General features: G+C 44.1%; 2 protein-coding genes across 3 annotated transcripts; one reads left to right on the forward strand and one right to left on the reverse strand.

Moving 5' to 3' along the window:
* Positions 1–4,997: 4,997 nt before the first annotated feature.
* Positions 4,998–20,291, reverse strand: EAF1 (ELL associated factor 1). The gene is made up of 6 exons (XM_080926142.1): positions 20,062–20,291; positions 17,831–17,925; positions 14,062–14,198; positions 11,871–12,070; positions 9,756–9,989; positions 4,998–8,002 (listed from the first exon to the last, which is right to left on the reverse strand). The coding sequence occupies exons 1-6, from the start codon at positions 20,162–20,164 to the stop codon at positions 7,956–7,958; spliced, it is 816 nt and encodes a 271-aa protein (XP_080782268.1). The 5' UTR covers positions 20,165–20,291; the 3' UTR covers positions 4,998–7,955.
* Positions 20,292–20,417: 126 nt separating this feature from the next.
* Positions 20,418–37,607, forward strand: METTL6 (methyltransferase 6, tRNA N3-cytidine). 2 transcript variants are annotated; one of them, XM_080926427.1, is made up of 6 exons: positions 20,418–20,541; positions 21,532–21,903; positions 23,055–23,189; positions 27,234–27,404; positions 32,931–33,072; positions 36,746–37,607. In XM_080926427.1, the coding sequence occupies exons 2-6, from the start codon at positions 21,622–21,624 to the stop codon at positions 36,919–36,921; spliced, it is 906 nt and encodes a 301-aa protein (XP_080782553.1). In that variant the 5' UTR covers positions 20,418–20,541; positions 21,532–21,621; the 3' UTR covers positions 36,922–37,607. The 2 variants fall into 2 exon arrangements, with proteins under 2 accessions (XP_080782553.1, XP_080782554.1); XM_080926428.1 differs by lacking the exon at positions 32,931–33,072 and having other exon boundaries at positions 36,746–36,925.
* The last annotated feature ends 21,245 nt before the right edge of the window (positions 37,608–58,852 follow it).

Here is a 58,852-nt window from a genome sequence, read left to right on the forward strand (position 1 = left end):
TGGTTTTCATTTTATGTGTATGAGCATTTTACTGCATGTATGTATATCACATGTGTGCCCAGACAGGTAGTATAGATGGTTATGAGTTGCCAGGTGGGTGCTAGAAACCAGTCCTAGATAGTAGGAATGGAACCCAGGTCCTCTGCAAAAGCAACACATGCTCTTAAGCACTGAGGCACCGCTCCACCTCTCTTCTCCAGCTCTTGCTTCCTGCCTTCCAGCCTGGACCAGGCTGCCGGAGACAAGGTCCATACAGCAAGGATGTCACAGCTCCAGTTGAGCTGGCCAAGGCCATGCCAGATGAACTTAACTTCACATTGCATGGCCTGTGAAAACCAGCCCATGTCTAAAGTAATAATCCACTAAAGAAGGAGTTCCAGATTTGAAAGGATGAATTTTATACAAGTTAAAGTCAGCATGATTCAGGCATGAAAGTGTAAACTCTTTAAGTAAGGATAAGTGATAGAGTGCTTTATCTAAGATGGCCTGGGTGTTAAGTGTATATCTTATCTTAAAATTTGTAGTAATTGTTACAGTTGTACTCAATTTATGTATGAAAGAGCCTTTTCAATTGGACAAGAAGGGGAATGTGGGTTGCCCTTAAGCTGCTTGTATTCTGATGTTAATTTTGAGAGAGATTATCCCCCCCCCCACAAGCAATCGATCACATATTCAGGTATTCTCACATAAACCTTCTTCAAATTCTAACTGGTCAACAAAGGCTAGAGTCTGTGATTGGACAGTGGAGGGGAAAGGTGGGATGAGAGGTTTGGGAGAGTGAGGGAGAATGAGAAGAGAGAAGACAGAAGGAGGAGGAGCAGAACCGCATGGCCAGAAGAAACCACAAATAGCAAAGGGTCTTATAGCTCGAGATAAGTTAGTATAGTGCTAGAGCTATCCAATCTAGGCACATCATTTATAATTATAACTGGATTATGTATTTTTCATATGGGTGGATTAGGGTTGAAAATTACTGCAACAGGTCCCGAGAAGGAGTGGGTTGTTGTTGATCATTGTTGTCAAGTAGTCAAGTACAGAGAGGAAACAAGAAATTAGATATCCTGGCAGTGAAGAGCAAACTTGCCCCAAGGTACTTAGTGCTGGTTATCAACAGGAAGTAGATACTGATAAGAAACCACCCTTTTCTGACTCCGGACTTTATCCAAGGATCTCTTTCCTTTTTTTTCCCCCCTTCTATCTAGAGTTAGGGGGTCAAAAGAATTAAAGGTTAATTACTAAATTGTTTTTTATATCTGCTAGGAGAAAAATTAATTTTCTTCAATAGAGTTGATAAACACTGGGTATATCAACTACTCCACAACAGGTTTCATGTTAGTTAAGGAGTAGTTGACCAACATATAATGAAGTACACACTTTGTGTGTATGGGGGGGGGGTCAGTCTGGTGGGTTTTGTTTTTTTCCCATTTGGGAGTTACTTTGATTTCTTGGTGTGAGGGGGTTGTTGTATTGGGTTTTTGCAAAAAAACTTCAAGTAGGGTGGGTAGGGAGGTGGAGAGGATCTGGAAAGACTTGGGGGAGGGTAAATATGATCAAAATATATTTAAATTTAACAATTGTTTTAAACAAAAAAATAAAAATCAAGGGCTGGAGAGATGGCTCAGCAGTTAAGAGCACTGGCTGCTCTTCCAAAGGTTCTGAGTTCAATTCCCAGCAACTACATGGTGGCTCACAACCATCTGTAATGAGATCTGATGCCCTCTTCTGGTATTTCTGAAAACAGCTACAGTGTACTCATATCTCATGTCCATAAAATAAATCTTTATAAATAAATAAATAGATAGATAGATATAGATAAATAAATAAAATAAAAAAGAAAGGAAGGCCCTGCATAGTCCAGCTCTAAGGCTCATGCCACTCCTGGTAGTGATGCATGCTCAAATATAAGTCTATCCTGGACAATGAAAGCCAATTGTAGAACACCATCTGCAACCACTGGGCTGGGGTCAACTAATAGAAAAAAAAAGTTCCTTAACCAGCAAAGCTGGTAGCAACCTGGGTCTTAACTTGGGAGAGAGCAAGTATTTCCACCTAAGGCCTGATGTAGTTCCTGTGGGTGCATAGTAACCAAACAGGTCTTGAGGCTGTAAGCTTTGGTCTCTGCTCCATGGAAGCCCTGTGCTTTGATGTTCTACTCCCTAGAGTGAAGTTAATTCTGCCCAGACACGGCTGCTGATTCTCTAGTGGTTTTCAATCTTCCGAATTGTACTGGCTGGTTCTGTGTCAACTCAACACAAGCTGGAGTCATCACAGAGAAAGGAGCCTCAGTTGAGGAAATGACTCCATGAGATCCAGCTGTAAGGCATTTTTTCAACTAGTGATCAAAGGGTGGGAGGGCCCAGCCCATTGTGGGTGGTGCCATCCCTGGGCTGGTAGACCTGGGTTCTATAAGAAAGCAGGCTGAGCAAGCCATGGGAAGCAAGCCAGTGACATCCCTCCTGACTTCCTCTGGTGAACAGCATGTGGAAGTGAAGCTGAATAAATCCTTTCCTCCCCAACTTGCTTCTTGGTTTGTGCAGGAATAGAAACCCTGACTAAGACACTAATGCTGCAACCCTCTAACATAGTTCCTCATATAAATTATTTTTGTTGCTACTTCATTATAATTTTGCTATTGTTATGAATTGTATTATTAAAAAAAAATCTTGTGTTTTCTAATAGTCTTAGACAATCCCTATGAATTGTTTGATTCCCAAAGGGGTTTCACACCACAGGTGGAAGAACGCTGCTATAGGTTCTTTGATGCCTGACCTAACCTAGTTTTAGACATTCTGCAAATATTAATTTGGCAGTTAAGTGTCAAGGGGCTTTGCAGTGTGGTGGGCTTTCCAGGAGTGCAGGAGCTTTGGGAACAGGTTTCAAGTCTGCAGCACGGACATAGTGCATTTCACTCCCTTAAATGGGATGTGCCTTCCTCATGCCTCCTTGGAGTTGAGGAGTGCTGCTGTGGGCGATCCTTCCCACATGGATGGGTCTTGTTCTGTTGCAGTAACTGTCAGCACTATGGTCTCTTCCGATGTCCTCAGCTGTGAAGACATTTCGGTGTGTGACTAGTTGTTCAAGTTTATGTATAAAGGGGAAGAGACTGACTACCAGATTTTAGCTATTGCCTTCATCCAACCTCAAACTTCATCTCTTTTCAGAATCAAGCTCAGTTTCCCTGGAAGAGCAGCCCGCACTCTTAATGACTGAGCCAACTTTCTGGTCCTCTGGCCTTCATACCTCTTAACTTTTATTTTTTTAACAATCCAGTCACTGCCCCCCTCCCCCCTGGTCTGCCCTCCAATGGTTCCTCATCCCATTCTTTCTTCCCTCTGTCTCCAAGAGAGGATCTCCCATCTACCCCCACCAGGCTTCCCTACTTGAAGGGTCTCAAGTCTCTCCAGAGTTAGGCAAATCTTCTCCCACTGAGGCTCGACCAGGCAGTCCTCTGCTGTATGTTGGGGGGCCTTGGACCAGCTCGTGTATAGTGAGAGAGCTCAGGGGTCCGGTTGAAACTGCTAACTAAAGTTATGAAGTTGCCCTCCTCCTCAGCTTCTTCTAGCCTTTTCCTTTTTTTGGGGGGGGGGTGGGCTGATATATATTTGGGATGGGGGAGGGTTTTCACCATCTCATCTCACTCATACACCACCAGGGTGAACAGGAAAAAGTGAAGGAAAGGCAGGGCCCAGAGCAAAGTTTCATAATCTTGAATGCAAAGAGAAAAAAGGAAGAGGAGGGGAGGGAAGAAAATACAAATCCTATAATACATACAACAGGGTGGGATGGGACAGGGATGGGACAGACTTAAAGCTGAGGTGTGGGATGGGCTGCTGGGGATGTGGAGCAGCGGAATCACCCCACATTCTTTTCCCTCTTTGATGCTGTTTCTGTAGTTTCCAGGCTGAGAAGCCCTCTCAGAAGATGAGGCAGGAGAAGAGGGTCAGGGCTTCAGTTGGTCCCCCAGCTGTGGCTGTTGTAGGCAGACTTGTTGGTCTGGGGCTTCTACAGAATGGAGCTGGTAACAGAGAATCATCTCCAAATATGGTAGCTGGCCACCCTGCTGCAGGTGATGGTGAAGGATCTGAGAGTGTGGCTGCTGATGTGGGGTCAGGATGTGCATAAAGGAGCAGGTGGGTAGCAGCAGCTGTGGCTGGATTGATGGGCCCTCCACTTCCTAGGGCTAAAGGCAAGTTGAAGGAGCAGCAGGAGTACCGGAATGAATCCCTTGTTTCTAAGGGACTGCTGGGTTTTGGAGGATACAGAACCCAAGATATCTGGCACGCCCGTATTACTGGAGGTGACTGAAACACCAGTGTTGTATCTATGAGACCCAAATCCACTTGGCTGTTGGAAAGGGGTGGCCGAGGCATTCACGCTAACATTCACACCATGCTGCTTGGAAGAGGTAGGAGTCACAGGGAACACAGCAGGCCGGTACTGGAAGGTGCTGGGGAGGCCCAGGACAGGCTTTTCCTAACTCAACCACAACTGTCTCCAACTGGTAGGGTGTTAAGTATCTGCGTCTGTGTCAGATGCTTGTTGGGCCTCTCAGAGGACAGCCACAATAGCAACTGTCTGTAAGCACATCACAGCTCAGTAATAGTGTCAGGCCTTGGAGCCTCCCCTTGAGATGGATCCCAAGTTGGGCTGGGCACTGGACCACCTTTTCCTCAGTCTCTTTTCCATTTTTGTCCCTGCAGTTCTTTTAGACAGCAACAATTCTGGGCCTTGACCCTCATACCTTTTTAAAACCAAAATTAATTTTTTTTTGTTTTGAATGTTAGATCTACTTAAAGCTGAGGGGAACTTCATGACACAAAAATGAAAAAGAACCAAGTTAACGCATTAGACTTACGCATAAAGGATTCTTAACTCTATTTCACATAAATTATTAGCTTAAAAAAAAAACAAGACATTAAATATATTGCTGACCTTCATTTTTATTTAAATATATTTATCCTGAGAGAAGAAACTACACAGAAAATATTTTATATAAGTGTAAACATGCATGTCTACATCAGAATTAAGCAAAGTAAATTTTTAGGCACAAGATTTTAAATATCATTAAAGGACACAGGAATCTAAGATGGAAATAACAGGAAACAAAAACACACAGTTCCTAACACAGTTGGTCTTCCAAGCTACTGGTTAAGGCCTGAGTTTCAAAAGGTTTATGTTCTTTGCCAAGTGGAAAGATCCAGTTTGGCTGTTCTTAATACATTTATTTACAAAAAAAAAATTTCTCTTTTAAAATAATTAATAAATATGACACACACACACACACACACACACACACACACACACACACACACACACACACACATACACACACACACACGGCTACACCAGCCTCACAAAAGGGAAGGACTATGGAATTTTCAAGTTTCCCTATTCTACAGCACATCATCCACAGAGAAAACTACTCTGCTACAGAAATGAACTAACAAGTGGCATTATTACAAATCTCTAGTTTATCTGTATTGCATTTCCCCAATGCTTTTCAAAGATTGCCATGGCATCTCTGTAGAATTAGTCTTCCCACCTCACCCAAGTAGCTAACATTGCATAGAACAAATAAAAGGTAATTTACAAATTCAGTAGAAACTTGCATGGGCATTGCGTACATACTTCCAGCTTTGTCTCAATGCCTGGAATGTTTTCCTTTGTTCACACTCGTCTCTTCCCCAGTCAAACAGGGAGCACCTGCATGTCTAGTTCCGTGATGACAGCCCATTTCTGAGTTAGAATGGTAGTTTGTACGTACACCAGGGAATACCCATAGGTTGGAAGAAATGAAGAGCTTGTGGAAACAGTGCCTGAGAGGCTCTGGAGAAGAGAGGTTTAGAGGGGCGAAGAGGAGGGGACAGAAAAGGCACAGTGACAGGAAGGGAGTCCTTTGGTTGGCACAAGGATATCCCTGAGAAGCCATCTGAAAGGCTACATTTTGGATTTCCAAAAACAGCTTTCTTACTCTGGTGGGGGAAGCAGAAAGAACCACTGAAAAGATTTTTGCAGAGAGCAAAAACTGGAGCAAATACAGAATGGCACTCGGTGCTGGGTAGGCCAGGTGACTGGGTCTGAGGCACAGAAAGCTCCATTTATCAAGCCCAGTGCCTCATGCAAGTACTTCCTATGGCAACAGTCACTGACCTGCATGCCAACACCACAGTCCTGTCTACACAAACCAAGACTTCTGGAGAAAAGTGGGGCCAGAGGAGACTTAAATAGGCATTTTTAGTTCAAGTTCCTGGAACCTGCCCCAGTTTGAACAAGTTAAATTCCCACATCTAGTGACAATTCAAGTCACCCAATTATAACCTTCACCTTCCCTGAGCTATCATTACCAAAGAATTATAAAGCAATTATCAGTTTGCTATAAATAGATTCCCACCTGCCACTGGATCCACTGAGCATCTCCCAGGGGGCTGAGACTGCGCACACTGCAGCTGAACCTGTGCCGGGAAGTGCAGATGTGCTGCTGGGCAGTGGCCTCTACCCCACCTCAGCTCAATCTCTGTGTGGATCAAACAGCTGACTTGTATGGCGTGTTGACTACATAGGTGACCTATATGACCTAAGGCCCTACCATGGACCATTCATTTCCTTTTTAGGCCAGACCACCTTCCTCCAGTAGCACAGGAGGAAAGAACAGCATTATTAATGTCTTAAAGCAAAGATAGGGGTTTCCTAGGATATATTCATTTAGACTACAGAGATGTTCATCAACACATAAGTCACCACATACTTCCTCAATGTGGAACTAGTGACCAGTTTCTAGCAAGAACATTCATTTGGAAATGGCACACAGCAAAGGGCAATCACGTGATTCTCTTGGAAAAAATATCCCAGCAGAGTGGGAGTCAGGTACAAACAGTGGCACAAAAGCACATAGTGCTTCCGAAGACTGTTTCACACTGCTCAACTCCTGTCTGGATTCTCATCTGGGAGGCTTGCTGCAGGCTCAGGGCTTCCTCACGACATCCCTCTCTGATTCCTACCCTCTGCTAACATCCTTGGAATGAAGAACGCCCTAGGGATGGATCCGTATGAAAGCAAAAGCCTCAGATGAGCTGAGGACGTGTCAGCATGGTGGCTGCTGTTTTATCTGCTCACCATGCCTGACTGTGCTGGAAACTGCCTGAGTCTTAACCCCAGGTGAATGCCAGCAATGCTTCTGCCTTTCAGAATACAATAGAAAGCTCCATGAAGAAGAATATGAAGCCAGCAAGTGTAATTCAAAAGAGGAAGTATTGAGCAAGCTTGCTCAGGGACAGGTGACTGGCTGTTCCCTGCTGTATGCTTCCCTTTTCCTAGCTGTGCTGGACTGAGCTACTGATCCCAGCATATGCACACGCGCGCACGTGCACACACACGCGCACACACACACACACACACACACACACACACACACACACACAAACACCAACTGACCCACAGACTCTGCCAAGGTCAACTTCTATGGTCTTGTCAAACTAAGTCACAAAAAACTTCCTTACCACTTTGTATCAATACTGTAAAGTGGTCCTAATGTATTTCTATGACACCGTTTGAGGATCTCCTCGCTTTCCATGCCCTTAAGACTTGTACTTTACTGATAGAGACCACCCAGCCAAAATGAGGGCTGCTGAATCACTGGCCTATGAGGATACAGACTTTGAGTGTCCTAGACCAGGGTACATTGGTCTGTTTTTCATTAACAATGTTAACCGAATAAAACAGAATTCTGTTAGTTCTCCTATAGATATACTTAAACTCTGAATCAAGAGATTGTTCAAAAATTACATGAGAAAATCACCCACCACCACCAAGTTAAAGACTGAGTATCTGAGTGCTTCCAGGCCTTAACTCCTATTGGCTCTGATCCGCAGCATCCTCCCGTGGCATGCGGTCCCGGCAGAAGTAGCTGGGTCTTGCAGCATGTTTTCGTACCAGAAAGCAGATTTCAAAAGCTGGTGCTAGTCATCACTGTCACTGCCAGACTCACTCAACTGCAGGTCATTTCCTATGAAAGAAAACAAAATCCAACTGAAAGCACAGACATTGGCAACTTTCTTGGCTCTGCTGCCTCTGCCTTTCCACTTTCCTGCGCTCTACCTGCTCACGGAAAAGGCTGGTGCAGTCTCCCTTTTGAAAGAAACACTATTTTTATCATGTGCAAAGTACACTTTGATAGTGTTAGTACTGAAGAGGAGCAGCAAACAATTTTAAATATGTTAATAAATAGTGAGAAAAAAATATATAACATACAGCATGTCAGACTAATTCACAGTAAGTTGATTTATAATTAGATTATTTTATTTTATATATAAAATAAAATATACTTTATTTGATCAGAGTCTGGCTTGCATGCATGTCTGTATACCATGTGGGTGTCTAGCACCCTTGGAGGTCAGAAGAGGAAGTTGGATCCCCTGGAATTTGAGTGATTGTGAGCTGCCATGCTGGGAATTGAACCCAGGTCATCTGCAAGGACAAGTGCTGGTAACCCCTAAGCCATCTCTACAGCCTCATTAAGTTGTTTTAGAAAAAGCTAAGTAGAGCCAGGTGTGGTGGCTCATGCCTATAATCTCAGTACGAAAGAGCCTGAAGCAAGAGGATCACAAACTTAAGGCCAGTCTGGTCCTATTCCACCAGCCCAAATACCAAAAGAGCCAAGAAAGAGGCTTCCCATTATGGAAGCTGAGTGCTATTTACACCTTTAGTACACTAATCCAACATCCTCTCTACCCATCTCTGTCCAAGGTATTTATTTATATTACTTTAAGTCTCAAGTTTGAACTAGTCAGCTCTTAGGAAGCTCCAGTTTCTTATTTGGTATACAGTACCTAAGACTCAGGAGGACTCAATACTTTAACCTCACATAACAGAAATGTGTACTAAAGAACCTCAGCTGATACCAGTTGGATGAAAGTAAAGGTCTGCATTTCTAATTTCTAGCCCAGCTTTGTCCCTCAAACCCTTTCAGAAGACCCATCCCAAAGACTTATTTTCTGACTGTGAGGACAGACTTTCTACCTGAACCTCAACTTGCACAGCAAACAGGGCACACCAGGGAAAATGCTGAGGTGCTTGAGGTTGGCAGGTGGAGGGGTTGGCAGTGGCCTGAGTAGGTGAAGACCAGGTCTGCCCCTACACACCCACCAGGGCACTGCACAGCCCTGCAAGAAGGAACTAACCAGCCTGGGTTGTCCACAGTGCTGAGACTATCTGGGCAACACTGCAGGGTTAACCAGGTCTGCAATCCCACGTCTGCTGCCAGGCCTTCCAACTTCCTCCAAGGAAGCTCACCAGGAGGGAGCCTGACTATTCAGGAGGCAAGATCCCAGGGAGAGAGCAAAATTGCCCCACTTGAAACAGAGCCAACTTTAATGTGGCTTTCCTGTTTTATATCAGTTGGAGGAGAAGCTCGCCAACCATGACAACATTCCTTCTTTTCTCTTGCCAGAGGCTAGGAGGTGCCCCAAAAGGTAGTATGTTAACTTTTAAAGGCCAAGAAGGCAATGGAGGCATGTCTTAAACCTGGTATATGGAAAACCAATGAGCCTACGCAATCAAGTTTAAGCATTTTGCAGAAGTCATAGCCACAAGTAAGGGGAGAGAGAAAGAAAAGACTGGGCATTTTGGGTCTCCCCAGTTTGTCTTCATCAAGACCTTTCCTGTGCCCTAACTGCCTGTAGTTGATAGGTTTTGGCACAAGGCAAAAAGAGCTGCATATGGCTCTCCCTGTCTCAGCCACCAAAGGAGGGCACACTTACTGAGCGTGTTCATGAGCTGAGAGCTTCCTTGGGGCCGGCTGGTTCCATTGGCCACTGCAGGCCTGCTGTTGTAGGGCTGCTGGTGTGAAGGCTGGGGAGGAGAGGCTGGGCCGTTGTCCTCGCCTGCGCTGCTGGAGCTGTCGTCGTCACTTCCGGAGGAACTCTCAGAGTCGGAGGAACTGCTCCCACTGCTGCTGCTCATCTGCTCAATGACGTCGACCTCCGCCCTCAGCTCTGCAACCACAACGTTCTGAGATGAGCTGAGAAGCCAACACAGCAGGGGTTCTGTCCTCCCAGCTTCCCAAGGGAGCACACTGAACCCCCAAACTGACAGGAACACCTATTCTGTCTTAAGAATTGATGGCAATACTGAATTCACCAAAATAAGCAAAAGGCCAGTTTTAGAATGACTCTTCTGTGTAAGAAACACAGCAGGGTTATTCATTATTCCCTTATATAAATACTTTTATATGGGTGTGATGTGTGCCACAGCCTAGCAGTTGAGCACTGGAGTTAAGAAGATTTTGAGTTCAAAATCAGACTGGGCTACTGAGCAAGACCTTGTCACATACAAAAACCCAAATGTGGTTTATTGTATAAAACCCCAAGTAAGAGAAAAAGAATAGAAAAGCATTTGTCTAGCAATTAGAAGTCTAATTAGAGGGTTTATTTTAGATCTTCCTGTCTTAGTTTCTCTCTGTGTCACTGAGATTAAAAACTCTGACAAAGGATTTATTCTGGCTTATAGTTCCAGGTCCATCCTATAAGGGAAACCAGAGAGACAGAAGCTTGAGGCTGAGCAGAAAGCAGCTGAAGCTTGTGTGCGTGCCAGTGACTCCAGCCCAGGGAATGGGGCTGCACGCTGCTGTGCATCTTCCTCAGTCTAACTAGACAATCCCTCAAAGCATGCCCAGAGGCTGAATAAGTCCTCACATGCCAAGAGGCATGTCCCTAGGGGCTTCAGAGTCTACAAGCTGACAGCACTAAACATCACAACTGCTCAACAATAAGATCGATGTCAATGGACTTTCTAAGGCAAGGCTGGACCAGCCAGAGTCACCCTGAGGCCTTTCTGACTCTCAAAGAAGTCTGTAAGAAGCCCTGGCAAGGGAGGGCAAATGGTGAAATGCCACACCCTCTTTTGACTCTCACACATTTGATCACGGCTATGCTTGTTCTGCATGCTTTGTGGGTGTCTACCAGAGGTGGAAAAAAAACATGTTTTCCCTAACCAATCCAATGTCCCTGCATACAAGTGGGACTATAAATATGGTTATAGGTTTTTCCTGTCCAAACATCACCACGGCCTTACACAGCTAAGGCCCACTCTTGGCCTAATTCCCATTACACTACAGTGGAAACTTCCACAATAGCATTCTAGAATCAGAGAGGGAAAATAAGTGCCACAGCTGTTCAAAACTCAGGGTGACTGTGTCTATGAGAAGGCAGATTTCTACAGGGAAGAAAGGCAAACTCCCCGGAACAAGCCTTCAACGCCTTCTATTTTCTGCTATTAGGGATTGCATCTGTTCATAAAACTTACTATAAATGTGAAATGTGATGCTTGGCCCCATAATGTCTGAGAGTCTGGAGAAACAGAACACTCTACCATGTGGGATGAAAGCCAAGGTAAGCTTGTCTCAAGTCTGCAAAGGAAAGGCCCAAGGCAGGCCTCTCAGTCCTTCTAGGCCAAATTTCATCCCACTGGCCTCAGGGCCTTTCAGGACTACGTGCTTTGACTCAGCCACAACTTTTCTAACATCTAACCTGGCTTTTCCCGGAGCTCCCTTAGTAAAGCGCTTATATTTGCATCTACTAATCAGCAGATGAGACCAGAAGCAAAACATATTCTTTCTAGACTCTGAAGCCCTGTAATGCTTTGGTTGATAGTGATGGTTATTTAAACCCTAAGTTAAAAACCCTAAGTTTCTAAGAAGACAATCACACTCGAGCCACCATTCCTAGACTCATTATCAAATGACATGCATGATAAATCTCAGCCTTCACAAGCTCCAGAGCAGGAACTCTGTTGAAATATCTGTATGGGAACGAGTTCTATGAGCTTCTCTAGAGCTCCTTGCCCACCCCACACGCTGGCCGGGCTCTGGCTCTCACCTCTTTTGATGTCATCCAACTGGGGCTCAGGTGAGGGGTTATCCTTCAAGGGAGAAGTCTTGGGTCCAGTTGGAGGCTTTGTCGGGGCTCGGAACGGCATGGGTGGAGGTGGAGGGGGTGGCTGTGTCGGCTGTGATGGCTGTGGGGGACGAGTGGGCTGTTGTTCCATTCGTGCTTGGATTTTACTGCTTCCCTCAGCTCTGAAATAGACATTAAATCAGAAGGCAAAAAAAATTTTCAAGATGACCAAGTACACAGGCAGCATTTGCAGAACCAGTGTTCTTTCCAGGTGACTGAAAATCTAATCTTTCAATTTCACCATGAGAACACACTCAGCGTCCATGTCTACCGAGTCCCAGGACTGTACTGCACATCAGTGAAGCACAGTTAGCTAAATGACCCTCTACTTGCAGGCATTCATTTCTTTTTCTTTTCTGAATCAGGATCTAGCTATGTACACCCTAGAATTCAAGATCCTTTAGCCACAGCCTCCAAGAGCTGAGATTACAGATGTGTCACATCTAATATAAGCTCAGCAAGGAGATAAAACAGACACAATGTGATTAAGCATGTTTACAAGCAAGTATCACACTATGACTTAAATTCAATATAAAGTTGTAATAATAAATAAAGTTTCTGAATAAACTGGATTATGAACTAGCCTAATGTTTCTTAGCTAAGCATCTACACAAATCCCCTAGAGGTTGCTGCAGGTTCTGACCTAGTAAGTCTGGAGATTCTGTAAGCATAACAAGTACCCAGGAGGTATGCTGATAGTCCCCAAATCACAGAGTAGACAAGAACAGAGCACCAACAACTATCCCAGGAGTAGCACATTTAAAACAGACCTTGATACAAACCAATAAACAAAGGGCAGGAGAGAAACAGGTACTAGGGGCACTTTATCTGAGGTGAGGGCTTAGCTCTAGCAGTCAAATTAGATAAATCACAACTTCCGTAATCCCCAGTCTCCAAGAAAATAGCACCTTTCTAAAGATTAGATATGCTACACCTAAAACATACTGGCCCAAGACAATCTCAATCAATGGTGGCTGTTTCCTTTTCTGGAGAAGAGTGGAAGAAAAGTGGGAAAGAGACATTAAGTTGTTATACTCTCCTAAAACCCAGTTAGTGTTGGCATTCTGTGAGAAGGGGGTGGGGGTAGGACTGAGAGGAGGGGAGGGGAAGGCTGTGATTAGGATGTAAATATATAAATAATGAAAAAACGAAAACTCTTATTTGGTGGACTTGTGATTTGGCTCAATGGTAAGGACACTGGCTTACCAAGTGCAAAGCTCTGTATATGATGCTTAGCACCCTCCCCACGAGAGCTTTGCTCAACATCTTACCATGATACCGCATTGTAGTATGCTTGTATGATGAACTGACTTCCAAATAAACTCTAGCACCAAATGAACCCAAAGGTTCACCATTTTAAAAATTAGAAGACATTATTTTTTTTTAGGTTATTGTTTTTAGTTTTTTTTAAGTATGGTTTTATTTATGCTATGCCTTCTTCCATGTGGGCCCTGAAGACTGAATTCAGGTTGTCAGACTTGATGGCAAACTCCTTTATTCACTTAGCAATCTTGCAAGACCACTGTTACTTATTTTTGTTTTGAGACAGGGTCTCATGGAATTCAGGCTAGCTTCGAACTCACTATGCAGCTTTGAACTCTTGATCCTGCTGCTGCCTCTAACTCTCAAATGCTGGGGTTACAGGTATGAGCCACCATACTCAGTAGGCAAGGTTTTATTTTGATAGTAAAGTCACTGCAAATATATCCTAATTTATAAGCAATAATTTAATACTTATGCAATTATTATTTTGTAATTTTAAATTAAATCCCCTACTTAGTATTTTAAGAGCAATTATGAGTCTGACAAAATTGGCTTGTATGACAAAATTAAGTACCTTGTTCTCCCCAATGACTTCATGTTTTACCTCTGAAAAACATTATTTTTTTTTACTGTATTCGAGAAAAACATTTCACTATTGATGTGTCTGAGACAGGAGTGGCTAATATAACTGAGTGAACACCATGAGCAAGCAGATGTTCACACCCTTATAAAACTGGACTAAATTTACAAACACGGCTATTCTTTAGGAGAGCACCTGCTGGCACACATTCGACCCTAGTTTTGATCCCTACAGTCCAAGAGGAAGGGAGGACACAGAAGTCCACCATACCTTGTCTTCTTGACCTGAATGCTGCTGCTGAGCTTCTCCAGCACATACTCTCCAGTGTCATGGTTAATAATGAGCACACAGTCCTTCTGATAAGGCCGTTTGTTCCCTTTGAACACCGTCATTGGCGGTGTGGACCCCTGTTTGCCACAAAAGGATAAATACAGCAATTATCAACAGTCTACCAATCTTTCATCACAGGCACTCAGATACAGCAAATGACTGATCTGTATTACTCCTCCAGCTTCTCAGGCAAAATAAAGGAACAGTTACAGTAAGCACCTGATTTTAGGTAATCAAGAAATATAGCATAAAAACTTTAAATTATTAGGCTAATCTTTAATAATGTGGGGAAATATTTCAAAGAATAGCAATGTACAAACTGAGGACAATTAACTTTGCCCTATACTACACAGAGCTATCACTAACTGATTAGAGTAGGGAGTGACCTTTCTTTATATATAATTGAAGAGCCCAGGGCTTCCCCCTCATGCAAATGGCCAACACAGCTTTCTCCAAGGGTAGCCAGCCCACCGACCTAGTGAGTGGGAACTAACTCATGTTAGTCACCACCAAGCCTTTCAACAGTTCCCATGCTGTTCTCAGGCCAAAGGATAACATCTTTAAGGCAGCCCCCTGGTTCCTCCACCCATTTCTGGGCTCTGTGGTCTTAGGAAGTAAGAAGCTCTTGTTCCTGCCTCATGACTTTAATTGGCCTTCTGCCTGCTATATTTTAACACTGTCTAAATTATTTGACCTTCTGCTAAGTTCAAATAACTCACTTCTGGCTTCCCACAAGTGTTTATTTTGGTTTGGTTTTGAAACAGGGTCTCATGTAGCCCAGGCTAGCTTTATACTGTCAATCATCTTGCTTCCACCTCTCAAAGGCTAGGATTACAGAAAAACATTATATCCAGCAACTACTATATATTCCTACATTTCAATTCCAGACCCTAAGCTACAAAGGCAAGAAATGTACTTAGTTGGTTTAAAGTTAATTCTTAGAGCCTAGTAGTGGGCTAGTACATTGGACACTGATTTAATATTTGTTAAATATAAGATTTAATTTGTTATTGAGAATTTATAAAAGCACAAAACAAGAACAACAAACTAAATTGCTTGGCTCTTCAGCCCTTTATCTGTACAGTAGAAACTTAGGTCTGAAGGGAGCTTAGGGACCATGTACCTAACCCCTTTGCTTTTCACCTGGGAAATGAAGGTTCAACTGGAGATGATGTAATCGTCTATGGACAACATGTAATCAAACAGGAGTTCAAATGAAAAGGCTATTTCCTCTGCTCAACGGTTTCCAGGTTTGCTGCAGAGTCTGCATTCTGACACCAGTTACACAGAACTTTGTGTTTGAGGACAGAGCTGTGAAATGTACGAAGAAACTTTTCTATTTTAACTTTTTTCTGTTTATTTGTTCTGCATGTGCGCGTGTGGTGTGCAGGCATGTGTAAGCGTGTTTGCTATATGTGTGTAGAAACCTAAAGCTGACATCAGGCACCTTCTTCAATCACTCTCTGCTTTTCTGTTTTGAGGCAGGGTCTTTTGCTGAACCTAACTAAGTCTAGCTAGCCAGCCTGCCCCAGGGGAACCATGTCCTTGCCTCTGTAAATGTGGGTTCACAAGCAGCTGCCATGTCTGCCCAGCTCTTTACATGGGTTCTGAGGCCCCCAAACTCCAGCCCGCAAGCTTGAGTACTTCATTCATTCCCTTGAGCCATCTCCCCAGCCCAAAGTATAAGCACAAACACAACATCTCCCTCCTGTTTTCCTTTGGCCATATGACTGACCCTAAGACCTCATGCAAGGAAAGGCCAGCCTTCTATCACTGAGCACCCCAGACTCAAGGTGCTGACCTGAAAAGAGCCTTTCAAAGTCTTTTCTTCAAAGTCTTTAGTGCAGTTTTTTTTTTTTTCTTATAAAGGACATTTAATTGGGCTGGCTTACAAGTTCAGAGGTTCAGTCCATCATCATCATCAAAGTGGGAGCAGGGTAGCATCTAGGTAGGCATGATGCAGGTAGAGCTGAGAGTTCTACATCTTCATCTGAAGGCTGGTAGTGGAAGACCAGCATCCAGGCAGCTAGGATGAGGGTCTTAATGCCCACACCCACAGCGACACACCCACTTTAGTGCCACTTCCTGGGTTGAGCACATACAAACCATCACATTCCACTCCCTGGCCCCCATAGGCTTGTTCAAACGTATGAGTCTATGGGGAGCATACCTACACATAGCATAATGCAAAATACATTTAGTCCAACTTCAAAGGTCCCCATAGTCTCAACAATGTTAAAAGTCCAAAGTCTCTTTCAAGATTCACCCACTTAAAACTGTAATCCCCAAAGCAAGACAGGAAACCAGCTGGGCAGACTCCAAACTCTGTATCTCTATGGTTGATGTCAAAGCAGTCTTCAGATCTCCAGCTCCTTTTTCATCTTTGTTGACTGCAACAAACTTCTTTCTCCAGGTTCCACTCCCTGTTAGCAGCTTTCCTCAGCAGACAGCCCAAGGCCCTAGCATCTCGAACATCTTGAGGTCTCCAAGGCAACTTCAATGGTACAGCTTCTTGTTCCAATGTCTGGGATCCACACAATAGTCTGGGCTCCTCCAAAGGGCTGGCGTCACTTCTCCAGCTCTGTCTTCTGTAACACTCTAAGCTCCAGTTGATCTACTCTACTGCCTCTGCTGTTCTTGGTGATCATCCCATGGGACTGGCATCTCCAATACACTGGGGTCTTCCATTGCAAATAGGCTTCACCAATGGCCTCTCACAGGCTCTCTTCATGGTGCCAAGCCTCAACTCCTTTGCATGACCCTTTCAGTCCTGGGCCTTCAACTGCAACTAAGACTGCACTTTGGCCTTCCATGCCCTCTCACAGTGCCAAGCTTCAGCTGTTCTTCATGACCCCCTTCATGCCTTCAAAACCAGAACCATCTGGGTGACTTACATATTACCAAATACAGCTGCTACATCTTTGAAATGCAGCTTCTTTGCGTTCTTAGAAAACTTCCCAGAAGATTTCACCTCAGTGATGCTGGTCTCTTAATCACCACTAATTTTTTAGCTCCAGCTGACCAGCACCAATTATCCCAATAGTCCCTTCTTTCTGGACTCTAAAGCCAGAACCACATGGCCAAAGCTGCTGAGTTCTGCTGCTTGCTGGGCATGGAACATGCTCCCCTTGTTCTACTACACCATCACCAGCTTTCTGTTTTCCAGCTCCTTCATAGCCTAAGCTTGGCTGTCCTGGAACCTGCTCTGTAGACTTTTGGTGCAGCTTTTATTTGAGTTCTTCACCCCTACATTAGCTGGGTGTCCCAAACCTTTGGTTCCTGCTTGGGACCATCAACTTGCTCTGAATCCCTTACTAAATATACAGATGTCACTCTGGCTCCTGGCCTGCCTTCTGGCTGTTCTACGTTCAGGAGCTGCTATACACAGGGCACATAGAGCCCTTTTCTCCAGAACTACTTGAGATAAATGTTATATATGTCTAGAAGAGGGGCCACTGTCTAGATGGAACCGTGCCTACTGTACTATATATTGGATGGAGAGGTGGAGTCAGGAATAAGTATAAAGAACTACTTTAAACCAAGCCCCAAGACACATGAGTAACAACCTACCTGACTCCTAAATTCCTTTACTTATGCTAGCTCCTTAAAAATCTAAAAAAAATAAAATAAACATAAAATAGAAGAAAACTTGAATTGCAAATAAAACACAAGGGTTCATTACATTAAACCAACATTGGAAACAACTTACAGGGATGTGTGGCAGCGTAATTGTGACTTCATCTCCTTTGCCAACCTGTAGCTCTCCTTCACAGGAAGTATCTATGGATGCTGGCTTAAAATCATCTGAAAGGAAACAATGGATATTTCCCACTGAGTGGTTGAAAATTAAGACTTCTTGGATATTTTAATTTCAGATTAAATAAAAATAGTTGAGGATTCCTTTATGTGTGTGTTAGCACATGCACAGGTACCTGTGCAGGTCAGCTTTAGATGGTCTCTCATGTACTATTTGTCTTGTTGAGGCAGGGCCTCTCATTGGCCTGGAACTCACTGAATAGGCAAAGCCAGCTGGCCGGTGAGTCCCCAGTGATCCTTCTGTCTCAATATCCCCATCATGGGATTGTAACTGTTTACACTGTGGCTCTTTTATAGGGGTTCTAAGAATCCAACTCAGATATTCATATTTTCATAGCAAGTACTTCACAGATTGAGCCAACTCCTGAGCGACATCGTTTAAAATTCTAAAAGACTTCATCATAGAAAACGTCATATACTTCACTCATAGTATAATGAGCCCCAAATGCTCCCATCCAATTCAATAGTTACCAACTCAGCAACACCTCTACACACTACACACATTGCCTTCAACTACACTATCATTTTAGTGCAGGGAGCTGAAACATACACTCTCTGAAACTTAAATATTCTTACGTTGATGCAAGATAATCCCTTCTTCCAAGTGACAGGTAATAGTTAACATCTCCCCATCCATAATAAGGTAATTATGAGAACTGTGTGTATAAAAGTAACACAGCAAACATTCTTGACTATAAATCCTACATGAGGCACAGTGGGCCACATGAGGTTGATTTTTTTGCTCATAAACGTTCAAAAATAGAATGTGCCACACTCAAGTTCTCATTTTGGTGGTGGGGGGAACTCCTGGATATGTTCATAAGTAGACTGGTGAACTCCAGAAGTTACTCTGCTCATTCTTGCAAACCACACTTATACAATAGGAGCAGCCATCCTACTTCATGTCAACCCCACACCTGACTCAAACTGCAGGCCAGGGGCACATGTGCAGAATCTCACGTAAACTTGACACTGCCTTCAGTGGAGGAATAAAACTGTCACCTGGGGGAAATGACGATCTTATCGTTTCCCCCAGTCTCTCTGCAACAGCTGGATCAGCTGTCAGTGCGAAGCACAGCTGTGGCTGCTGACAAGTGGCCACACACAGATGGAACTTTAATATCTAAGTAACACGCCCCTGCCTGTGTGTTGAGTCACATCGATTAGCTCTCATGACAAAGCAGGTCTTAACTCATACCAATGCTACCGGAAACCCGAAGCCCGTGAATCACAGAGGGATGTGCTTGGTGAGCCAAACTTTGACTCAGAACACACAGTGGAAGCATCCCTCTCAGAGTCTATAATCATGTAGAAAAGGGCCCAACATAATGACTATTTCCACATTCTTCATGCTACTGTCTTCCTTTTCCAAACATAGGTCAAGCTTTAACTTATTCACAAACTCGAGTTTTATTCTTCACCCACAAGTGAGTTGGCCCAGAAGTCAAGGTGGTGTAGGTGGCCTAAAGACATTATTAATCTCAGCTGGTATGGTGGATCAGGTGAACAGAGGCTGAGACAGGAGGACTGCAGCATGTTCAGGGCTAGCCTGAGTTATATAGGCCAGCATCATCTAGTTTAAGACGTTGTCTCAAACAGCAACAATAACAGTAAAATCAATGTCAAAAAAAATCAGAGAGAGGAAGAGAAAACCTTACGGGTGGCACGAAGAATGCAGATTCCCTGGCTGTGTGGAGGAGGTCAAGAGTAAGGGGAAAGGAAAGCAAGGAAAGGAATGGAATAAATGATGCTCGTGGCAAACGGGAATGCTTTTCCAGGGCAAGAACCCTAATGGAATCAATCATTCGACAAATAGAACGAGGACACATAGTAGGAGAAAGGGGCATCGCTACAAAGGGGTAAAGTTTGGCTTAAGAGCTGGGAAGGGGGATCTGCAATAAAGGCTATTTGGGACTGTAAGGTCCAAGAATAGTTAGTTGGCAGCAACCAGAGGTTTGGTTTGGGAGAAGCGATCTGAGAGTAAAAGAATAGACCGAAGTTCCAGAGGATCTGGGATGAGAGGTAAGGAAAGCGACGCTTTAGAGAACCGGGATTAGACAGAAGTCTGGGTTGGCACGTGGCGGCCAGAGAGCCCCAAGTGAACCTCGAGGGGCGCTCACTCACAGCGAATAGTGTGGAAGGAGGCCCGCGGCCGTTTCTCGAAGCTCTCCCCGAGCCGCAGGCAGTGCTCCTCACGGTCCAGCAGCGGGTTCGCCGTACCGTTCATGGCCTTGCACTTGCCTGGCACCCTGATCGGCGCTCTCCTCGCACGACTGCAGTCCCGGATACCCGCGTAAGCCGCCCGCAGGACAGCGCTCCCGGGATACGGCTCCGGAGCGCGCACTAAACCAAGTCCGCGCCCACCCGGGGCCGGAAACCAATCTACTCCGCGTCTGGGGAGATTCTGAGGAAGTAAGGCCGCTGCACTTCCGGCATTGGGGAGGGACTTCCGTTTCCCCAACGGAAATAGCGGGGGCAGTGCCATGGAGAGCGAATTCCCCGGAACAACCGCAACCCACAGTCCTGGGCAGTTTCTGGTCTAGTCTAAGGAATTTTGCACCTCAGCTAGAAGATTCTACCCCGACGCCTGGGCTTGACTGACGGGTGAGTGCGCCCTGACCTATCCTTTGCTGGGGACCCTGTGACTCAATGGCCGGGAACCCAGAGCGCGGGGAACTGAGTGAACGCTGAGTGTAGGTATGAATGTCTCTGGACATGCCCGGCCTTTGCGGACTAGTTTCTCCTGAGTGTCCAGAGAGAGATGACGGCTCTCGGGACCTCAGCCACACGACACTCGGTCCTTCCCCCTACTTCGCTCCTTTGCGGTGAAAGGATTTCAGTTCTTGTCGGACGACGCTTCCTTCTTCAGTTTGTGGGTTCGATCGGAAATTCCAGCATCTCCGGATTACCTCCGTCACCTCCTTAAACCCCCGCAAATCCTTGTTAATCTGGCGATTAATCCCGCTCTCAGTTAGGGCGGTTGCCGCTGTTTTGAATTCACTTTTTCTACGGGCACTGAACGTTGATGAGAATTTTTTCCTCACATTTTTTCAGCCAACTCGTGGAAGTATCCCTTTGCCCTGACTAAACCTATTTCTTGTAATACTTGACTCATCTGATTTGAATTGGGAGTCCAGTCCGTGAGAGTTCTGGTCTCTGAGTGTAGTAAGCTCTGTGCAGTAGAGACTTGACTTGGTCTTTATGACCTCTCCAAACCCCGGCAGGGTGTTGGGTAGAGTCAGCATCTCCTGAGTGTTAAGTGAATTGACCCCAGCGCCTTAAAGAGCCCTTCAGGAACCTCTCCCCGATCCCCAGTCTTGAACTACTTTAGAACCCACACTCTAGAAGTAATAAAGAATGCTCTAACTTGGCGAGGCCCTAATTACTGTAGTTGAGAGAATGAGACAACAGGAAGTATATTCAGGGGAAAGCCTTCTTCCACAGGGAATTCAAGGCCAGCTTTTCATAACTAGACCCTGGCTCAGATAAACGGGATGGGGAGAGAAGCAGGCAGACTGTTAGAGAATCACTAGCCAGAATCTGTCAGTCAATCAATCAATCCCTCTCCTTCTCCCCTCTCTTTCCCCTATGTAGTAGCATTGTATCCTCTTGAAGCTGGAAAGTCACCTGGGAAACTGCACCAGAGAAACCCCTGCGTCTGCATTCTCAGCACTGATTGTTCAGATGCTTAAAGAACAGAGAGGACCTTTAGCAGCACTGACTGTGTTTCCAGCAACTGCAATGTCTACTTTCCAAAGGAAAGGACTGCAAACAAGGATTCTCAGCACTGAAGAGGAGGAGAAACTGAAAAGAGACCAAGCTTTGGTGTCTGCTTTTAAACAGCAAAAACTGGAAAAAGAGGCTCAAAAGAACTGGGATCTTTTTTACAAAAGAAACAGTACCAATTTTTTCAAGGACAGACACTGGACCACCAGAGAGTTTGAGGAGCTAAGATCATGTAGGGAGGTAGGCTGGGGTTTCTTCTGCCCTGAGCCATCTTCAATTATGATGCCTAGAAGAGGGTCCTTTATTACATGTAGAGTGTGCTCCCTGCCTTTGGTGTCATTTCTCAGGAACTGTCTATCTTGTTTTTTGAAACAGGGTCTCACTAGACTTGGAGCACTCAGATTAGCTTCAGCTAGATGACCAGTAAGCCCCAGGGAGCCTTCCTAGAACTGGGAATCCAAGCATGTGGCTGGCACCACACCCAGCTTTTTATGTGAGTGCCAGTGGTTGAACTCAGGCCCTTGTGGTTGTGTGGCAAGCACTTTACTGACTGAGCTATCCTAAAGAAAATGTATGAAGTCTATCAAAATGTACCTAAGGAGAGTTCTGTTCCATTTCAAGTATGTTTAGCAATGTCTGGCTGTTTAGCAGAAAACAGAGCTTTAAGGTTTTCTTTTTCGCTTTATTTTCTTATTTGTATGGGTGTTTTGCCTGCATGCATGTCTATGTACCATTTGAATGCCTGTGTCTGAAAGTCAGAAGAGGTGCCAGAGCCACTGGGACTGGAATTAACGACAATTATAGGTTGTCGTATGGATGTAGGGAATTGAACATAGTCCTCTGGAAAAGCAGCATATTCTCTTAACCACAGATCCGTCTCTCCAGCCCCTTAATGTTTTCTACTTAGTTAAAGTCAATCTGAAAGTTAGAAATTAAATATTCAGAGTAAACTTTAGGGACAAATTGAAGCTACTTAGTGAATGAACCATTTGCTGTAACTATTTTCTAAGATTTTCACATATGTTCTCTTAGTTAAGCTTTATAGCAACCCTATGAAGTTTATTTGTGTTGTTCCCATTTGAGGGGGCAGGGGGATTGAGGCACAGAGCTATAGAAGTGAGTTGCTAGAGGATGGGATATGGGGGCAAAAGAGATAGGATCGGAGAAGGAGGTTAGCCCAGAGTGTCTGCACTATGTGTGGCTCTTCCATACTGAACTGCCCATTGTTGGGTGATTATAAATGAGGTGCCAGCATTAGCGTTTCCTTACTAGTTCTGTTGTTTAGTATCTGCTTCATGAGGTCAGATGCCTCTTGCCTACTAAACATTTTAGCTTAGTGTGTTTATTATGCAAATGTAATGTGCTATAACTTTTGTGTTCTCATTCCTCAGTATGAAGGTCAAAAATTGACTTTGTTGGAAGCTGGATGTGGGGTTGGAAACTGTTTATTCCCACTTTTAGAAGAAGATTTGAATATCTTTGCCTATGCCTGTGATTTTTCTCCAAGGGCAGTTGACTATGTGAAGGTTGGTGCACCATATATGTATTCCGCTGTGTCTGTTTCCTTAGACCTTTTGTCTAATTCCCGTCCTATTTCAGGAGCTTACCAGCTATGACCACCAAGAATGCCATTTTCTTTTGACTACATATGAAATTTTGATTTAAAGCAAAGCAAAAATGTTACTAAAGAGTCTGTGTTTGATTCACGTCTTAGTTTGTAGATCTGTGACTGGTTGCTTGCTCTTTTAAGATAGGTTACTGTGTCCAGAACTGAGTACGTGCTTCACAGAACCCACAGGCACAGTCCTCTGTGATGAATAATGGAGGAAACAGAGTCTCTTAAAAGAAGGATGTAAAAATGTTTACATTTTAATAGATAATGCTACATTCCCTTTCTAAAAGATCATGTCAATTTACAGTTTTACCAATAATTGTTTCCTTGGGTTTCTTTTATTTCTTTTTTCTTTTTTTGCCAATCTGGTGAGAAAAAAAAGTATTTTATTTTTCTCATTACCAGAGATACTGAAGACTAAAATATGTAAATACACATAACTTTTTTTTTCCTGCCGTGTTCTGCCTGCTTGCATGTGTGTGAGAGGGTCAGATCCCCTAGAACTGGAGTTACAGTTGTGAGCTGTCATGTGGTGCTGGGGATTAAACTTGGGTCCTCTGGAAGAGCAGACAGTGCTCTTAACCACTGAGCCATCTCTCTTTTGTATTCTCATCTATGCCGTTTTAGTTTTCTTTTAGATTTTTAAAGATCTATTTTTTTTTTAATTATGTGTAGTGTGTATATGTCTGCGTGTGGGTATATGCACAGGCATACGTGCCCGCAGAGGCCAGAAGTTTCAGATCCCCTGTAGCTGGAGTTTAGGCAGCTGCTATCTGCCTAGTGGAGATTAGTGGAGGTTGAACCAGGGTCCTCTGAGAAAGCAGCACGTATTCTTCACTGCAGAGCCATCTCTCCAGCCCCTAATGTTCTTTTTAAAAAAATTGTTTGTTTGTTTTTATGTTCTGCATGTGTATTCATGTATAAGGGCATGCACATGCCATTACACATGTGTAGAGGTCAGAGGGCACTATGCTGAAGCCGATTCTCTCTGTGGGTTCTGGGCATAGACAGCCTTAGCAACAAGTACCCATACCCACTGAGTCATCTCACTAACCCCAATGCCTAGACTCTCAGCTTCTCAGTCAATGCCATATTTGAATCAGGCTCTGATACTTGGCCTTTTTTGTTTTTTTTAATCTCTTATGTGCTTTTTGTTTAAGCTGCACATATTAGGACAGTAGATACTGAAGGTGATAAGGATTAGTAATCAACAGTTGGGTATTACATGATACAATTTCTCTTATTCTCTTTGAATGGCAGACTCCTTTGGTGACATTTGTCTCTATTTTTTTTTCTATTTTTTAAAATATAGATTTTATTTTATGTGTATGGATGTTTTTCTCGAATGTATGTATGTGCACCATATGCATGCCTGGTGCCTATGGAGGTCAGAAGACAGTTGTGGGCTGCTCTGTAGTTGATGGGAATCAAACCCAGGACCTCTGGAAGAACAGCCAGTGCTCCTAACTGCTGAGTCATCCCTCTAGCCCCCATGAAATTTCTATTTTCTGAGAATGCAGCTTTTCTTGCCAATTCTTCTCCCGGCTGTGAGAGAATCTACAAATGCCTCACAGGTGGTCTTGAGGATGGTCTTGGGTTTAGGCAGAGAAGGTCCTCACTACCCTCTAACAGAGCTGCAGTGGTACTTCACTAGTAGCCCTGGGCTCTACCTTTAGGTTCCTTTATTCCTGCATGGTCACTTGTTCTTGCTAAAAGGATTTGAGGAAAAGCCAGCCTCAGAAAGAGCAGCATCCTCTGAGATCCTAGCAGTACCCCTAGTGGACCAAGTGGAAATGAGTTCAGCAGAAACAGCCCATGTGACTTCATCCTATACTGCCCTCTCATCCCCAAAGTAGTTGCTGTTTGTTTGTTTTTTTTTGTTTGTTTGTTTGTTTGCTTGTTTTTTTGAGGGTGAAGAGGGTTGAGTTTTTGAGACAGGGTTTCTTTGTGTAGCCCTGACTGTTCTAGAACTCACTCTGTAGACCAGGCTGACCTTGAACTCAGGTCCACCTGCCTCTGCCTCCTGAGTATTGCAATTAAACCACCACCCAGCTGCTAATTTTTCAACTTTATTTTTCCAAACTGGAGACTTCTGCCTCAGGTATGCAAGTGCTCAGGACCTGAGTCTCCCTGAAGATACTTGTGTTTCTCCATCATGGCTTTTTCTTTTTCTCTTTTCTTTTTTAAAGTGTAGGAGTAAGTACATATAGGAGCCATGTCTTTCCTTTGTGTTCATCTCTAAACTAAGGTCTTTTGTATCTTGTAGCTAGTTTTCAGAACACAGTACATTACGAATATTCATTATCATTACTGACCTTCTCATCTAATTGTCATCTTTTGTCATAAAATACTTAATTCTCACACATACACATGGATCATCCTATTTAGGAGTTGTCTGTCTTGGTGAACTGTTTGCCACCATTCTCAAATGATATTGTTTTATTACTATATTTTGTATGTTTTAATATCTAGTGGCATATGCCCCCCATTGGTAAAATTTCTTTCTGGGAAAGACCTTAATGATAAAGACCCCGGCCTTCTGTGGTCTCAGTGACAAACAAGCCACAGTCTGCCACAGTTCACTCCGGGAACCAATCAGTGAGTTTCTTGGATTTTCTTACAGAGCATAGGTCAGAGGTTGCTTGCAGGGCTCTGAGTGCTGCTCCTCCAGCAGGCTGTACCTGTAAAGCCTTTACCAGCAAGGATGAATGTTTTCCTTTAGCCAACTAAATGGAGCATTCCTTTGCCCTATGCCCCCAAAGTGAGGAGCAGCTGGATTCTTATATGAGGGCCTTATGACTCTTTCTGCCCTTCCAAGAGGGGGTGTAAGCAATCAGCAAGCCCAGAAAAGGTGTGTAGCTGAACTCCCCAAGATAGCAATTGTTTGGCTTGGAGGGCAGTCACTTGCAACATCTTTTTCCTTCATTTTCAAAGATGACTTTTGCTAGGGAGATAGTCCAGTGGTTAAGAGTGCTTTCTGTACTCACAGGACCTGAGTTCTATTCACCAGAGTGAATAACAAATCTTTTTTTAATATTAAATATTCTCACCCAGTAGCCTTGCATATTAATTTATTCAGATCCCTGCTTACATAATAAAACTTATTCTCTTCTTCATAGTACTCATAAATGTGTTGGAGCCCATGAGTCAAACAAAATGTACCATAAATACACTTACTAGAAAGAAAGAAGGGGGGCTGGAGAGATGGCTCAGCGGTTAAGAGCATTGACTGCTCTTCCAGAGGTCCTGAGTTCAAATCCCAGCAACCACATGGTGGCTCATAACCATCTGTAATGGGATGTGATGCCCTCTTCTGGTGTGTCTGAACAGTATACTCATATACATAAAATAAATCTTAATGAATGCATTTGGGGCTTAAAAAAAAAAAAGAAAGAAAGATGGGTTAGAATCTTTAGTCTTTTGCCTCAAGGGAAATATACCACATAAGAACTATGGAGGTGTCCCAGGAGGGTAAACTGGAAAGACTTCTCAGAGTTTAGGCGTGTCAAGGATAACCAAAGGAGGGTTAGGAACTCTTGGATATAAATATGTCCCAGGAGCTGGAGAAATGGCTTAGTAGTTAAGAGCACTGACTGCTCTTCCAGAAGTCCTGAGTTTTATTCCCAGCAACCACATGGTGGCTCACAACCATCTGATAACCTGTTCTAGTGTGTCTGAAGACTGCAACAGCATACCCACATATATGAAATAACTAAATCTTTAAATAAGTAAATATGTCACAGACTATATTTTGCCCTCAGTTAAAAACAGGTGGCTGAAATGCTGCCTGCTCCCTGTAGCAGTAATAATTGTTACTTCCCCAGTAACAAATGATCATGCCATGCAGCAGTAAACAAGTAGAAACAGGATCGATCTCTCTCCAGTGCTGCATGTTCATACACGTATCAGCATGGTGGTTGATTAAAATCGTAAGTTCTTTCTGTTCTCCCCTCTCTAGCAACATCCTTTGTACAATGCAGAGAGATGCAAAGTGTTTCAGTGTGACCTCACTAGAGATGACCTTCTTGACCATGTCCCACCAGAGTCTGTGGATGCAGTCACATTGATCTTTGTGCTCTCAGCTGTGCACCCTGAGAAGATGCGCCTCGTCTTACTAAATGTGTACAAGGTAAGTGACTGAATGTCTGTACTTGAAGACTGGTCACCCTGTTTCCTTTGCCTGCCTTCATTATAAGGCTTATGTGCTGCATTCCCAACATTTTCCCATTTCTAGTGGGTAGACTGTAGCCATTTTAGGGAAAAGGAGTCTCTGGCATAAAGCATCACCTATAGTTCTAGGTTTATATAGTGCTGTGACTGCTCTTCAGAGCATCACCAGCCCCAGAGCAAGGAAGGATCTGTAAGGTGAGAGGATATTTAATTAAGTGGTCAAGAACACTTAATTAATTAAAAGCCTAGATCCTAAGCTGGTTTACTACTTAGACAAGTTCCTTCACCTCTCCAAGCCGGTTTCTATACCTGAAAAAATGTTGGGATAATAATTCTGAGGTGGTGGCCTTTAGGGGAGATAAATAAGGTGTATGGTGTGTGCCAAACACAGTGCTTCTCTGCTAAGTGCACCTCACAGCCAGCCATTGTTACATTACTACTGCCATCATGATTCCTAGTAGGATGGCAGGAATCCGGACTGCTGTGGCCACTAAGAGACTGCTGTAACATGCCTGTAATCCTAGTACTTGGGGCTGCGGTAGGAGGAGTGCTATGAGTTCAAGATCAGCCTAGCCTACTTTGTGAGTTCAAGAACAGCCTAAGCTGTAGACTCTGAGAACAATCAAGCCAGCGTTGATAGTATGCACCTTCAGCCTCAGGAAGGTCAAGAGTTCAAGATCATTTTCATCTATAGATAGAGCAAATTTGAAGCTAGCCTAGGTTACTTGATGCTCTGTCCAAAAAAGAAAAGAAGCTTCTTTCTGTGATTCAGGACACCTGTCTGTAAGCTGAGAGTACAGTGAGTGATGTCACTGCAGTAAGCTGGAGACACTGCAGACTCAGTGTCAGGTCATGAAATTCACAGGTGGTGGTGAGCACACACCCTTGATCCCAGGGCTCAGGAGGATCTCCCAGGTGAATCTCCAAGTTCAAGGCCAGCCTGGTCTACAGAGTGAGTTCCAGGTCATCCAGAGAAACCCTCTCTTGAAAAACAAAAGAATCAATGAAACCAATCATTAAAAATGGTAAATTGTTGAATTCTGACAGGCACAGTGCCAACTGCTTGTGATTGCAGCACCCAGGAGGCCAAGGCAGGAGGATTCTCAGTTTGTGGCCAACCTAAGCTACATGGGAAGACAAAACATGTATGTGCACACAAAGGAATCTTCTTAACCATTTTTTTTTTTTTTTTTTGTGCAAAACTTCTTAAACATTTTAACTTAAAAGCCCGAGCATTTATTCTTTATCATTCTCACTAGCCATCATTTTGAGTATGAGACTGTTGAGTGTATCACATTAATGCACACAGTAGGGTTTAGGGGCGTGATCAGTCTTTATGTGGCAGGTGAGAGGCCCTGCTTCAGACACAGATTCCTAAAGGTAGAGTAAGAATTTTAAAGCAGATTGTATTTTGGGTAGAGTATATTTTGACCCAGACTTTCATAGCTGATGCTCACACCTAATTAAAAGCTTGATCAACATTTCAGAATCAAATGTTTTCAAATGGTTCAGCTTTATTCTTTTTTTGAAACAGAATCTTGCTATATACCCCTGTCTGACCTAGAGCTTCCTGTCTTCCTGCCTCTGCCTCCTGAGTATGGAATTACACTTGTGCTGATGAAATACTTGTCTTTTTATAGAAATGATAAGCTTCTTACTCGTGTTCACAAGTCATTGTTAGAGTCTCTTTAAAGCTAATAAATGAGGGTCCCGATCTGTACTTCATGGAAGCCTCCGCCCACCAGTGCTGGGATTACAGGTGCAGCCTCTCGCTTGGCGTCATAGACTCTTGCTTTTTTTCATTTGGTCACACTGAAGTTGAGGCTGACCAAAACCTCAAGGTAGTTCTTGTGCCTCAGCTTTCAAGTGCTGGTGTTTACAGCATAAGCCACTCACCCAGCACTGTCTTCTTTAAGATTGTCTGTGTGAGTGTGCTTTGTGTGTGTGGATGCCCATGTGGGCCAGGAAGGCCATCAGATCTCCTGGAACTGACGTCACAACTGGTGACTGACAAGTGTGCTGAGAACTGAACTCAGGCCCTCTGCAGAGCAGCTGTGCCAAGCCTCACTCAGCACCGCAATGGAAGTGTTTAAGTTGGAAATCCAGGGCACCAGCAAGCTTGAAAAGAAACATGGGTACAGCATGGAGGATGGGGCAGTTAAGTGTCAGTGTACAGTCAGATTTCAGAGGAAAGAGGGCAGCCCTCTAGTTGAAAAATGATGCTAATGAAAGAGCCTGTGCATTTGGTAATGTATGTTAATACTTTCACTCTGTTTTATTTTTAATTTATTATTTCTATTTTATGTGTGAGTGTTTTGTCTATGTGCAAGCCTGTTGCCCAAGTAGGTCAGAAAAGGGCGTCAGGGCCTTTGGAACTAGAATTATGGGAGGTTGTGAAACACTATGCCAGTACCAGGAATTAAACCCAGGTCCTGTGTTCAAGCAACAAATTTTCTCGATGAGCTGTCTCTCTAGCCCTTAATACTGATTTTTAAAAAGATAAATGTTTTAAGACATTGGAAAACTTTTAGAGAATTATTCTCCTTCAAAGTAGTATATTTTTAAATGTACACTTCCACCATACTGGTTTATCTCTGCCTGCAAGTTTCACAAAGTTTTCTTTTGTTCTTCCTTAATTCTAGTCTGTCCCTAGCATCTGAGCAGGCTGAGAACTCAGAATGTGCACACTAATGGGCATGGGACTTAAGCTAGACACTAGAGAGGCTCCAAAGAAAAGATGAGCATACTGCCCAGTAGACACCCAAGTGAGAATGGACGATTACTAGAGATGGGGAATGAGAAAAAAAGAGAACATGCTAAGAAAGTTAGACGTGCCTGGCACTGTGTGTATGGAGTGTACTACTTAGTGTTGACAGAGCATCGCAACTTCACTGTGGAAACAGTGCTTTGTAGATAGGTAGAGGACAGAAAGTCAAGTCAGTAAGTGGCCAGAGTAGGGCTGGCAAGATGGCCCAATGAGTAAAAATGACCTGAGTTATCTCTGAAAGAGAAAATCAACTCTCAAGCTGCCCTCTGACCTCCACACACACATCATCCACACTCATATAAACGAAAGTGTGTGTGTGGGAGGGGTAGCATTATCAAGAAACCAGCATAGGGACTGAGGAGATGGCTGAGTGAGTGAAGAGCCTGCCATGCAATCAGGAGGACCTCAGTTCAGTTCCCAAGAACCTACATAAAGTTGGTAGTGTAAGTGTGTAATCCCAGGGCTCCTTTGGTGGGATGGAAGGCAGACACAGAAAAATCCCCCACAAGATCGAAGACTAGCTAGCTTGGTGTGGGCAGTGGTGAACAATGGGAGACCCTGCCTCAAGCAGAGAGGGAGGAGAGGACAACACTCAGGGTTGACCTCTGAGTCTCATACACATGCCTACACTCAAACACAAGAACATTTTTACACAACACACAGGGAGAGGGAGTGGGGAGGGAGAGAGAGAGAGAAGGAGCACACGAGAGCCCAGTATAATTGGAAGGATAACCTACTTTGAGAATCCAAATAGAGTGGCAGTTAGAGTAAGACAACTCAGAAGATACAGTCCAACCCTGGAATTAATAGGTGAGAGTAGCAAGGGGTAGTAAGTGATTTCTGATGACAAGAAGAAAGAGAAGGAGTAGAGAGGAGAAAGGATACACAGGATGTAGCAGGAGGATGCCAAGCCCTTTGAATGATGCAGTAACAGAGAAAGCGCAGCCTGGCTTGGAGGAAAACTGGCCTCCACACATAGGTTTCTGTAAGGACAGAGCCTGAAAAGTGAGCATTCAGAAGCAGGTGGATCTCTGCAAATTTGGGGCTAGTCTCTTTAATGAGTTCAGGCCAGCCACAGCTACATTGTGCAACCCTGCCTAAAAAAGTTTTTTAAATTACAACAAGAACTGTCCTGTGATATGAAAACATTTTCATTATTTCCCATCCAAATTCACAGTGCACTTCCATAGCTTATGCCCCATTCCTGTGAGAAGCAGTAAACATAAAGGTGTACCTTGATTTTTCCACACGAGATTTACAGTCCCCTGACCCCCAGCTTTATTCTTCTGGACCTGTGGTGTCGGGAGCCTGTTGGCAGGTCATGCTCCATTGGGGGTCAGCTAGCTCTTAGGCAGAGCAGCAGACTCAACTTAGAACCCATAGCTTCTGTGTGTTGTCTGTGCTTTCCTCTTCCTAAGGCTTAGTACTCCTGCGATCAGTGCCTTGATCCTAAATATACAGTTAGGGGGCTTTTGTTTCTTCTTATAATGAGCACACACCACCTAGATGCTGAGTGCTTCCAGCACCTGAGTGTCCTAGTGCCCCAACTCTCCTCATAGGCCATCCTCTTTGCAATCTATTGTAGTAATAAATTATACATCGCCTATATTTTAGTAGATATGACATGTCACATTTGTAAACAATTGTCTTGAGTTTTTGTTCATTTCAGTATTCCTCCTATTTTTAATCTCCAGTAGAGATCTTTTTCAGTTGAGCCACAATGACATCTGATTACTTTCTCCCTGCCATCATAGTGATTGGTTGGCCAAGTTAGAAGTGTGTGCTCTGTTGGCAAAGTGCTAGGGAGAGAAGCCATCCTCAGACTCTGCAGACAGGACAGCAGCAGCCTGGCAAAGCCCGTGTGAACAGTCTGCATAGGCTTCCCACCACGGCTCTCATCACCCTAGGGTGCTAACCCAGGCAAGCTTCCCTGTATATAACAAGAGTCTCCCCCAAAACAGAAAGAGGGTGGCTACTGCTGTACAAGTGCCACCATGCTCGCTCCAAAGGAGGCAAAATGTGTCACAAGAGATGGCATCTCTCATTGTGAAACAAAGTACTCTATGCTCGGCCTGGTGGTGTGGGTCTGTGGAAGGAACACCTGTCAGTCTTGCAGTATATAGGAGGTCTGTGGGCGCTGTCGACAACACAGATTGGAGACAGCTGGAGGAAAGGAAAGGATCCCTTTCCTTATTCTTCCCACACAAAGAGCCCAGCACTTGGGCGGGGCAGGTCAGTGTTGACCCAGTAGGGAGTCTCACATAGGAGCCCTTCAGAGGTAAGTTGTCAGAAGCAGATGTTTGGGAACTCAGCCTAGTGAAGGAGATGGCTCATGCCTTGCAGAAGGCAAACGGTGCTTCTGTGCTTTTATATGGGGCTTGAAACTGTATTATACTTCATTGTATCCAAAAGATGTCTTTTAGGGCATTTAACTTATTTTTGGTTTTTGAGACCTCTTGCTATGTAAACTGGTGGCCCAGGTACTATGTAGGCCACACTGGCCTCAAACTCAAAATGATGCTCCTGCCTCGACCTCTTGAGCTTCGTGATTATAGGTATGTACTCCCACGCCTGACGTGTTTTTTAAAGACAACCATTCATATTAAGGGTATTTTGTATGCCTTCTTTCACGACTCCCACAGGTGTGTGTTTTAATTCCTGATATCACCCGATTATTTTACTTGACTGGCTTATACGAAACCTGCTTTACTCTTGTAGGTATTAAAGCCAGGCAGAAGTGTCTTGTTCCGTGACTATGGGCTGAATGACCATGCCATGCTTAGGTTTAAAGCCGGAAGCAAACTTGGAGAAAATTTTTATGTCAGACAAGATGGAACCAGATCGTATTTTTTTACTGATGGTAAGAGGAATGGAGTGTCTGCTTAGAGTGTGTCATTCTCTGCTCTGTGTACATGACTGCACCATCAGTGTGCTGCCTGAGCAGGTGTGTGGCCATGCTAACACACAAGTCCCAAGTCCCCAGAACAAGTTCTCATATACACCACCTATCCAGTACCTACCAAGCGAAACAGACTCAGCTTAAAGGCCTCTGCTGACAGTGACTGGTGCTTGAGCCTCAGACCTGTCATGTGATGCCAGCAGGAGCTATGCTGGAAAGGGAAGGAGGATCAGAAAGTCACATCTTTCAAATAAGTGCCTTAAGTTCAACATGGTGGTTTGAGGGTACTTCTCTACACCCAAAGGCCAAAATCCTTCATGAATACAAGTGACTAGATCTGCTCTCAATAGATAAGTTTGCTATCAAAGAATACTGGGAATGCAGCTCAGCTGATGTAGTGCTGACCTCACGTTGGTCAGATTCCAGCTTCAGTCCCAGTACCACAAAAACTGGGGTGGTTGCACACAGGACTTAGATACCACAATCCAGAGGCAGAAACAGGAAGATCAAGAGTTAAAAGTCCAGCTGGAGAAATAGTTTAACAGTTAAAAGCACTTGTTACACTTACTAAGGGCACCCACATGGTGGCTTAACCATCTGTAGCTGCAGTTCCCAGAGATCAAACTCCTCCTCTGACCAGCACTACCCCCCCCCCCCGTGAGCACCAGGCATAACAGGGTGCAAATGCTTTATGCAGGCAAAATTTTTATACACAGAAAATAAAGTAAACCATAGATCATTCTGACCCTCAGCTTGTTCCTGGGCTACATGAAACTCTGTCTCAAAAAAACAATAAAAAGTTAGAAGCTTGTAGCTGGGAAGATGGCTCAGTTAATGGTGTTTGCTGCAGTACTTCAGCATCCCTGTGAAAAGCTAGGTGTGGTGGCATGGACCTGTAATCCTGGTGCTGGGAAGACAGTAAAGATCCTGGAGCTTGCTGGTCAGCTAGTTTTGTTGGCAGTACCCATGTTGGTGGGAAATCCTGTCTCCAAAAGTAAGGTGGGCCAGTATAATCAGGGATATATAAGAAAGACCCTGTCTCAAAAAAAGGTGTGCCCTTGTGTTTGGTGCATGGATGTTAAGAATTGCAGTATCAAACCAAGCTCGTGGGAGGCAGAAGAAGGCAGATCTCTGAGTTTGAGGCCAGCATGGTCTACAGAGCAACTTCCTAGACAGCCAGCGTTGTCTTGAAACCCCATCACCACCACTCCCAAAAGAAAGTAAGGTGGAGGGCTGGAAAGATGGCTCAGTGGTTAAGAGTACTTCCAGAGGACCTGGGTTTGAATCCTAGCAGCCACATAGTGACTAACAAATGAAGTCTGTGACTTCATTTCAGGGAATCCAACACCCTCTTTTGGCAGCCATGGGCACCAAGAATGCAGGTGATGTAAAGTAGAAAATACAACAGAAACATTGACCTCTGGCCTCTATATGTGTGCATGCTGTTATACACAGGTGCACACACATACATAACACATATTCCACATACAAGTTAATAAAAAATACTTTAAAAAACGTTTTGAATTAGAAAATGCCAAATATCATTTCAGTTTTTAAGAGTTTCAAGCATCCCATGGGAAGAACAAAATAATTAACTAACCAAACCCACCACAGCTCCCAGGGACTAAAACACCAGCCAATGAGTTCTTATGGAGAGACCCATGGCTCCAGTTGCATATGTAGCAGAGGATGGCATTCTCTGGCATCAGTGGGAGGAGAGGACTTTAGTCCGGTGAAGGCTCATTTTCTCAGTGTAGGGGAATGCCAAGGTGCTGAGGTGGGAGAGGGAGCACCTTCATGGAAGCAATGGGAAGGGTGGGGGTAGGGATTAGCGAAAAGGGGATAACACCTGAAATGTAAATACAGAGAATATCCAATAAAAAAAGGGGAGGGGGGAGAGTTTCATTAGTCTTAAGTTTACTTAATTATCTGGAAAAAAAACGATTGTCTTTTTTTTTTTTTTTTTTAAGCTCTGGGTTTAGAGGGAAGGGATTTATTTATTTTGGCAACGCTGAGGTTTGTATCCAGGGCTTCAAGCATGCTAAGCTAGTGCTCTGCCACTAATCTGTGTCCCTAGATCTTTTACCTTTTAGTTTTAGGCTTAGGTTTTTTGTTTGTGGCTTTTTTATTTTAATTTTCTATGTATATGTTTTACCTGCATGTGTGTATGTGTGTTTGTGTACTATGTGCATGCCTGGTGTGTACAGTAACCATAAGAGGGTGTCATGTCTCCTGGAACTGAAGTTATGAATAGTGGTGAGCCACCATGAAAACCAAACCTGGATCTTCTGCAAGAACAGGTGCTCTTAACTCGAGCTGTGCGCATCTGCAGCTCTGTTTGTTAGATTTGTTTTGTTTTGTTTTTAAAACAAAATCTCAGGTCAGTAGCCCAGGCTATCCTTAACCTTATAGCAATTCTGTGTCTGCCTCCTATTTCTATTTCCTGACATTATTCTGAATATTAAAACTTAAAAACAAAATAACCAAGTGCTTACAATTAAATGTACTTGTCAGATGGTAACGAACATGAATTTAAGGTGTGTGAAATGGCCACATCTGGCTAAATGCTTTAAAAGTCACTAGGAAGCCCCAGTGGTGTCTGTACAGTGCTCCAGAGCACAGCCACACAGTAGGGCCCTTAGTAGGGTCTGTGTTTGTGCTCCACTGCCCTTCATTGTACTTGTTTGGTTCACTTAACCTGTGTGATGTTTTGCTGGGGTAAAGTTATCACTACATGGTGATTCTCTCTCTCCCCTGCCCTTTTATTTCTATAAGCAGGTGAGTGTATGCAGGCCTTTTCAGTAGCTAGCTTGGGCTTTGTTTCTTTTTAGTCAGACTTCTATATTTGCTAACACAAGGAAAAAACCAAGATGCTCTCTTGCCTCCCTTACTCTTTCTCTCTCTCTCTCTCTCTCTCTCTCTCTCTCTCTCTCTCTCTCTCTCTCTCTCTTCTCCTCTACTCCTCTCTTCTCTCTCTCTGCCTCTACTAACCTCTTAAATCTCCCATGACTTGAATAAACTCTATTCCATACTTTAAAAAAAAAAGAATAAACCAAGATAGGTACATTTTTAATTGGAAGTTTCTGTTTAGGTGTTAAGACCATGAGAAGTAGGAATGAGTTTGTTTTTAAAAAGATAGAGTGAGGGCTGGAGAGATGGCTCAGTGGTTAAGAGCACTGTGGGCTGCTCTTCCAGAGTTCCTGAGTTCAAATCCCAGCAACCACATGGTGGTTCACAACCATCTGTAATAGGATCAGATGACCTATTCCGGTGTGTCTAAAGACAGCTACAGTGTATTCATATATAATAAATAAATAGATCTTTTAAAAAAGAGAGAGTGAACTAATGAAATATGAATGAGCAGTGAGTGAATGAATGAGAACTAAGAAATTAGGCCTGGCATGCTAGCATAAGCCTGTATGCCCAGCACTGGGGAAGCTAAGGCAGAAGTATTAAAAAGTTCAGGCCAGCCAGAGATATAAAGTGAAATTCTGTCTCAAAAGGGAAAAAAAAAAAATCAAAGAAGAAAAGTTTAAAAACAATCAAATTTAACACTGAACTTTTCATTATAAAATAAAACAAAAAAACCTTCTAGCCATCTTAGCCCTTAAAGCTCACCCTGCTTGCCTTCTAGACTTCCTGGCGCAGCTCTTTGTGGATGCAGGTTATGAAGAAGTGGTGAACGAGTATGTGTTTCGAGAGACAGTGAATAAAAAAGAAGGCCTGTGTGTGCCACGAGTTTTCCTTCAGAGCAAGTTCCGGAAGCCTCCAAGGGACCCAGCCCCTACCGCTGACTCTACTTCACTTTGAAGAAAATTTTAACTATTTTGTATTTTTTTTATATTCTGAATTTTTAAAAAGTGCATGTGTTATTTTTGTGCTAAGTGCAGTGAAGCCTGGGGAGATGCACGTCAGGTAAAGGTGCCGTGCAAGCCTAACAACCTGAGTGTGGTCCCAGCATCTCTGTCTAGAAATACTGGCAGGGAGCAGGAGAGATGGCTCAGCGACTGAGAGTGCTGGCTGCTCTTGCGGAGAACCTGCATTCAGTTTCCAGCACCCACATGGCAGCTCGCTTTCCATCAGTAATTCCAGTCCCGGGGTATTGAGTGCCCTCTTCTGGCCTGCCTCTGCAGGTGGTGCACAGACATATGTGCAGGCAAAACACCCAAATTACAAAAGAAACTAAAAATCCAGGCTTGGCAGCTTGAGTTTTTCCTAGTACTCCTACCTCAAGATAAGCAGAGACGGAAGAATCGCCTTGAAGCTTCAGGACCGGCCAGCCTGGAGTATACAGTGTGGTGACCCGAGAGACTGGCTTCAGAAGGGAGAGTGAGCGTTGAGGATTGTTCTTTGACCTCGTGTGTGCACAAATAAATAGATAAAGTGGATTTGCTTACACACTGTAGTAAAGCAGGATTGTAAGTCCTGAAAGGAAAGTTTTGTGGTTTAGTTGTGTTCCCACAAAGGGAAACAGGAGCCGAGCATGAGGTTATGAACACGTCATAAATCAAGTATTTGTTGATAATAAATTCGACAATTCTTTGGTATGCATACAGTCTTACCACTTATTAAAGACTAAAGCAAATTTGCATACTAATTGGTGGATGTGCTTGTTTATTTTACATACAGAATTAAATCTTGGGTTCGAACTGGCTGTTGCTCAGTTGGTAGAATGCTTGCCTATTATGCATAAAACCCTGAGTTAAACCCAGCACTGAATTAGGTGGAGTGTCACCCATAATCCCAGCACTTGAGGGATAAAGGCAGAAAAATGTTCAGTGTTGGGGCTGAGGAGACTGTGGCATGCAAGTGAGAAGCTAAGTTGAATCCCATGAATCTGCCTAAAGCTGGACATGGCATACATCTGTAATCCCAGCAGTAGGAGGTGGGGACAGAAAAGTTCTCAGAAGTGCAAGGTCCACCTAGCCAGGTGTATGCAGCCACGCAGAGGAGAGATAACCTGGTGCAAAGTAGAAGGTCATCCTAACTTCCCACAGTGCCCTTGACACTCATGTGTCCACTGTCACAGAAGAATATGTGTATACATGCATCAAGTATATAAATACACAAAAAATAAGGTAAGTCGAGAGCCAGTGATGTGGCTCAGCAGATCCAAGCAGTTGCTGCTCCAGTTCAATATTAGAGCCTGCATTGTGGAAGGAGAGAACCAATTCCCACAGACTGTTCTCTGGCCTCCGTATGAGCACCAAGGCCCATATGTACACACACAAAGTAAATGTTTAAAGGAGGTTTGTTTTGTTTTCAGATAGTGTCTATGTAGTCCAGACTGTCCTGGAACTGCTATCTACGTCAGGCTGGCCTCAACTCCCAGAGATCTGCCTCTTGAGGGCTGGGATTAAGGGTGTGTACCACCATGCCATACCACAGTTTTCATCTGAAATCCAAGGTCATTCCTAGCTACACAGCTAATTTGATGTCAGGCTGGGCTACATGAGACCCCAGCCCCAAAACAAAAAGACAAGGATTGAATCTTGGTTGAAAACTTCATACAGTAGGATGTCAGGCATCTTCGGTTCATTCACGGGTTATTGCTACTTCTCTGAGAGTGTCATTGTTGCTGAAAACACTACATAATTATGTGTAGTACAAAACAAGTTTATGGCTGTTTGAGGAATTTTGGGAAATTCTGTCCTAATCCTAAACCAAAATGTAATGACATTTCAAGAAACACAAGTCAGCAGCTTTTGTGAGTGTGTGCGTGCGCATAAGTAAATGTAGATGTGAATTCAGGAAGACACAGTGTCTTCCTCTTTGACTCTACCTTATATCCTGGAGACAGTCACTGCTGTCATGAAGCTTGTCAGATCCACCAGTCCCTGCCTTCTAGTGTGGGTTCTAGGGTCCTGCCCAGCTTTTTTATATGGATGCTCTAGATTTGACCCCAAGTCCTTGTGCCTTCACTCTTAAGCACTGGGCCCTTTAACGACTACATTTTTTTTTTTTATTTATGTGTATAGATGTTTTGTTTGCAGATGTGTCTGTATACTACATTCATGTGTGGTTCCCACAGAGGCCAGAGGGTGTCAGATCCCTGGAACTGGAGTTACAGTTGAGTCTTGGGTCACTGTGTGGGTGCTGGGAATCCAACCTAGGCCCTGTGCAACAGCAACCAGTGCTCTTAACCAGTGAGCCATTTCTCCAACCCCTTAAACATGTAATTTTAAAGGTACGGTAATTTGATTTTTACATGCTGAGGAGTGATAGTAAGGAAAATATTAAGTCTTTGCTTAGCATAATTAGACCATTGTTTCTGGATGTCTTAATTAAGCTTACTACTGCTAAGATGAAACACCGTGACCAAAAGCAGAATAGGAAGAAAAGGTTTATGTTTTTACATCCATAGTCCATTATTGAAGGAAGTCAGGATAGGAACTCAAACAGCACAGGAACCTGAAGGCAGGAGCTGATTCAGTACATGTAAGTAATAAGACAACTTTTAGGAGTTGGTTGTCTGTACTTATTTCAGGGGATCAACCTCAGGTTATTTTAGAAAGGACCCAGGTTCAATTTCCAGCACCCATTTGGTAGCTCACAACCATCTGTAACTCCAGCTCCAGGGGATCTAATGTCATTTGACTCACTGGTACCAAACACTCATGGTGTACATATATATATACAGGCAAAATTCATATTCATATGCTTTAACAAATCTAAAAACAATTTGTTGTTGTTGAGACAGGGTGTCACTAGCCTGGCTAGTGGCCCTGGTTGGCCTGGAATACACTCTGTAGATCAGGCTGGCTGTTGTGGGGATTACAGGCATGCACCACCATGCATAGCTAAGCTATTTAGTATCCTGTTGCTCTTGTTGCTGTACTAGGGATTGAACCCAGACCCTCAAGTGCTACACAAGTACTTAACTGTTGAGTTAATTCCTAATTCTTTAAAAACAACAACAACAACAACACTTAAAAAAAAAAAAAAACCCAGGTCCTCAAGCTTTATCTGCTAAACATCTTGCCAGCCCTTTTTGTCTGAGTGTGGATGCCCTCTGTAAGTGGCCAGTTGCCCTGGCGGGGGAAGGGAAGGCCAACACCTATCTTCCCAAAGCAGTTCCTCCAGAAACACAGTTGATACCTACTTCAGAGTTTGCATTTCATCTGTGAAAGGGCTTTGGGCTGGGCCCAGTTCCCTGTGGGGAAGCAGTGGCTAGAGAGGATTGCTGAGGCCCAAAGCTAATTTTGTAGACTATGAGGAACTCCCTAAATTAGTCCAGCGACCCATCTCCTGGGCACTGCCATATGTGACTAAAATTATGACACGGAATTGAAGTTCTTTCCTGCAAGAAGTTGTTGGTGAGAATCCCATCCTGCACACACGGCCGGCCAGGGCCTTGCATCCTTAACCATATCTTGAAGACGGGTGGTTCTTGTGGGGACCAGGCTAACAGTCAAAATAAATCCCCCCAGTCCTGGAGAGAAGAGGTGCTGACTCAGTTCAGTTGTGCTTGCTGGCTGACCTTAGGACCATCTATTTCAACGTGAGAGAAGCCCTTTTCTCCTGCTAGTCAGTTGTTCTATATAATCTCTTCTTTGGAGGCTGAAAAAATGACTATTATGAGTAAGAACAAACCTGATAACACAGAAGAATTTGGGTTTCGTTTGGTTATTTGTTTTTTTCTTGAAATCAATTGGTAAAGGATGGAAGCCTATAATCACATAGGCCTCGGAGGAGGACCCAGGAGGGTCTAGGGACTGAGTTCAGTTCCAGGCCTCCACCAAAGGCACCCCATGCTGGCTCAGCCCAGGATGTTGCTCAAGGCCCCTTCCAGAAGCCCGTCCCCTCTAGGTCTAACTGCTACCTCAGATTTTGTGGCTGAGCCTGGTGAAGACAGAATAAAGTAGGAAGTAGGAAGGGCAGTGTGTGGTAAAGAGCTGGCCTGGGAATTCTGGCCCAGTCCTTCCACTTTGGAACCTCAGATTAGATTCCCCATGTTTAAAAAAAACAAAAAACACAAAAACCTCTTCAGAGTGTGAGGATTAAAGGGAAGTTTTGTGATGTGTGACTCCGAGTACACAGGCCTCATCTTGACATGTTATTGTTTAACCTGCACACAGAGAGCTACAGAAAAGCAAGTGACTAGTTCAGGGATGTCACGGTGGGCACCCCTGCATGACATCCAGCTGAAGAAATGGCTGATCAATATTCCTGAATCCCAAATGTTCCTTCTAGTCACTGATTACCCCCCAAAACCAGGGTGTCCACCACTCTGACTTCCAGCGCCAACCTTTTTCCTTTCTGTTTTAAAAATCTCCCCAAAAGAATTTAAAGATGGCTTATAAAGTAGGCAAATTGGAAAGTAAAAAGATGTTCTGTGACTAAGGGCACTTGCTACTTTTCAGGAGGCCCAAATTTGATCCCAGCAGCCACATGATGGCTCCCAACCATCTGTAACTCCAGTCCCAGAGGATCCTATGTCTTCTGGCCTCTGCATACCCCAGGCATGTGTGTGGAACACAAACAAACATACAAGCAAAATGCCTATACACATAAAATACGTGTCATTAAAGAGTAGGCAAATTATACGTAAGGGGGGAATTTGAATCGAATGAAGGGGGAAATTGCGTTCAGGAATAAGATGCACTAACAGGTTTGAGGAGGTCTTACAAACTACACCAGTTATAACTTATTTCTTAGAGAGGGAAGCTGTCACTTTCTTACCGGAGATAAACCTTTACTCCTGAGTTCCCAGGCGTTATGCCTCCTTCCCTGTAGCACCTTCGGCAACCTCACCAATAATAAATGCAACAAGTGTCCCTTAACGAGGAGGTATTTGGTCTGGTGGGGAAGAATGAAAGGAGCTGGGAATCCCTGAGGATGACAGCGAGGAATTGGTGAGATGGCTCGATGGATAAAAAGACGTGCCACACAGGCCTAGCTACAAGTCCCATCCCCAGTCCCCAAGTTAAAAGCTGCTGTGGTTGGTTCATCTCTCTAGCCCCAGCACTGCTGAATCAAGATGAGAGATCACCTGAAAACTCAGAGGCTGGCTATGTGGAGCAAGTAGCTCCAAAGAAACCAGAAAACTCCTGCCTCAGTGATGTAGAAGGAGAGAAACAACCACTGAAAGTTGTCCTCTGACCTGCACATGTGGGCCATGGTTCTCGGGCCCAGGCCCTCACACCGTACACACACATTAATCTTTTTTTTTAAGTGAGGGTTTGGTGTGAATAGGCCAGGGATGAGCTGTCTGGAGGTGCACTGTGGGAAACTGCTGATCTAGGACTGTCTGCCTGCCTATCCAAGAGACAAGCAGAAGGTACCGACAAGAAATAGAAGAGGCTGGCGACCTATCTTGGCTAGGGTTTTACTGCTCTGAACAGGCACCCACAACATTTAACTGGGGCTGGCTTACAGGTTCGGAGGTTCAGTCCATTATCAAGGTGGGAGCATGGCAGTGTCCAGGCAGATGTGGGGATGGAGGAGCTGAGAGTTCTATGTCTTCATCCAAAGGCAGACAGAAGACTGGCTTTCAGACAGCTAGAATGAGGGTCTTAAAGCCCACTCCCACAGTGACACACTTCCTCCAACAAGGCCACACCTACTCCAGCAAGACCATACCTCCTAATAGTGCCACTCCCTGGGCCAAACATATTCAAACTACCACACTGAATAAAAGCAAAGACTTCCCTAGCTCTGCCAGGACTTAGCTGACAGGAAACTTGTGAACCAAACCAAGTCTTCCCCACCCAGGGAAACAATTAAACCCCAGATTCTTTGGTATTTTTTTATTATTTATTTACACCCCAAATGTTGCCCATTTCCTGGTCCCCCATTGCAGAGTTCTTCCCCTATACCCTCTCCCCTTCACCTCTGAGAGGTTGTCCCCCAGTGCTACTCCCCACCCCAGAGCATCAAGTTTGCAGGATTAGGCACATCCTCTCCCACTGAAGCCATACAGTCATCTGCTACATATGTGCTGGGGGGCTCAGACCAGCCTGTGTATGCTCTTTGGTTGATGGCTTAGTCTTTGGAAGCTCTCAGAGGTCTTCCTGTGGGGTTGCCATCCCCTTCAGTTCCTTCAGTCCTTCCCCTAACTTGTCCTTGACCTTGATTCAGTGCTTGGCTGTGAGTATTTGCATCTGTCTCAGTCAGTCGCTGGTAGAGCCTCTCAGAGGACAGCCATGCCAGGCTCCTGTCTGCAAGCACATCCTAGCATCAGTGATCATATCAGGATTTGGTGCCGGCCTGTGGGATGGATCCCAAGTTGGACAGTTCACTGGTTAGCCATTCATTCAGGCTCTACTCCATTTTGTTTTAAACTGGATATTCTCTTCATTAACATTTCAAATGTTATTTCTTTCCCACATTCCCATTCCCTCCCCTTCCCATTGCCTCTATGAAGATGCTCCCTCTCCCATCCACCCTCTTCCCCCTCAGCACCTTGGCGTTCCCCTACACTGGGAAAAATGAACCTTCACTGGACCAAAGGCCTCTCTCCTCCCACTGATTTCTGAAAATGCTTCCCTCTGCTGCGTATGCACCTGGGGCCGTAGGTGAACTCCGTGTGAACTCATTGGTTGGCGTTTTAGTCCCTGGGAGCTGTGCTGAGTTTGGTTAGTTGATCATTTTCTTCTTCCCATTGGTGTTACAGACCCTTTCAGCTCCTTCAGTCCTTTCTCTAGCTCCTTCATTGGGGTCCTCATGTTCAGTCCGATGGTTAGCTGCAAGTATCCTCATCTGTATCAGTATGGCTCTGGCAAAGCCTCTGAGGAGGCATCCATATTAGGTTCTTGCCAGTAAGCACTACTTGGCATCAGTAATAGTGCTTGGGTTTAGTGGCTGCATATGGGGTGGATACTGAGGTGAGGCAGTATCTGGATGATATTTTCTCCAATCTCTGATCCTCCATTTGTCTCTTTATTTTCTCCCATGAACATTTTGTTCTTCCTTCTAAGAAAGACCGAGGTATCTACCTTCTGGCCTTTCTTCTCTTTGAGCTTCATAAGGTCTGTGGGTGGTTTCTTCAATATTCTGAGCTTTGGGAGTTTATAAGTGAGTACATACTGTGAGTGTTCTTTTGTGACTGGGTTACCTCCCTCAGGATGGTAGCTTCAAGTTCCATTCATTTGCCTAGGAATTTTATGAAGTCATTGCTTTTAATGGCTGAATAGTACTCCGTTGTGTATATGTACCACGATTTCTGTATCCATTTCACTGTTGAAGGACATCTGGGTTCTTTCCAGCTTCTGGCTATTACAAATAAGGCTGCTATAAACATGGTTGTGCATGTGTCCTTGTTTTATGTTGGAGCTTCTTTTGGGTATATGCCCAGAGTGGTCCTGGGTCCTTAGGTAGTACTATGTCCAATTTTCTGAGTAACCACCAGACTGATTTCCAGAGTAGTAGTACCAGTTTACAACACCACCAACAGTGGAGAAGTGTTCCTCTTTCTCCACATCCTCGCCAGCATCTGCTGTCACCTGAGGTTTTGACCTTAGCCAATCTGACTAGTGTGAGGTGGAATCTTAGGGTTATTTTGATTTGCATTTCCCTGATGACTAGGGATGTTGAACATTTCTTTAGGTGCTTCTCGGCCATTTGGTATTCCTCAGTTGAGAATTCTTTGTTTAGCTCTGTCCCCCATTTTTTAAAAATAAGATTATTAGATTCTCTACAGTCTAACTTCTTGAGTTCTTTGTATATATTGTATACTAGCCCTCGATCAAATGTAGGATTGGTAAAGATCTTTTCCCAATCTGTTGGTTGCCGTTTTGTCCTGTTGACAGTGTCCTTTGCCTTACAGAAGCTTTACAATTTCATGAGGTCCCATTTGTCGATTCTTGATCTTAGAGCATAAGCCTTTGGTGTTCTGTTCAAGAAATTTTCCCCTGTGCCTGTGTATTCTAAGCTCTTCCCCACTTCTTGTTCTAATAGTTTCAGTGTACCTGGTTTTATGTGGAGATCTTTGATCCACTTGAACTTGAGCTTTGTACAAGGAGATAAGAAAGGATCGATTTGCATTCTTCTGCATGCTGACTGCCAGTTGAACCAGCACCATTTGTTGAAGAGGCTGTCCTTTTTCAAGTGAATGTTTTTAGCTCCTTTGTCAAAGATCAAGTGACCATAGGTGTGTGGGTTAATTTCTGGGTCTTCGATTCTATTCCATTGATCTACCTGCCTGTCTCTGTACCAATACTGTGTAGTTTTATCACAATTGATCTGTAATACAGCTTGAGGTCAGGGATGGTGATTTCCTCAGAAGTTTTTTTTTTTTTTTTTTTTTTTTTTTTTTTTTATTGTTGAGAATGGTTTTTGCTAACCTGGGTTTTTTATTATTCCAAATGAATTTGCAAATTGTTCTTTCTAACTCTGAAGAATTGAGTTGGAATTTTGATGGGGATTGCATTGAATTTGTAGATTGCCTTAAGCAAGATGGCCATTTTTACTATGTTGATCTTTCCAATCCATGGGCATGGGAGATCTTTTCATCTTCTGAGGTCTTCTTTAATTTCTTTCTTCAGAGATTTGAAGTTCTTGTCATACAGATCCTTCACTTGCTTGGTTAAGGTCACACCAAGTATTTTATATTCTTTTTATACTCCATTTTTGTCCCTACATTTCTTTTAGACAGGAACAATTTGGGGTGGAAACATTTGAAGGTGGATTGGTGTCCCCATTCCTCTACTGGGGGTCCTGTCTAACTACTGGAGGTGGTCTCTTCAGGTTCCATACTCCACTATCGGGCACTTTGGCTACGATTACCCACATTGAATCCTGGAACCCTCCCTCATCCTCGGTCTCTGGGACTTTCTAGAGGTTTCCCCACCCCCACTCACAGTAACTGCACATTTTCATTCATTCTCCTGGCCCTCTGAGCATTTCTCCAGACCCCCCATACCTAATCCTGCCCCCACTTTTTTTCCTGCTCCCCTATCCCACCCAGGTCTCTCTGTCCCTCTGCCTCCATGGTTATTTTGTTCCCCCTTCTAAGTGGGATTGAAGCATCCTCACTTCGGCCTTCCTTCTTGTTAAGCTTCATATTGTCAGTGAGTTGTGTCATGGTTATCTTGTACTTTGAGGCTAATAACCACTTATCAGTGAGTACATATCATGCATGTCCTTCTGGGTCTGGGTTACCTTACTCAGGATGAGATTTTCTAGTTACATCCATTTGCCTGCAAAATTCATGATGTATTTGTCTCTGATAGTTAAATAGTATTTCATTGTGTGACTGAGCCACATTTTCTGTATCTATTCTTCAGTTGAGGAACATCTGAGTTGCATCCAGTTTCTGACTATTATGAATAATATTATGAATATTATGAACAAGAATTTCTGGAGGAATCACCATCCCTGACCTCAAGATGTACTACAGAAAAATAGTGATTAAAAAAAAAAACAAACAAACATTGTATTGGTATAGAGACAGACAGGTCGATCAATGGAATAGAATCAAAGACCCAAAAAAATACATCCACATACCTACAGACATTTGATCTTTGACAAAGAAGCCAAAGCCATGCAGTGGGAAAAAAAAGAAAGCATCTTCAACAAGTGGTGCTGTTCTAACTATTGGTCTTCTGCATGTAGAAGAATGCAAATGAATCCATAGTTGTCACCTTGTACAAAGCTCAAATCCAAGAGGATCAAGGACCTTTACATAAATCCAGATACACTGAGTCTAATAGAAAAGAAAGTGGGAAAGAGCCTTGAACGCACTGGCACAGGGAAAATTTTCCTGAGCAGAACACCAGGGGCCCAGGCTCTACAATCAACAACTGACAAATGGGACCCCATAAAACTGAAGAGCTTCTGTAAGGCAAAGGACACTGTCAATAGGACAAAACAACAACCTCCGGATTGGGGGGATCTTCACTCACCCTACATCCTTTAGAGGCTAATTGGAGTGGAAACTTCTGGTTTCCTTAGAAAGTCAGTTATGTCAAATGATGTTTTGCCCAGACACACAGGTGTGAGGATATTTCACTATAGCAAACCCGAGAAAGGATACATGATGTTCACAAGGAATATAAATATGAACCCTATAGACAGAAGGAGCTCCAGCATTGGTGTGTTTTGCTCCACCGCAATATCCTTCACTAACTGCACCCATGTATTGGTTCCCTTACACTATGTTGCTGGGGTTCAATTGTGGTGAATTTATAGAAAGAAGCTCGCCAAAGAACTCGTGAGGTTCCTGAAGTTTCTTGCCACCTGAGGGCAAGCCTTGTGTTTTCTTTGAGATGTAATTGCCCATGCTGATTCATGTGTGGTGTCTGCTGAGGGCACTGGAATACAGCAGCTGCAGTTCGTGTGTATTGTTTAGTGGACTGGACTGTGAACATCGAAGGTTGAAACCACCCCCAAAAGCTATTTCTAAGCAGGTCCACTTCCCTCATATCCCAGTAACCTTTCTTTTCTACTCCCCCTTGGGTAGAGGGGAGGCTGAACTCTTATTAAAATAGACTGTGAAAATATATATCTAATATCTAAAATATATAAAGAGCTCAAGAAGTTAGACTCAAAAAAAAAAAAAAAAACCAAATAGCCCAATTTTTAAAATGGGGTACAGGAGCTGGAAAGATGGCTTAGCGGTTAAGAGCACTGACTCCTCTTCCAGAGGTCCTGAGATCAATTTCCAGCAACCACAGGGTGGCTCACAACTATCTGTAATGAGATTTAATATCCTCTTCTGGTGTGTTTGAAGACAGCTGCACTGTACTTACATATATAAAATAAATCTTTAAAAGAAGGGAGAGGGTATTGTAGAACTAAACAGAATTCTCAACAGAAAAATCTTGAATGCCAAGAAGCACTTAAAGAAATGTTCAACATCTTTAGTCATCAGGGAAATGCAAATCAAAACAACCCTGAGATTCCACCTTACTCCAATCAGAATGGCTAAGATCAAAAACCAGCTCATGCTGGTGATGATGTGGCAAAAGGGGAACACTCCTTCATAGCTGGTGGGATTGCAAACCGGTAAAACCAGTTTGGAAACCAATCTGGTGGTTCCTCAGAAAGTTGGAAATGGTTCTACCTGAAGACCCATCTATATCACTCTTGGGCATATACCCAAAAGATGCTCCACAACATCATAAGATTATTTCATTTATTAAAGAAAATAATTAATTTACACATATGGTGGTTTATCTTCATTAATGTTACATACCACATGCATACCTGTTGCTCCAGAGACCAGAAGAGGGCACTGGAGTTAAAGATCATTGAGAGCCACCCGATGGGTGCTGGAAATGGATCCTGGGGTCTCTGGAAGAGCAGGCAAAACATTGTAGAGCCATCTCTTTAACCCAATGCCCCAGATTTTTACAAAGTAAAACTAGGCTGCAAAGTTTTCACTTGGAATAATTAAATCTAGTTTAATGGCATGTTTGACACTGAGCAATGTTGACTCTCAGTGATGCCACCTCCACCCCGAACACACATACATCTTAACTTAACCTAGGAATAAGGTCCAGTTGTCAAACAGGTGAGATAGTGCTCTCCTGCTATGTGGGTCTCAGGAATTGAACTCAGATCATGAGATTGGCAGCAAGCACCTTTATACTGAGCCATCTCATTGACAAATCAACTAGTACAGCCTTGCCTTGCACATACAAAACAGACCCCAGAGACCTACTGAACTCTGCCTAGCGCCACCTTGTAGTCAGAGTCTGTGTGTGTAAAATAGACCTCACACTATAAATTCTGTTCTCAACAGACCCTGTGTGCACATATAACGGATGCGGCATATTACAGTCAAACAGATTGCACACATGAATACTAACGAATGTTACAGGCTTTGAGTTTGACCATCCAGGAGTAAGTAGAGGACTTGCCCTGTCCAATCAGCCATGTCCCTGAACCTAGAGCTGCCACCAGGGCTAGGTGAGACCATCCACATCTGAGGGCTTTATCCGTGCTGTAAAGTATAAACTATGAAAATGAGTCATGTTCAAGGTATTTCTAAGCCTTCAGCTTCCTGCCTCCCATGTGATTATTATGCCCAAATGTTCCAAAGGCTCCTCTTCCAAAAGGCTTAATTTCTGGCATCCTTGCAAATATGGGGATTGAGAATAGGTCACCACAAGGTGGCAATAGATCCTCAGTGTTCAAATTGACCCTCCCCTCCCCCCATCCCCAACCCCAGTGGCTAACTTGATACTAGACTTGAACTCACAAGATCCTCCTGCCTCTGTGCTGGAATTAAAGCTGTGTACCATCTAGGCAGAGCATCTACTGCCATCTTAACAGTTACACGGGGAGCATTTTTTATTGTCATTACAGAGGAAGGAAAGGATTGTTACAAATGTGCTCTCTGGGTCAACGTCAGCTGGCGAGAGCAATTTGTGCTTCACTGGACAAAACAAAATGAAATGCTTTTACCTACCTTTCAGTCTGCCTCTGTCTCCTGCGGTCAGTTTGCTTTCAGCTAAAGTTTCGCTTTTAAGGAACTCTCTTTGATGTCTGCAAGGCCTCAAGGCATAGTACATAGTACTATGTAGTACATAATATCGGAGGGACCTAACGGACGGTCTGAAGCTTTTCCACATGGATAGATAAAATGAGCAGTATGCTCCATAGACCTCTTTTCTTTGTAAATGGCCCCACAGATGTACTCTATGGCAGTTTGAGATTAAGGTAAAACAAGGTCAGGGCTGTATCTTGGATATAGGTCTGCCTCAGACATTACTCTTAGTGGTCTTTTGTGTGTTGGGGTAAAGGGTATGCAGGCTGGAGGTCAGAACTTCCAAGAGTTGGTTCTCTCCACCATGTGAATCCCAGGATGGAACTGAGACCCTCAGACTTGGTGGTAGATGCCTTGATGGGCTGAGCCCTCTCCTGGCCCCAGTACCCTTTGATAGTAGCTGGTTTCCCGGCCACAGTTGCCACAGAGGAAGGGGAAGTGGGAAAAAGGTAAAGCAAAGGATACACTGAAAAACCATGTTTGCTGTTGGGAGGAAATTATTTCCTGTAAACTTCTATATATTCTCTTTCTAAGACCAAATATTTTATTAGAAATAAAGTTAGTCTGGATAGTGGTGGCACACGCCCTCAATCCCGGCAGTCCGGAGGCAGAGGCAGGCCTGGTCTGCAGACAGAGTTCCAGGACAGCCAGGGACACGTGAGAAACCCTGTCTCTAAACTAAAACCAAATAAAGTTAGATACTTCTCCAGTTTTCCTTTCTAGTTTTTTTCAAATGTGTGATATCTTGTTACATGCTCAGTGGGTGCCATGAGGGTACAGGGCCCTGTGGAGTCACTGTACAGTCTGGATACAAGCTAGGAGGTAGGGAATGGCTTCATCTGTGACTTCATGAAGTAACATAACAGGAAATCAAACACAGGCACCTGGACAGAAGTGTGCTGGGTAATTTTATGTAAATTTGACTTAAGCTAAAATCATCTGAGGGGAGGGAACTTCAATTGAGAAAATGCCTCCAACCTCAGTGTGGTGGCATACAGCATACCTTTAATCCCAGCACTTGAGAGACAGAGGGAGGTGGATCTCTTGTGAGACCAGCCTGGTCTATATAGTGAGTTATAAGGACATTCAGAGCCAAGCTACATAGTGACACCCTGTCTCAAAACAAAAAAAGAAAGGAAGGAAGCGGGGAGAAAGAGAAAGAAAAGAAAAGAAAGGGGTATAGGCAGGCAAGCCTGTAAGACATCTTCTCAATTAGTGATGACATGAGAGTCCCGCCCATTGTGGGTGGTGCCATCCCTGGGCTGGTAGTCATGTGTCCTATAAGAAAGCAGGCTGAGCACACCAGTGTGAGTAAGCCAGTAAGTGCCACTCCTCCATTGTCTCTGCATAAGCTCCTGCCTTAAGGTTCCTGCCTTGTTTGAGTTCCTGTTCTGGCTTCCTTCAATGATGAACAGTTGGGACAGATGAACAGACTGGAAATGTAAGCCAAATAAATCCTTCCCCTGCTTTCAGCCATGGTCTCGGCACAGCATTAGCAATGCTGACTGAGACACAGGGAGGGGCTTTGGGAACCACAAATGTGGAATGTGACAGTCACCACAGTTGTTTAGAAGGAATCTTTCTACATTTTCTCAAGGAAGCTGTTGCTTGGATACCGCCACAGAGATGTGAACCTGAACTTAGTTTCTTCCTAGTATCTCTCCAGGCACGATCAGGACTGGCAGGGTGATGCCCTAAAGAGTTAACAGCTGCTAACATGGCCAATTATAACTAGAAATGATTAGAAATTAAATCAAGACTTTCTTTTCTGCTCATAAAACTTACATTTTAGTTAAAAATTCTGATGTATGTGTGTGTCTGTGTGTGTGTGTGTGTGTGTATGCACGTGCCCACAGGTGCCAGGGATTATGGCATCCTCTGGAGAGCAATTCCTGCTCAGAGCCATCTTTCCTGCCGCCTCAGTATGATATTCTTGTTGATGATATTTTTCTTTCAGCTGTATGTGTCGTCTATTCTCTCCTGCTCTAAAAGATACCTGCTGAGAAACCTGCTGCTAAGACGAGCACATTAGTACTCACCTATTATCCCAGCACTGGGAAGTTGAGGCAGGAGATCATGAGTTCAAGGCTAGCCTGGGCTACATGGGAAGGCCCTATTTTAAAAAAAACATACACACACACACACACACACAGAGAGAGAGAGAGAGAGAGAGAGAGAGAGAGAGAGAGAGAGAGAGAGAGAGAATGTGCTGTTAGTATAATAATTCAGCTATAGTGGCTTGTTTTTTTTTTTTTTGTTGTTGTTGTTGGTTTTTTTTTTTTTTTTTTTTTGTATTTTCCTCGATTTATGGTACTAGGGATCAAACCTAGGCAACCACAGACCTTTTTGCATGTTTTATTTTGTAATGAGTGACCCAGGAAAACCTGAAACTTGGAATCTTCCAACTTCAGTCTCCTACAGAGCTGGAATGTTAGGCCTGTCTTGTACTTTTGACAGTTTGGATACAGTAGCCCTTGTATAGGATCTTTAGTTGTTTGAGACATACATTTATATAGTCCGGGCTGGTCTCTAAGTCCCTGTGCAGGTAACACTGATACTGAGTCCCTGGGCCTCCTGCCTCTTCTTCCCAACGTTAGGGTTAGAAGCATGTAGAGAATCTTTCATGGTCAAATCTATTAAGATCCTACAAGCTTCCTAGACTTGATCTCTATCTTCCCAGAGATTTGGAAAGTTTCCAGAAGTATTTTTACTCTTTTGAGACAGGGTCTCCCTATGTGGCTGTTTGCCTGTACCTTGCTGTGTAATGTCCATTTTGGAATTTTGGTTTCTTTAAAAATATATATATAAGACTATGTTTTTGTTTTAATCCCGGGTGTGGGATATGGGGCTGCTTCAGACTGTTCGCAGCAGCTGACTGTGATTTACCTCATGCTCTAGCAGAGGTTGGCATTTTGCCAGCTGGAGATAGTTTCTGCAACTGTATGATGTTTGGAATTCTGGGGACTTTTCAGAGACTCTGTAAGGAAAGGTGGGTTGTTGGTTGGTTGGTTGCTGGTTGTGGTTGGTTGTGGTTTGTTAAGTAGTCATGCACAAAGAAGAAACAGCAAGAAGAAATTAGATATCCTGACAGTTGAAGATCAAACTTGCCCAAGGAACTTGATGCCCCAACCAGCAGGAAGTAGTCTAACAATAATGCCACCCCTTTCCAAACCCTACCTTTATTCAGGGATCTCTTTTCTTTCCTCTTCTTTTTTTTTCCTCTTATCTAGTGTGAGGAGGTTTAAAAGGGTGGAAGAAAAGGGGGTGGCAAAGTCCCAGCCTTCACGGCTGCCTCAGAGGTGAGGTAGAACACAGTCTGTAATAGGGTCCTCAGTCCTTGTTTTCTCTGGTAGCAAACAGATGTGGGACGATTGCTGTGTTTCCCAGTCGGGAATGGGGGTTGGACGTGAGGGGTAGGTCTTCTGAAAGACCCCCACAGAGGGGAGACCCCCAGTCAAGTCTTGGGATAACACGACCCCCCCCCCAAGAACTCACGAGAGACCGTCCTTGCTACAATTACACAAGGATTTTTTTTATTAACAAGTGCACTGGGGTCGAGATGCATATCCCACGCAGGAGTAGAGGAGTCTGACCCCGAGTGGCTGGGAGAAGGGGGTTTTAAAGGAACCTGGCGGGGAGGAGTACCACATTGGAGAATACCAAAAATACCAGTGAAGAATTGTAAGGGAAATACCTGGTTTCTCAAGATTATCTATAAGGTGAAAATTACCAGTGAAGAATCGAGAGGGGGAACATCCAGTTTCTCAAGATTGTTTATGATGTGTTATTTAACTTTTAAGTTTTTATGGTCAGCCAGTTCCTGAAACAGAGTCACTGAACCTGCTATCCTACATTTTTGGCTCTACTCTACCTGCTAGGGGTCTTCTACTTTACCTGTTAGGGGGTCAGGGTTTATCCTGGTCTTTCACTTCAGTCGGAGATTGCCCTCAGGGTGTCCCTTCATGAAGGAAGGCTGAGCTGGAGTCTAGGAGGAATCCAGTTTGGATTGGTACAGCCCCAGGGAGCACCAGAGGGGAAGAGAGAGAGGAGAGAGGAGAGAGAGAGAGGAGAGAGAGAGAGAGGAGAGAGAAGAGAGGGCCTTCTTGTGGGGCACTTTTCGAAGGCCTCCCCTAAAGCAACCCTTGATGGAAGAGATGGCACTTGCTTGTCCAGATAGTTTTATCTGATGGCAAACATGAATGTATACAGCTTACACAAGGTGAGCCAGGGATTAAATACCTTTTTCCAGGAAGAAATGGCAAGGAAGGAAAGCTTATTGGCTGAATATTCAGGGCTTATCTCGATACCTCATTAGCATGGAGGACTCCGGGGGTTTTTTATGGTACAGGACTTTTCTCAGATACAGGCAAGTGTGGAGGCTTAGAATCCTCCAGGCAGGGTCAGAGAAGGCAGAAACCTGCTAACAAGGGACTCTCCCATTTTGCACCAGGCTCTGGTGGACTTTGACCTTAATTAGCAGTTTTCCCATGGCAAACGGTGGAAGAAGAACCCACAAAGTAGCTGAAGCCAACTCCAGCTGGGTCATTTGGAAGACCTGGCTTTAGCTTTTTGACGAACTTCTACAGACTTCCCTAGACTAGCATTTTGCCTTCCTAATAACAAGCAGTACATAAGGTTCCCTTTAGTCTGTCCATACCAGCACCGGTAACTTGTTTTTTGATGGCTGCCATTCTGATTGGGCCAAGGGAGAATCTTAATGTTCCAATTTGTATTTCTCTGATGCAAGGGTTGAATTTTTCCCTGCTTACATTGACCATTCGTATTTCATCTTTTTAAAATGGAAATGTGTGTGTTCATGTATGAGACGCACGTGGAGGCTTGTGTGTGTGGAAGTCAGAGGGGAACCTCAGGTAACCTCCACCCCCTTTGAGACAGTCTTTTCACTGGTGTGGGGGTCACCAATTAGGTTAGTTTGGCTGTCCAGTGAGCTCCAGGGATCTTCTGTCTCTGTCTTCAGCAATGGGATGACAAACATCTGCTTCACATCTGGAATTGTTTATGGGTTCTGGGTGCGAGCTCAGGTCCCCGTGTTTGCAGGGCAGGCACTTTACTGACTGAGCTCTCCTAAGCTCTGCACTTGATCTTTTGAGAACTAAATGTTCATTTCATTTGCCCGTTTATTAGTTGATTTCTTTAATTTCTTGTTATTTAGTTGTGGGGTTTCCTTTAGCCCTTTGTATATTATATTTTAAAAGATTTATTTATTTATTACACTTTTTAAGCATGTGCTTGCTCATGCAGGTGCCTGTGGAGACCAGAGGCATCAAATATCCTGGAGTCAAAAGTTACAGGTGGTTTTGAGCCACCTAAAGGGGTGCTGGGAGTCAAATCTTTCTATATTCTAGATAACAATCCGTGTCAGATGACAACCTAGCAAGGATTTTGTCCCATTCTGTGGGTTGTCTCTTCATTTAATTAACTATTACCTTTGTGTGGGCAGAAGCTTCTTCATTTTATGAGGTCCCGCTTGAAAATGTTGCATATTGGAGACTTGCCTGATCTACTGCGAATTCCAAGCCAGCCAGGGCTACTTGACATGGCTCTGTCTTATAGAAGGAGAGACACAGGGGTGTGGGGATGGGAATCCAGAGAGCAGAAAGGAGGAGATTGAGGGACTTGGAGGCTAGCCTGTCTACATAGAGAGTTCCAGACCAACTGGAGTTACACGTGATACCCTGTCTTACTCCTCACACACTCCCAAAACAATAAAAAGATGTTGACTGTAATGGGGAAAAGGTATTAGAGCCAAGCATGTGGCTTGGGCCGATAGCCCAGTGCATGGGAGGCCAAGGCAGTAGGATGGGCAGCTCACACACACACACACACACACACACACACACACACACACACACACTGTTCATTGCCTATTTTTGACTGGCTTTGTGAAGTACAGGAAAATGGAACCTTTGTGCAAACTCAGTAGCCAGCCATGGGTAAATGTATCCTCAGAGCTTGGTGTGGTCCTTTGGTAGAAGGCGCTTTCTGCCACTTAGGTCTTCTCTGGGTAGGATTGCTCAGTAAGCAGAGCCACAGGTGGATTTCAGGCCTCCAGTTCCAGGCACCTTTGTGCAGTGTGACAACTGCACTGCTGAGTCAGCCAGGCCTGTCCCTCAGCCTGCAGGAACGATTTGTTCCCTGTCTGTCCCATATGCCCCTCATATCAACAGTGCCAGAAAACACAAAACTTTCTTCAACCACTAAATTAGATATTTTTCGTCTAGAAACTGGGCCTGCTGTGAATGTAAAATTCGAAACAAACACCAGGTCTTACTTTCCTCACAGAATAGAGACCTTCTGAGAAGAAATGGCAGAATATATGATCTGTGAAGAAGAAACATGGTGGCGGAGGGTGAGAAGGCGGTGAACTCCGCCCTGGGATTCCCGGTCTCTGAGTTCATGGTAAGAGGTTCCACCAGTCAGTACAGCATGGAGACCACCCCTGTCCCTTTTGCTGCAGCTATGCACTCATAGTCACTTACAGGAAAATTGCTTAAAATGTCATCTGTGCCATTTTCTCTCACAACTCTCTGGGGTCCCTAAATATGCACTTAATTTTTTCATGGGCTTGCTGGAGGATTGGGGGGGGTCTAATTTTTTTTTTTGGTAAACAGGGTCTCTCTGTGTAGCCTTGTCTGGCCTACATAGATCAGGCTGGCCTCAAACTCACAGAGATCTGCCTGGCTCCACCTCCAGTAGGATTAGTATTGAGTGCCCCCAACAGCCCACCTGAATTTTTGAGTCTTTTGCCGAGCTTGTGGCCATTGGACAAATGAGTTGCTGGGGTCTACCTATCTGGTACTGGGGTATAGATGTGTGCTACTGCACCCCCATTTTTATGTGGGTGGTGGGTTCTGACCTCAGTGTTCATACTTTCGTAGCAGAGACCTTACAAACGGAGCCATGGCCCAGCCCAGCAAGTTGCATTAAAAAAAGATTCATTTATTTTCATTTATTTTTTATTTATGTGTAGGAAGTGTCTTTTAACCTGTGTGGGTGTATGTGTGCCATGCGCATTTCTGGTTCCTGTGGAGGCCAGTAGAGGTTACCAGATCCTTAGGGAGGGAAGAAAACGGAGGAGGGTCTGGGAAAAGTGAGCTGGTACTGAGCTATGACAAATAAAAAGAAGCTAAATGTTGAAAAGAACTAGAAAGGCCCACACAGAATCTGCTGGTTTCGTTTTGTCTCAAGACAGGAACTCTTGTGGTCTATGCTGGCCTTGAACTCCGTAGCTGAGGATAACCTTGAACTCAAGATCATCTTTCCCCCACCCCCACGGTGCCATGGTTACCAGGATGCACTACCACCACTGGTTTATATAGTGCTAGGGACTGAACCGGGTTCATGTACACAAGGCAAATGCTCTACAACTAAGTTTTATCACTGACCCCCAAATTTCAGCATTTGCTACCACTAGGAATCCTGCTTGGTTGTAGCTTTTGACTTTGAATCTGGAAGGGACCGTGAGATTCTACATATTTATCTAAGACTCTCCTACCCCTCCTCCTCATTCTCTTCGTCTACTTCTTCCTCCAAATATGGTCTTTCACAGCCAAAGCTGGCCTCAACTCAATACAGAGCCAAAGATGGCCTTGTATCTCTGATCAAACCTCTTCCAGAGTGCTGGGATTATAGACCTGAGCCACCCTGTCCAATTTATGTGGGATCAAATCTAGGACTTTGAGCATGCTCTGTAAACACACTACCAACTGAGCTACATCTGCAGCAAATTGTAGTTCTTCTGAACTGTGGGCCAGACCTGGAGCAAACTAAGTTCCCCTTCTGCCTTAGTCTAGTCAAGTAAGGGCCTTTGGTAGGCTGGTTAAGCTCATCCCAAACCAATCTACTGGCTAGCATGACCTCTTTCAGGCTGGGCTCCAGCGTCACCGCCTCCAGGAAGCTCTCCACCATGCCTGGGTCTAACAGTGTGTCTTATCAGTCTGGCTGGGAGCCTATCTTTTCATAATCTGTGCCCAACTGTGACACCTCTGCCACACTGCACTGCAACTAGTGCCTAAAGTGCCCGTATCCTTGGCATTGGCACAGGACTTGGCAACTTCAACATAAGACGATAGTTTATTATGGTCAAAGGTGAGTGGTCTTGACCTAGAACAGTGGTTCTCAACTTTCTTAATGCTGTGACCCTTTAATATAGTTCCTCATGGTGTGGTGACTCCCAACCATAAAATTATTTCATTGCTATTTCATAACTGTGATTTTGCTACTGTTATGAATTATAAATATCTGGCATACAAGCCATCTGATATGCTACACCCATGGGTTCGTGATCCACAGATTGAGAATGGCTGGCCTAGGAGCATGGTTTTAAGTTAGCTTGAATGACAAGTTCTTCCCTGGAAGAAATGACATGAACCTTCACAGTTACAGAAAAAAACCAAGACGTAGCAGGAATCATTGTGTTTCTCAAATACATCTGTGGAGTCAAGGTTAGGAGAGATGTGGACATGTGATATCATTTCTGCTCTGTTAAATGTCTTCCCCATCACCCCACCACCTCCACCCCCTCCACCCCTCCACCCCTCCCACCCTACCCTCTGTTCTGGGGCTAAACCCATAAATGTTACTATATAGCATCAGGCTTCAGGACTGCTGGAAAGCCTTCCTCTGTCAAACTCTGTGATCTGAGACTTTATCTACCCGCCACCAGGACTTTAGGTAAGATCCAGAGCTCAGTGATACAGTCCAAAGGCTCTTCAGCTCTGGATCTGCGACATCACATCTCTCCACAGCATGACGATCTAGTGAGCTAAGGTCAAACAGCCTCCGGTTCTTCTAGGTGGATGTAGCCTCTTCAGAGAACCTGACTTGAAAGAACTCTGTGAAAGGGCTGGAGAGATGCCTTTGTGGTTGAGAGCATTGGCTGCCCTTCTAGAGGACCCAGGTTCAATTCCCAGCACACACATGGTGGCTCACAGTCATCCATAACTTCAGTCCTAGGGAATCTGGAATAACATAAAAGTGTAAAGAATTCTGTAAATATTTGTGGCATAGATGACTAGAAGAACAAACTAGAAACGAGAGCTTGGCCATGACACAGTATGCTCCTGACCAGGACTTACGGCCAGGCCTCCATTTCTTCTCAGGGCTACAGTGATCCACTTGGCTCTAGTCATGGCCCGAATTGTATCCTCCTCTGTCCACACAGTGCAGCCCTGACCCCGTGGTGAGTGTGTATGGGACGTAATTGAGAGGTGGGGACAGGGTGATCAGTGCAAGTTCACCCTCAGATACACAGTGAGTGAGAAGCCAGCTTGGTTTGTACAAGACCTT

The sequence above is a fragment of the Micromys minutus genome (genome assembly GCF_963924665.1).
Source record: "Micromys minutus genome assembly, chromosome: 12".
Taxonomy (NCBI): domain Eukaryota; kingdom Metazoa; phylum Chordata; class Mammalia; order Rodentia; family Muridae; genus Micromys; species Micromys minutus.

Coding starts and splice junctions, on each gene's coding strand:
- METTL6 (XM_080926427.1), top strand. CDS start 21,622: ATGCTTAAAGAACAGAGAGGACCTTTAGCAGCACTGACTGTGTTTCCA. Junction 21,904..23,054: donor AGCTAAGATCATGTAGGGAG/GTAGGCTGGGGT, acceptor CTCATTCCTCAG/TATGAAGGTCAAAAATTGAC. Junction 33,073..36,745: donor ATCGTATTTTTTTACTGATG/GTAAGAGGAATG, acceptor CTTGCCTTCTAG/ACTTCCTGGCGCAGCTCTTT.
- EAF1 (XM_080926142.1), bottom strand. CDS start 20,164: ATGAACGGTACGGCGAACCCGCTGCTGGACCGTGAGGAGCACTGCCTG. Junction 14,199..17,830: donor TTACGCTGCCACACATCCCT/GTAAGTTGTTTC, acceptor TGTGGCAAACAG/GGGTCCACACCGCCAATGAC. Junction 9,990..11,870: donor GTTGGATGACATCAAAAGAG/GTGAGAGCCAGA, acceptor TTGTGGTTGCAG/AGCTGAGGGCGGAGGTCGAC.